This window comes from Dipteris shenzhenensis, chromosome 21, assembly GCF_047967505.1.
Source record: "Dipteris shenzhenensis isolate YYH24624 ecotype China chromosome 21, Dip_SZ_1.0, whole genome shotgun sequence".
Classification (NCBI taxonomy): domain Eukaryota; kingdom Viridiplantae; phylum Streptophyta; class Polypodiopsida; order Gleicheniales; family Dipteridaceae; genus Dipteris; species Dipteris shenzhenensis.
Window position 1 is genome coordinate 48,051,232 of NC_141616.1, and position 72,089 is coordinate 48,123,320.

Below are 72,089 nucleotides of genomic sequence, written 5' to 3' on the forward strand. Positions count from 1 at the left end.
CCTACCTATCTAAGGCATATGAAGAGGAAAGCAAAGGTCATGCTTGGCCTCTCTCCACATAGAATCCATAGAGAGCATCTTGTAGCATCTAGCCAAAGACGAAGGATATACATAACCTAGTCATGCAACTGAAGGTCACATAGCTTGGTTGTTGAATCACACCTTGCTTACAGATGCACTCATAAAACTGTGACATGGATGGGTAGAGTTACCTACTTGGCCTCCCTTTCAAGGCTATGCGACGAGCATTGTAATTGTGGACTATTTTTCTTATTGTTTTCATCGACATTGCATCGGATAACCTAGGTCTCTGGTCTAAAACTTCTTATGGGTAGGATTCAATAGTAAATGGGGCACCAATGCCAAAGTTGGCGAGTAGATAATGATTTGCACACATAGCGTAGCAAAGCCTTCTTGGAAGTGTGAAGATAGTGGGAGAGAGGGACGGAGTCTCACTTGAAGCTTTCTCACAATCACAATGGGGGAATACACACAAAGGTGGAGGCTGAAAACAGTTTTCCTCTTCTTAGTTGTGAAAGCCAAAAGAACTCAAGTACAAAGAAATAGAAGAACCCTATATGTGGGTCTCAAACCAAACTCAACTAACTAAGGTGGCATACTAACTGAGCCACGAACTAGTGTAGGTAAGGATAGCTGTCATCCAACTATTATTCGTGGGCGGTGTACCAACCACATCTCCAGCTAACAAGTCGGTGACATAAATGCACAACAGTCACCCTGGCATATCGCGAGTGGAGCTCGATATCTCAACACTCCCCCTCGAGCCCAATCCCAATTCCTGCACACCAAGCAGGTCTCTGAACTTGCGCAGCTTCTCTGTGCCCAATGCTTTTGTGAAGATGTCAGCTACCTGATCCTCTGTGCTGACATAAACTAGATCAATAAGACCTAGTAACACTTTCTCCCGCACATAGTGATAATGCACCTCAATGTGCTTTGTTCTAACATGAAAGACTGGGTTCTTTGCCAAGTGTATACTGCTCATGTTGTCACAATAAATGACAACTGGCCCATCTGTAGGCTGATGCATATCATAGAGTAGCTTATGCAACCAAGCTACCTCACATGCAGCCATTGCTGCACCCCTGTACTCAGTCTCTGTGCTCGACAAGGCAACTGTAGGCTGTTTCTTGCTGCTCCAAGTGACTGCAGCACTCCCAAAAGAGAACACATATCCATTGGTGGATCGTCTATCTGAAATGCTACCAGCCCAATCAGCATCAGTGTATCCATGCAACCGTATCTGAACCCCAGCCTCATAAAATAGTCCATACTGCAATGTGGACTTCACATACCTGAGTATGCGTCTAGCCGCATCCAAATGCGGTTTCCTTGGAGCCTGCATAAACTGACTTACCGACCCAACAGCAGCATAGCTCAAATCTGGCCTGGTAATAGTCATGTAAATCAAACTTCCTACTATGCGTCTGTACATAGTAGGGTCCTCCAGAAGCTCACGTGCATCTGCTCTCAGCTTCACATTCTGCTCCAAAGGAACTGAAATAGGCTTACAGCCTGTCATCCCATATTTGGACAGCATGTCCAATCCATACTGCCTCTGCAAGAGCTGTATCCCACTTGGTGATCTAATCACCTCAATGCCCAAGAAATAATGCAGCTCTCCCAAATCCTTCATCTCAAACTTCTGCCTCAATAGCATTTTCATATGAAGGATATCTTCATCACTATCACCTGTGATGATCAAATCATCAACATAAATGACCAGCGGCATAATCCCTTTCTCTGTTTTTCTCACATAGAGTGAGAAATCTGCCTTGGAAATCTGAAAGCCAATAGTGACAAGATACTGTCCTATCTTGTCAGACCATGCTCTAAGTGCTTGCTTCAAGCCATACAAGGCTTTCTTCAATCTGCAAACAAACTCAGGATGAATAGCATGAACATAACCTGCTGGCTGCTCCATAAAGACCTCTTCTTGCAAATCACCATGCAAGAAGGCATTCTTTACATCCATCTGATGTAAAGACCATCCCTTTGATGCAGCCATAGCAATGGCTGCTCTTACGGTTGCCATCCTTGCAACCGGGCTGAAAGTTTCTTCATAATCAATGCCATATGTCTGTGCATACCCCTTGACAACTAATCTTGCCTTGTATCTATTCACAGAACCATCTGCAATGTGCTTGATTTTATAAACCCACTTACAACCAATTGCATTCTTGCCTTTAGGCAAAGGCACCAATTCCCATGTAGCATTAGCATCCAAGGCATCCATTTCTTCATCCATGGCTTTCTCCCATTTTTCATTTCCCATGGCTTGCTCAAAAGAAGTGGGTTCTGGTTCCTGTATCACTTTGACCATATAGGCATAGTGAATGGCTGTAAATCCATCATATTTCAGCCTATCCACAGGATACCTAACCCTGGTAGACCTGCGCAAAATAGGCTCACTTCCAGGTGCTCTCAAAACATCCCTGGTCTTCCTTACTCCAGGTGTAACAACAGAAGGAATACCCAACTCATCATCAATGCTCTGTTCTGAGCCACTGGATTCACCATCCACACAAGAGTGACCTACATTCACATCAAACATGGGCTGATCTATCTTCTCTTTTCCTTTTCGTGATACCTGCGTACCACTCTCTGCATTGCTTTGAGGGGATTCTCCTGATCTCAATCTGCCTGTCCATGGCGAAGTATGTGAACCACTGGTAGAGGACACTCCAGGTCCACTGATATTTTGTGATTGCTGCTGTGTATTCTGTGCAGCATTACCATTTTGTGCATCTACATCAATCATCACATTTGGTTTATACCAGCTGCTCATCTCATAAAAAACAACATCTCTGCTCACTGTGAACTTACGTGTAGAAGGGTTATAGCATCTATACCCTTTCTGCTACCCTTTCTGCTGCAGAGAATAACCAATAAAGACGCACTTCTCAGCTTTTGGATCCAACTTGGACCTCAACTCATCTAGCACATGGACATAGGCAATGCAACAAAAAATCTTCAAATGAGAAATATCTGGTTTCCTACCAGTATACATCTCCTCTGGCGTCATGCCATGTATTGCTGCAGTGGGAGTCGTGTTCATTATATAGACTGCTGTAGCAACTGCTTCAGCCCAATAATAATCAGGTAGATCTTTTTCATTTAGCATAGCCCGAGATACCTCTCCAATATGCCTGTTTTTTCTTTCTGCAATTCCATTTTGCTGTGGGGTATGACTGCATGAATATTGCTGCTTTATACCATGCTCCTGCAAGAACCTTGCAAACTCATTTGAGAGGTACTCTCCCCCTCCATCTGACCTTAGGCATTTTATTTGCAGGCCTGTTTCTTTTTCAACCATAGCTTTGAAAGCTTTGAAGTGCCCAAACACTTCACTTTTCTTTTTCATAAAATACACCCACAGTTTTCTGCTGAAGTCATCAATAAATGTGACAAAATAGTAGCTTTTGTAGTCCACACATCAGAGTGGATTAATTCCAATGGCTTTTTACTCTCTTGAACATGCCTAGGAAAAGGTTTCCTTGCCTGTTTCCCAAATTGACAGGCTTCACAGACCTTGTGCATTTCTGCAACCTTGAATTTAGGCAATCCTGCAACAATATTTTGGGCTTGCATTGATTTAAGTCGCTGTATATTAACATGACCAATGCGTTTGTGCCAGATATCAAAATCTGCAACTACACCGGTCCCATGTGCAAACATTGCTACACTCAATTCAGGCATGTCTGCATCCAACGTAAACATCCTGCCCTTCTTCTTTCCTTTTGCTATCAAGCGACCATTATTTTTCATATCCTCAACAAAGCATCCATGAGGATTAAATCTGACCTGCAAGCCCTGCTCAACCATCTGACCAACAGAAACCAGGTTCTTGGTGATGTTCGGGACATGAAATACATCAGACAAGTATTTCTTTTTCCCATCCTGCATAGACAAAGGAATTTTGCCAATCTACAAAATAGGATGTGCAGTATCATCACCAGTCTCCACAAATCCTGGCTTTTCCATTTTCCTTGCATCTTGCATCCATTCTGCATGCCCTGTCATGTGGTTTGACGCACCTGAGTCAACATACCACACATCATTTTGTTCTTCTGCACTTGTCACAGAATTGGTCATATGCTGCACCATAAATAGATGCTGATTTCTGTCATCACCCTGCCTGCTAGAAGATGCATAATTGCCTTGCTGCAATTTTTCATTCATAATGTCATTCTGCTTTTTGTAGCAGTCCTTAGCCATATGACCCATTTTGCCACAATAGTAGCATTCAACATTGCTATTTGCATTTTGGCTTCTCTGCCATCAACCACGGCCTCTTTGGCTCCCCCTGCCTCTAGAGTTACCACGTCCTCCTGCATAGGACTGGTTTTCTTGCGTTTGCTGCATATTCTGATTTCTACCATGGCCTGTAGATCGGCCTCCTCTACCTCTGCCTCTAACTCTGCCAGCATTTGAGTAGAAGACAGTTTCTTTTAAAGTTCCTGCTGAAGAAGATGCACCACCATTTCTCTGCTCTTCAGAAATTAGAAGAGCAATCAGCTCCTCAAAATCAGAAAATTTTTCACGGACGGCAATGGCTGTCCGGAATTGTGCATAATCCTTTCCTAGACCATTCAAGGTCACAGAAACCAAATCATCATCATCCACTGGCGACCCAATGGAAGCAAGTGCATCTGCAATTTTCTTCACTTTCATGTGGTAGTCATTTATACTCAAATTTTCTCTCTACACATTGTGCAACTCCTGTTTGAGTTGCATTTTCCTGGCTTCCGTATTTGTGCTGTACATTTTTGCCAAAGTATCCCATGCCTCCTTTGGCGTACTTGCATCCTGAATATGCACAATCATGGAGTCCGAAATGCTGATAGACAGCCAGTACATAACTTTCCTGGCTCTCTCATGCCATCCTTTGAATGCCTGCATTTCCTGTTGACTGGGAACATTAGGAAGAACAGGTTCTTCTTCATTTCCTGTAATGAATTCCCAATAGCCTTTTCCCATCAAGAAATTCGTCATTCTAAACTTCCATGCTTGGAAGTTGTTCTTGTCAAGCTTTTCAGTGATAATCTGTGAAAGAGAATCAGATGCCATTATAGAACACTGCAAAATATTCTGTCACTGCAAAAAAACACAGCTTTTGCCTCACACGAGTAGATCTGTAAAACTGACGAAAGTAGTATTTCACCACACAGTCACTTCCTAGTGACGATTTTGCATCAACAGGCAATAGGCATGAATCTGCAACTCCCAATATCTCTGCACACAGGCATACGATGCAATTTCTGTGGCACCTTTCCACCGACTAGCTGCGCAGTGGTCGCACAGCAAAAAACAGGGCCTTTTTCTGAGTGCTTGCGAAGAACTTCCGCCTTCAAAACAGGCCCCGAAACGGCCTCAAATCAAAAAAATAAAGTCACTATGGGCTTCGCCCTTTCCCGCAGCATATACTGCGCTCTCGCCACACCGCGAAGGGCATCTCAATCTGAAACAGTGCACTCCTGCACTTCTGGCTGTGATACCTGCAGAGATTTGCTCCCAAACTCGAAATAGGAAAGCAACACTAGTCCTCTTACCAGGACACCACGAACTTGGCTTGCTTTCTTGAGCTCCTTACCACGAACAAGGCTCTGATACCATGTGAAGATAGTGGGAGAGAGGGAAGGAGTCTCACTTGAAGCTTTCTCACAATCACAATGGGGGAATACACACAAAGGTGGAGGCTGAAAACAGTTTTCCTCTTCTTAGTTGTGAAAGCCAAAAGAACTCAAGTACAAAGAAATAGAAGAACCCTATATGTGGGTCTCAAACCAAACTCAACTAACTAAGGTGGCATACTAACTGAGCCACGAACTAGTGTAGATAAGGATAGCTGTCATCCAACTATTATTCGTGGGCGGTGTACCAACCGCATCTCCAGCTCGGTGACATAAATGCACAACAGTCACCCTGGCATATCGCGAGTGGAGCTCGATATCTCAACAGGAAGAGCTAATTGGTTGAGGTCTCAACCTAGGATGAGCGCCATGGAGACCCTTTCTTTAGCAAGGCTTTTTAGAAACACCCCATGGATAGGACAATGGATGTTGTTGCACATGTAGATTTTCATGGATGGTCCGTTAACTAGGAGAGGTTCTCCTTTGATGAGGAGATGGGTAGCCTCATTCAAGCTACCCTCAATAAGGGTGGAGAGAGAGCACTAGCCCCTTAGTTAGCACCTACTACACCATCTACAATGGTAGAGGCTTATAGCTAGTTGTCTCCCCCTAGGCTTTTGTAAGAGTGACATTGGTTGGAGTAGTAATTGTGGTGCGTAAGATCGTTGCCAACTTCTAGTCGCATTTGTGGACTAGCCTCTGATTGAAGGTCTCCTTCTTTTGGCTTGTGGCTCACAGATAGGTCCCTCCCCATGGCTCCATGGTTGGAGACAATGTAGAAATATGAGACATGTCACTGTTTCAGAATAGCATACGTAGAGGTGATTGTGCACTACTATGGAGTTGTGCCATGGCCACAAAATTTGGTAATGCTCCGCTCAAATTGTCACAATGATGCAACGGATTTGTCAAGTTTTCACATGGGTTATGGGAGCCTACCTCTATAGAGATGATCTTCCTTGCCTGGTTAACGGATGGGGGCACATCTCAAGCCAAGAGATCTAGGAATTGATGCCTCCCTACAAAGAGGGAGCTTGAAGGAGGTTGATAAGGAAGACCACAAGAGGGGGGAGCAGACTCACATTGGAATCCGTGGCTGGGTAGACAATCTAGAAGAGCCCTCAAAGAGTGTTACACCTTATGGCACCACCACTTTCATTCACATTCCCGCCTTCGACCTTGAGCACTCCAAACACCACGATCTTCCAATTGTCCCCCTCATAATGAGTGAATAACCTAGAGTCTTCCAGGCACCACGCTCTCAGGGTCTATTTCAACCCGTCCTTCCTTTGGCAAGGTCCGCAATAAAAGAACCATCTCGAGAAATGAAATTCGAAGAATATTTCCAGATAACCTGGACCATGAACTCTCACTGAGCTCTCAAGCAAGTGCTCTTCTGGCTTCAATACACCTTGTCCATCACCTTTCAACAGTCTATGTCCGAGATTTGAAGAAACACCCACACTTGCCTTTCTACCTTCGAAGAAGGCCCATTCCTTCCAATCTCGCATTACCTAAGACATATCAAGAGCAGATTCTCTCCCACAACATGCTATAAAGGCTTAAATTAAGAACATCAAGTACATACCAGACCGTCGTGCTGCATGTGTGCTTGCTCTGAAAGCAAACCATGCACCTCATGGAGGCACATACCAATTCCCTGTGGAATCAATGACAACAATCATCTGAACCTGAAACCCTACGTGTCAGTATCAACAACCATGCACCTGGAAGGTTCCAAGCACTCCATGCTGTCCTTCACCTTCACAAAGGTCCCAATCGACCCACATCTCAATGTCAAACATCTTCACTGTGGCTTCCAGGTCGGCATATCTTACCTCAGTAATACATGGAGATGTCACCAAGAACAGTTCTCCAATTGCCACATTAGCTTTGGCTTTTGTATCACCATCTGCATCTGAGTCGGACAGTGGACTCCTTGATCTTCTAATCCGCCCTCTTCTTTCTGCAATCCTTTGTAGATGACCTGGCGTGTCACAATAGAAACAATTTTCCTTTTGCTTCCTCTTCTTGGAAGTGTCCTCTTCATCTCCGGAATCATCCTTCTTGGGCTTGCCACTGTTAGGCTTGCCCTTTCCTTTGCCAGCGTTATCCTTTGCTTGCAACGCCTTGTCATTGTTGTCGTCATTGTAGAGCTTCTCCCTAGCATCTTCCTAGAGCAATAATGGGCCCAACTCCTCAAAAGTTAGAGGTTTGGTCCTCTGTCCTACCGTCACATTCGTAACGAAGCTTTTGAAACTCCGTGGTAGCCTCTGAAGTACCATCAAGGCCAGTCTACCATCTGACCAACCAATGCTAGTTGATCCTCACCACCTTGACCTTTGTCAAGTGGTCATGTACCGAATCTCCCTCATCCATATCCAGGTTGTAGAGCTGATGCTAAGAAGCAAAATCCAAGATGTATTATCTGTCTCATACAAATCCTTCAGAATGGCCCACGCCTCTATTGACGTGTCAGTCTTCTGGATGTGAGGAAGCACAGAGTCCGTTGTCGTCCCTATGATCAATGCCAAGGCGTGGGCATCTCGATCTTCCCATGCTTCGAGTTCCTCTCCATCTATTGGTATAAGTATCCTCCCATTTTTGTCCATCACATCCTCCGGCTTCACCTCAACTCCAATTTCCACAGTTTTCGAGCCACTAAATGACTCCGTACCTTCACCTTCTAGATAGTATAGTTAGTCCCATCCAGTTTCCCAGACTCTCCAAAGTTAGGGATGGTGAAAGCAAGAACTCGATTGGGGGACGAGGAAGGGAGAGAAGGAGCTGAAGAGGCTTCTGCTTTTGAAATCGACATCTCTGCTGCTAAACCACACAACAAAATCGAAAAGCAACCTCAACATTCTATAGACGAAAACTCTGTACACACCTGACTGAACCTGAGTCACCCTCCTTCTCACAAGGGCGCTGTCCTCCAATCGTGGAAGTCGATTCCCAAGAGCCTCTGAATGAGGGTCGTCCTTTAGCAAGGTCCTTGCCTTCGAGCTCCCACACTTGTGAGCCTCCTACTTGAGCTCCAATACCATGTTAGAAATCAACCAACAGAGATACACACAATGGAAGGCTAATAGAAATAGCCCAGGAGCTCCCTCAATGTGTGTGGTGTGTGGAATCACAAACTTCTTGACTTATGTGCTTCTGATAGATGAGCAAACTCATAAATACACAATGATCTGCCCCAACGTGTGTGCCTCTATCCCGTACTGCTCCGTACTTTTGCTAACGCCACCCGTGAGCTCATAGCCTCTTCTCTTGGGTCCCTGCTGTTCTCCTTTGCTCTGCCTTATGCTCCTGTGGATCAGCCAGGTACCCTTGTCCTCTCCTCTCTCTTTTCTGGGCATATGCTGCCCTAGGTCACGCTCTTCTCATTTGGGGGCTTACAGATGGGGAGGTGACCTTTCCAACACATCCGTCGTCCTGCCAATGGCTGGATATTATCTATACCTTGCATGCCATGTGGGAGCAACGCTTAGACAGTTCCAAGAAGACCATTTAGTAGCGACAATGCTTCTGTAATGTGTGGCTTGCAGGGATCTTCTATATTTTCACAAATTGAAATATCCATTCGTTGCATCGCCTGTTCCATTGGTTGTTTGGCACACTAGCTCCTGGAGAAGAAAAGGCAAGCAGGATTCTCCTTCAATGCATACTATTTTCAAAACATTTAATAGATGGTACTTCCTTGTTTTGGTTTTTTTTCATAATAAGTTTTCATGATAGATAAAGATAGCCAAGGGCTTCGTGCCCTTTATGTCTCCCAATTGTAGGCTTGACTACCCATAAACTATACCGATGCCAAACAGCCAAGTTCAATCAGCCCATGGCTTCTCACAATAGAACCTGAATATGTCGCAACCCTTCACATAGAAGGATTCTTGAGCACCTCTTTCACATCACACTCTCACTCACTCACACATGAATAAGAATGTCGCCTTACGAATGACCAACTTGACCAACAATCTCCTTCCTATCTATCCCTTAAACAAATCCTCTAATCTTTCTTTGCGTACCTGCAGCACGCAAGGACACACAAGAAACTAATTCACATGGATGCCACACTAGAACCCTTGTAGATCTAGGAAGAAAATTAACCATGAAGCCTACATGTGGACACCGTGCATGCACCTCCTATAAAATGGAAAAGCATGCACCTTCATGCTGAAATACTTTTATTTTATGTCAACCGCAACGTTGACCATACGTTCGTCTCTTTCTTGATGTCAACCGCAAGGTTGACCATACGCTTGTCTCTTCCTTGACATCAATTGCAAGGTTAACCATTGTCTGTCTTTGTTCTATTCTTTCTTCGCTACCATTCGTTTCCAGCATAGTTTTGCAAAGTGACCACATCTTACCACATGCTCTAAAAACGCCGTTCCCGATGCATATCAACATCATCAACTAGATGGGTGATCTCATCGCATCGCATCCACGGCTCTGCTTCTAGACTTATATCTTGACCTAGTTAACCAAATCTGTGTTCCTGATGCCTTGTGTTTTGCCTTTATGAGGGACGTCAAGGCATTGAATTCCCATAGAAGATTCTTGTATTTGGTAGCACATCCCATGTCCAGGGCAAATAAATTGCTAACCTTTGACCCTTGGCAACACCATCAGTGGATAATGTGCAATCCATTCACTCCATCACCCGCATCAAATATACGTGCCTAAGCATCATCACGCATCAGCGTGATGTCCTATGCATCATCTTAAGTCTCGTGCAGATGGGGCCTTGCTTTCCAGCCACAATGGAAGGGGGCTGTCTTTGCCTTCTAGACGTAACTTGGGCTGTCTACCATGCTCCACCAAACCATGTGCGCGGGACCAATCTGGGTTTTGTGCTTGCTGCTGTCTCTTGGCTGATAAATCTCAGCTATCTCCTGAGGATAGATAAGGGAAATCTCTGACCCTCTGAAGCGTATCAGTTCATGAAAGATGCGTTGATTAAGCAATCCTGCGACTTCCCTAGAGATGATTATATTTCCTTGGTTCCACGTTGTAGTAGAGTGTCTAGTTTGAAACAAGCACACCTTAATGATGAAGTTGGCAACTACAATTCCGGAAACTGCACCTTACAGAATTTGAATACGAAAACAACACATATTGGCCAACCTGAACGGGGAGACGCAGCGGAAAGCCGTCCAATGCTTTCCTTGGCATACCACATCCACCTTCGGAAACGACGACCCGTTTGATTGTCCTGTCCTTGTTGGGGATTTGAATTGGGAGGGGGGTGGAGAAGGGTGCGTGAATTGGGACGGCAGGCCTCTCAGATAAGAAATTCGAAACTACACTTATGGGATAACACCATCATATCCATGTTTCTTTACTTAAAGGCAAGTTTTCTCTTTGTGAGCGCCACATTGCACAGTCTTAAACATTGATTTTACAAGATCTAATGGTTTGAATCCTGTGCTTACTTTAGACGATTACTTTTCAAAAAGTCTCCTCATTTTTAGCCTGCCATAGGAAGGCCTTAGAGTAGCCTACATGTGTGATAAGAAAGGAAAAATAGGAGTTCTTTTAGACATTTCTTTATATTTAAGGTGATTGGTCCAAGTATGCTCCTCATTTAGTGGGACGGAGTAATGGTCTAAACATACAACAGTCGAAAAGATACACTAGACACAAGGGGCCTAGACTTTTCATTCATCTCAAGTCTCAATGGCCACTGGTGATGACAAGAAGCACACACAAGCGCATTGGACTTTGGGCTTCGTCAAGCAGGTACATATGAGCTGCGAGCATGCTATGTGGAAAAAGATCCATCTTCGATATAAAGCGGTACTTCAGCAATTCTCAATATAAAGCAGGATGCTTTTGACATCATCCACTTTTTGAGTGGGGCTCATCATGATCTAAAGGATGTTTGTTTGTGGATACTTAAACCAATCAAACTTTCCATGGAAGGTGTGATGCTAAAAGATAAAAAGCAAACAAAAGATGAGTTTCCTAGATAAAAATCTGCTAAATCGACAATCACAAGATTCAATGTTTGTGTTCTTCGAGAATCAAGGCCGCTTAGCATTGGTGTTCATAGTGTTGGCAATTGGATTTAGCAGTATAGGGTGGGAGGAAATCCATTCACAACCGCAACGTGGGTATTGCTGGTGATGGGGAGGAAGTGGAGGGCTTGTTGGAGACTACCGAATGCTTGTACTATTGTTGGCCTTTGATTTGACCATGAAGTGTACCTGAGAGGCTCCAGAGTGGCAAATATCCATTGGAAGCACTGAGGTCAAGGATGCAGGGGTGTCACACGAGCTAGTGGAGAAGGAGTTAGTGAGGCAAGGCAGTAGGAAGATGGAGCACATAGCAAGGTTCATGTCAAGCTTGAGGTAATGCTTTACAGTAGGACATTTCTCGACAATCCGCACAACTTCTTCGCGAGACATTCCATAGGTCATCAACCTATTTCCCTAAGAGATTCATTGTTCTCATCTGCACTACACTATATAACTGCTCGGAAGATGACGAGTCTCATGTGAATTTTATAAGACAAAAAATTAGTCACCACGGTGGAAAGCTTAGATCATGGCTGTGTTGCTTTCGTTCTAAAAGTATGGGAATTGAGTGGTAAGGTAGCTACTGCATTGTGCGGTATAGAATACATCAATCCAACAAGAAAATGTCCAACCCAGAAAACGCATTATAATTGCCACAAAGTTGTACCTCCTTGAGCTATGGCTGGCTCGAAATAGCGTGATTGATTCATTCCCACAGTCATATAGCCAAGGGCCAAGAGCTTTTCTAAGATAAGAGAAGCAAGCCATTAATGAACGCATGGTGCGCCTTTGGCAAGGTGTGGATTACTAAAATGTGTGCTCATGTACTCAAAGATGGGTGAAAATGCCTCGTTGTTTGGACGAGCACTTGTTGCTTCAATAGGCTCCCCATAAAATTCCATCATTTCCAAAGTTTCCAAGAATTCCATCATTTCTGCCATTTTTTCTATAGAGATGCAAGGATGCTTTCCAATGAGCTTGCATATAACCTTGCTTTCGAGGCCCTTCATTTCTCAAGGAACTCAAGGGAGAAGCTGCAGGCCGTTGTTGGCATCAACCACGAGAATGTCAGGATCAAATGAATCATCCTGATGATGTCCACAGAACCTAGACCCACAGGCTGCAAATAGAACACCCAATGCTTGAGAGTCTGCAGCTTAATGTTGAGCATGCAACCGTGATTGAAGAGACTCTCTCTAAGTAAGCCAAGGTTCTCAAAGAAGCCCACCTTCACACAAAGGTTGGAGATCCAAACTTGGAGGAGGCGAGTGCGATTCAAGGAAATGCAAGGGACAAGGAGGTTGATTTTAGAGGCAAAATCAGGAAAGGGGGAGGCGAAGAAGCGGAGGAAAGCTACGAAACTGAGCACGGGATGTAGCAGTAGCAACAAGTGCAAATTGGCACAGCCCATCGTGACTCAGAGGCAAAACAAGGTGGTTGACCACAAAGGAGCACAGTCTTGCATACAACGGCACAAAAATCTTCAAAATTGCACTGCTTGGATCAATGTCAACATCAATGACATGCAAACACAAGGATGCGGCAATGGAAAATGGACTAGGCAATGAAGACCAACAAATCAACTACAATGACATGCAAACGAACAACAGACGATGGAAATAAAATTTCCATAGTTTTTGAATGATCTTATCTTCACCAAAGTCCAAACATGTGGCACTTTCCTCACTAGAGCAAGGTTTGTTCTAAGCTCTATGACATGACATGATACCACTCCCAAATCATAATACTTATCTGCTTCTTTCATGTACTCAAGAAAAATGCTCCTTCTTTCCCTCCTTTGGAATCAGCAGTGTCTTAGTCATATGATAGATCCCTCCTCAAGGAGACAAGATAGTAACACTAGCTAAGTGGAGAGTGAGAATATTACATGCTCTACTTAGGACTTCCTCTAGTGATAGTTGTCTTTTTGTGCTGTCCACAGTCGACTGGACGATCTGAGAATGTTGGAATCATCTTGCTTAAGGACATACATAGATCCTCTCAGGCTCACATTGGCAAGTTTGTCTCTAAGATCAAATAAATCGCCAAAAGAAGGCGAGAATTTGAATTCCGCCTAATGCACTACTCATATTGATTTTATCGACATTCGACTACAATTACGACTATTGAAATTCATGTAATATGTCAGTATCTTATCCATTTGCAAGACTTGTCTCACTACTAATATTCTCAATGGTTATATTCTCGATGTTAATATTCTCGATGTTATCTTAGCACCCATGGAAGGGCCCGTTCCCTTGGATTATTACGCTTTGGTGAAGGAAGCGTGCTATCTCCCTACCCACAATATGTGTGGTTATAATAATGATATATTATCATATAAATATTTTCAATTGCTCATCCATCCAAAATTCTTATTTTTTATTTGAATTCTTACAACATTCCTCTCTTTTAATGCATGTTATCGATGCGAGGGAGCAAGGAAATCCAAGATGATGCAAGATCGAAGGATGATGACACCTTTATTCATATGGTTGTAGTCCATGTGACAATATTGTATAGGCTTCAATGAGGATCAGTTATTATATCACCTTATTCATGTATTTGTTGGACTTCAGCTTCCAAAATATGGACATCACGAAATCAATAATAAATCACTGCCCCCTGACATTTGCAAGGAGCATAGGGTCCTTACGGACCCTGTGTCGCATCTCATGTCCAGAATTTTACTCATTCGCTTTTTTCCTTTAAATTTTGATTAAATATTAGGATTTAGGTTCAATTTTGAGTTAGTAGTTACGTGCTTCATGATGGAAAGGCTGCCTGCCACAAATCCAGTTTAAAGTATTAATTAGTTATGTAAGTTGCCTCCCTCTTGTATCATGTATGCCAAACAATGGCTACATGTACAGGGTACTAAAGAGCATGCTCGTGTGCTCTTACGTCAAGGTGACCCTGAATCCAAACCAATCACACACTCTTGCCTACATTATGGCAGCACACACACACATTGTGATGTACACATTGTGTGAATGTTACTTGTCAATTCCACACATGTAAGGCCAAGGGATGCTATGTTTTACACGTAATCTTATACTCTCATGTATACATTCTATGCTTATTCACATCAAGTCAAGGTTACTATGAATATCGTCATCTTCTCCTATGAATTTTTGGGGACTATATATCTTAAGGAAACTAGATTCTATGTAATCATTTAAGTAATGATGTTAGCTTATATGGACATAGGCTTATACACTTATTTGATACAAGTTAAACTTAAAGTTTTTAATTAGTGATGTAATATGCCTCCCTCCTGAACCATGTATGCCAAACTATGGCTACATGTATAGGGTGCCGAAGAGCATGCTCATGTGCTTTTATGCCAAGGTGACCCAAAATTCGAATCAATCGCACACTCTTACCTACATTATGGCATGCACACACACACATGCATGCGCACGTACATTGTGGTGTACACATTTTGTGAATGTTACTTGTCAACTCTACAAATGTAAGGCCAAGGGGTGCTATGGTGATCTTGCACTCTCATGTATACATTCTATGGAAGGCATATTATAAACTTGGTTATTCACATCAACTCAAGGTTACTATGAATATCCTTGTCTTCTCCTATTAATTTTTTGGGAGTGTATATCTTAAGGAAACTACAATTTATGTAATCATTTAAGTAATGATGTTAGCTTATATCTCGCTTATATAGACATAGGTTTCTGCACTTATTTGATACAAGTTCAACTTAATTTTTAAAAAAGCACATACAAATTATATCAATATAATTTTTTACTTGAGAGTTGAAATGCCATAAGAATAGGAAAAGGGAAAATTGTGCCCCCGTATAAAGGGAGAAATTTAAAGCACTTATGTGTGATGTAGACTTGATCAATGGATATTCATAATTTAAAAGTAGCTTATATATTTGAATGGAGACCGTCTTTCAAAAGTTGTTGTAACCTTACTTTGCTAAATATTCACGTACCATACACAATTATGGATATTCTTCTTTAGGATAAATTAGATATTTATGCTTCATATAGATAATTATTCTTATTCCTTTCAAAGCTAAGCACTAATCCATAATATTGTTTCCTACAAAGTCGAGCATTTCTTCAAATTTCATCGTTCAAAGTTTCTTCAACTTATAAAACACTTTATTAATACGAAATCACTAGTCCTTGTAATAAGATGGTACATTCAACAAAGTGCCTAATTTTTAAGAGAGTTGATCTATGTCCATGAACTACAGTGAGGGTGAACATCTACTACAATACAATGTAGACATTCTTCACCCGATCTGTTCGTGTTTGCTACATGCATCCACAAAATTTTTGTGGCTTAGCTTCTCTTGTAGAGCATTGTAGCAAATTGAAATTAAAGTTTAAGCCTTGTTCCATCACATAAATGAAGAAACTTATCTCTGCAAAAACATTTGCCCAAAATTGCATTCACAACAACCTTATCCTTTGTTTTAGATCTCTAGCTTGCCTCTTTTGCATGAATCATCAAAATTGGACATGCACATATGCACCATAATAAGATCTATGCTAATGGAAATTTTCCCGATGTGTGTAGCAAACCCAAAAAATTCATGTGAATGTCTCCAATGTATTGTTGCAGATGTCCACCCTCCTCTAGTCCATTAATATAGATCCACTATTTTTTTGAAACAAATAAGACTTTCTTTAGTGTACCATCTTCATGCAATATGATTACAATTGATTTCACAGTAATGAGTCCCCCTGAACTATGAGTGAGATTTTTCGAGCGAAGAAGAAATCGAGCAAAACCCACCAAAACGACATTATTGCATAGAGGACAACTAACATTTGTGTATATAGGGTGTATAGTTTAGGCAAAAAAAATTTACCACGCTCGTCGACCTGATTATCATAAAAGATTTTCCATTTCATCAAGTGAAAATCAAGTTTGGTGATAGTAGTGGTATTTGTGTAGTCTTAATAGCATAAGTACACCTCTTTTGGATTAGGAAGTTTTAGTAAAGTATTGATTGTGGTATGAATAGCTCCCTCTGAACCATTTTCATAGCTTCTCATTAAAAGGGTAATGTTAATGATCATGATGTATATGGTAGTTCTTGAGATGAGAGAGACATAAATTCTTTATCTGATTGAGATGGCTACACAATCATTCATGTGAAATTGCCATGTGAAAAACAAAGACCAAATACTTCTTAATATAAATATGTGATAACAATGATGTTTTGTAGAGAGCATCTTATTTGAGATAATCAAATGCTACCATTCAAAATTTGAAATGACACTTGCTTGTGTAACACTAAGTCGACAAAATATTTTAGTTCTTCTTATGGCTACTTATTAATGCAATAAGAAATGCATTTCTTAATAGTAAGACTTGGCTATGCCTAACGTAGTATGATTAAAACTAAGTATTTAAATAATATAAAAATACTTATTGACAAAATAAAAAGTACATTAGAAAGAGCTCTAAAAAGAATTAATTTTGACTTCATAACTACATACAAATGTGCTTCTTGGTGGCCCCTTTTGAATAAGCAATGGTGTAGTCTTTGTATTTATCCAAGGGGGTGCACTATTCAGGAACCCTAGATACAACGTGTGTTCAAGGGGTATTGAGAAACCTCCTTATCAATAAATTTTGCATGGATAAAAGACCTGTTTTTCTATATGAACTTACGATTTTTTCCAAAATTCAATAAAAAAATCCCCACATGTAAATAGATTTTCATAAAATTCACTTGAGATTTTTGAATTGAAAAACCCCTCCATTTGAACCCCAATTGGTATACTTTCATATTTCTAGGTGAACCTCCCATAGTATATATAGCATGGATGGTAAATTTTGAAATTTTTCTTCAAAAGGCATATTGGAAAGGTAGGAGATAGCTCTACAAGCGACATAATTTAACAAATTTGATTCAAAGAAATGACTAGTAATAGTAAACCTATTGAAGTATCGATATAGAAATAGATGGATATTGTATCATATGTGGCTATTTTTGTGATACATGAAAATTGCATCAGCAAGAGTCTCATATAGATGATACAAGTTATTTTCATGCAGTGTGCTCTTAGTTTTTTCCAGCAACCAAGGAAGACTAGCATTTCATCAAAGAGAATTAACTTCTGAAGTAGGGTAGGATTGGTAACTTTACCATTTCACACAATGTCTAATCACTTGATCAACAAAGTAATGTCAATGAAGGATGCATGCTCCATTATTTTGACATTCAATAGGTAGTGTCCTTATTTATTGAAAAACTTATTTATATAGGCGAAAAGCACAATTATAGAACATGATTTATATCCTCTCTCTCATACCCAGAGAGTGAATTTGAGTTTGGAATTCCAATAGTTTTAGGAACCAAATCTTAGAGCATGGTGTGGGAAAATTCCAAAGATCCCTCAATGAGGTTCTTGTGATTTGCAACTCCCATTGAGTTACTCTCTTCAATACATTCTTTTTTTGTTGCCATGCTTTTTCTTGCTATAACTAAAGTTGCAAATGCAATAAGTCATGTTTCTTATTTGGAGTTTAATTCAATGTTAGCCTAATGCAACTACATCACAAGGACTCAAAATGTGAAGCAATTTCATCTCATCTTATAGTGTGTTGCAATGTTTGTGCTATAGAAGACAATGCCACTAAATTATATTGGCATCATCACAAACCAAACTAAAATGTTTCTTAAAGTAAAATGTTTCCTTGTGCAATAAATGAAATGTATTGCAATTAAAGCATGTCACAAATGCTCTTAGCAACACAGCCTTAGAGAATATGGTCATGGGAAAAAATGTTACTGGCACCAGGTTTTGCAAGCGAATAATCCATAAAAACGTTATACTCAGAATTCACCTCCCTGTAGTGCAATTCAGAACACAGACTTCACATGACTTTTGTCAAGTTCGTTGCAATAGAAAAAATACACTACCAATGAGTCGTTGCTGCCAGTAGCAATTACACATAAAATAGTATACCAAAAACATAATGCATGGACTCAAAAGATTGTCATACAACACACATATTGAAACAAAATAGAGGACCGCTTAAACATTCCACAACCTTGTAGCTTTCTTTTGACAAATGCAACACACCGTCACACCCTTTGTACACATACAGTGTCACGAACAGTGCATACACTAGTGAAATGGAGATAAAGGAAATCCATTATAATAAAGTTGTTGGCACCAAGATGTACGAGGGACAGGCAAACTGGCTATGGAGGGTAGAAGTGAGCCATTGCGAGAATGCGTGGGTGACACAAACAATTGAGAGATTGATTCTTTGATAGTGAAAGATACATGCCACATATAAGGGCTTGGGCAAGGCCTCTCGCCAGCTCACAGATGAGGTCATGCTAGAGAATCTAGCCACACCTACCTCATAGGTGGCACATCTAGCTCACCTAACTCTAGCACACTTCTAACATAGGACTCCTAGCCCTTAGGCACACCCATACATCAATTTGACTCTACATACCCCCCCACAAATTGATGACCTCATCCCTCGGCAATAATACATGGGATGCTCCATGATGGCCCCTACCAATATCTAACTCCTCTCTCGGTAGTAGTATCTAGGATGCTCCAAGTCATGGCCCCAACCAGTACTCACTACTAGGACTCTTGGTTTCTTATGTATCTTGGGGTTTTCTTGGTAAATTGACTAAGGGTATAGACCTAGGACCTAGCGTCTTAAAAACACTCAAAACCCAATACAATCATTTTAGGAGGACTATCCATCTCAGAGTACCATTATTTGACACACACAAAATATTCCTAATTTGAATATATGGGGAAAATTCCCCCCTTGATGGAAGTCCTTTTGCATCTTCGTTTCCATGCCACCATGGTGTCGGTTCCATATATGTAAAATGAAATATTCGATGAATTCCATGTGGATGATGATGTCGATCGTGCCCATGTCAATGTACACTCTTTGCCATTGTTGTTGTAAAGTCCATGTTTGGTACCATAGTGTTTCTTTCCACAATGTATGACCATTTTCAAGAACGGAGAATCCGTGATTCCAGCCATGTAGAGCTCAAGAAACCGAGCAACTTTGCTTTCTGTACCTTAGTCAAATTCTTAATTGATAAAGAGCTTTGAGGCTTGGAAAGTTTGATGATGTGGCAGTTCTGTTTCTATGTAGAATTTGTGCTTAAGAGGCACTGTGCTTAGCAAGAGATCTATGTGCAACGTGTCAGCAATCTAGAGGGTCTAGAAACCTTATGATAAAACAACGAAACTAATAAAAAATGGATGACGATGACACCGAGACGACAGAACATGAAGATCCGCAGTGGCGAGACGAAGCCCACAATAGCTATCACAACGGAGTACGAAGCCCACAATAGCTATCATGACGGAGTAGCTTCAACATAGAGAGGATCGACTTGCAGCAACAACCAAAGAGGCAACTTCAGCAAGAGTCAACAGCTTCGTCAATGTAGGTTCGTTTCCCACAGACGACGCCACAGTACAGGAGAGCATCGCTTGGCCAAGACGCACGATAATCCAAGCAAACCCGCTCAATACTAAGAGGTTCAGCTTGGGTAGTCTAGAAGGTAGCAACGAGGAGCGAGTAGGCCACAGAGCCCGATGTACATGTGAATGCGAGCAAGGAGTAAGCTTTTCAAATCAGGTTCCTCCATTGTATGCAACGTAGGTTGTAGCTGCGTTTACCATGATGCGTGCCTGTCAACACCAAAGGATTCAAACTTTCAGCAAGTGGTTCGGGCTAACAGCATCGTAATCTAGGATAGAGCTAGCATACTAGGCAAGGCTTGAAGAACACGGAGAAGTATCTCGTGTTGCTCGTAAGTCACTGAGTACTGGCTGTTTATAGCTCCAAGGGTTGAGTCCCAATTGTGATATGGAGGAGAGGGCTCAAGGAGGATGAACAGAGCTCTAATACCACATGTTGGCACTAGGATGTATGAAGGACAGGCGAGCTGGCTGTGGAGGGTAGAAGTGAGCCATTGCAAGGATGCATGGGTGACACAAACAATTGAGAGATTGATTCTTTGATAGTGAAAGATACATGCCACATATAAAGACTGGGCAAGGCCTCTCACCACCTCAGAGATGAGGTCATGCTAGAGAATCTAGCCACACCTACATCATAGGTGGCACATCTAGCTCACCTAATTCTAGCACACTCCTAACATAGGACTCCTAGCCCTTAGGCACACCCATACATCAATTTAACTCTACAAAAGTGTGTGGATCAACTATAAGCAGCGTAGATTTGTGAACACAACCAAACTAGCAAAACATCATCCCAACCATCCTATTACTAAAGAAGAAACTTGTAAAAGTCAAGAGCAATGTTGACACCCTTTGCATATGCTTGATGTGCAACTACTTCAATGCCTTCCTCAATAATTTACTCAAACTCTTCTTTATCATTGAGTTCTTCAATGCAAGTCTTTGATGGTCTTTAATGATGCAGTATCCAATAGAGGTGTTGCAAAAATGACAACCTCTATTGGAAAACCTTTCCCAAGAGATGTCGTCCAATAATATGTAAGACCCCAAATCGTAAAATTAGTACAAGGAGATAGTTTGCTTTAAACACACAAGCAAACCCACCTGTGCTTGAGTTCCAATCTTTTTGTGAGTGGGAGTGCAAAAGAATGTTATGACAATGCCTCTTAGGCCAAACCAAAGTTGAGCGGATGTATCAAACATGGGACTACCCTTTTCATTGTGAAAAGACATTGCACCTAAAACATTGCACACAACAAATATACTATGTGACTATCCCTCTTTATACATGACATCTCTTGTGTTGATCTAGTACCTCCCTTAAATGGCCTACTCTTCATTGTTCTATGACAAATAAACTCTTTATAGTCCCAAACGCATTGCCTCTAATCAAGTCTATTCTTAACCATGCTAATAAATGACAAAATGGTTTCCTTGATAAGCATGATCCATTTCTTTTTCTTGGAGAACCTAGTTTTTTCTTGATAAAACTCTATTTCAAGAAAAAACCATGTGCATATCAAATTGGTTTTTTCTTGATAAAACTCTATTTCAGAAAAAAAAATGTGCATATCAAATTTGAAATCTATCATGCACAAGAGCATTTATGCACCACCTTTAAAAACACTAAAATCAATATAACTCCATTGTTCACTAAAGAAATACACCCTTTATCTCCACATGGACTTTTATTCGAAGAGCCATGGAGCAACTCTCATCTCAACTTTCCGATCTTATTTTAGCCAAAATTCATTAAAGGTGAATATCAACACACTAGAAGCTCAAGACTCATTTAACTAAGAGGTGTGTCAAGTGCAACTGTTTGGATCCCACACATGTGGATCAAATCTCATGCCTTGACATTACATCAAGTCTAATTTGAATACTCTCAAATTGTCACAATCCATGTGACTCTGTATAAACCCACTACCTTAGGGAGTATACTAGCTCTTAAAAGCGAAGTGTATATGTCATGCATGGAACTCAAGAACTAGAGTACAAGGAGGAAAACACAACCCACAATGCATACTCCATACATACAACCTCTAATGCAGACCTAACCTCTTATTGTGCTAACTTGGACCTACCCATTGGCTATTTAGTAGCCTGCTTAGCGAAGCACAACTCCATCCTTTCCCTTTGGATGCATCGTATAAATTTAGTAACCATATAAATTTAACATGTGACAATTGAGCACTAAAAAATTTGCAATTTTGAGATATGCCTCTTCTTCATAGGTAATCAAGAGCATACATAATTATTTGAAAATTGGTACCACCAACAGTGAGCTACATTTCCTTCTCCAAGAACATCCCATACATGAACTATCGTTCTTTTAAATCCTTGTAATACTCAAAGATTCATACATTAGGTGCAACAATTGAAGCATACCATGAATCTCGAGCCAACACGAAGCATCTCCAAACTTCATTAGATAGATGCCTCGAAAGCTTCGAGGATGTAAGGAAGCTGAAAAATTTCCCAAAAATTTTGGTAGCAAGGGACATAAACATGTGCTTTTAACTATGAGGTGTAACGGATCGTAGATAGGGAAAAAGCAATGGATGAGAGTACAAAACAAGGGGAAAGGAGAGAATAATCAAAATTAGAGTAGATGTAAGAGGAAATTTACCAGGAGATGTGAGGGGTATAATTGTTTTTGCAAAGAATTTATGTGGTGTGAGAATTAGTAGCTTGTTCTTTTTTCCATAAAATATGACTACTTAATATTACATGAAATGATTTATGTGGTGCAAGAATTAGTGGCTTGTTCTTTTTTGCACAAAAGATGACTGCTTAATACTACATGAAATAATATCTTTACAAAAAGATAAGGGAAAAGCAACTTTGCTAAGAGACAAAAGGATGACAAGTGGCTACACAAAACTAAGTATTCTAGAGAATAAGCCAAAATCTGAGGTTGGGTTCACACCACTCATCCGCCATCTTCCAAAAGGTGGTATAAAGGAGTGTTGTCCTAGCTGGCCTAATAGGAGAGATAGGCCCAGACACTAACAAAAAAGATTTGTGTCTAGCCCATGAAGGCTGCCCATGCCATGACCAACTCCTCCAACTACTACATGATTCTCCCATTCCCATCTCCTCCAACCATTACACTAATCACACGTTAGTGACATAAATCAATAGCCTCGAGTAGTGTGAATCATCACATCCAACAACCATCCTTCAATTCTATTTCCTCCTCCATGGGAAAGCGGGTGGTCTAAACACACGCTCATGAGTTCTTTAGAGCTCAATCCTCAAGTATATGGCCTTGTACCTCAGGCATAGAAATATCAATAGACCTCCTTTTACCAAAAAGTGTATCGTTATAGTGCCACCAAATAGCTATGCAAACTTGCCAAATCTCATAAAGAGGCCCCCAATACCTTGCTTGTCACCAAGTAGTGCTAACTTCCAACCAATCTCAAACCCCATGTTAGCTTCACATCTGTGAGGTTTTGGAGTGTTCATATGTGCCACTGAACCTACCCCAAGAACCATGCCAGCTACTTACTAGTGGTCGATTATGGGGCTTTATAGACTTGCTCAACCTTTGACGGCGATGCCATCCTTGGAGATGATGTGTCCTAGCAGCATCCTGTTGTTGACTACAAACACACATTTTGCCATATTGAGGGAAAGGCATGATTCTCCGCACGAGTAAGACACAACCGGAGGTGACCCAAATGCTCGTTCTAGCCTCCAAAAATGATGAAGTCATCGAGGAAGATATGCATGAAGGAGGCAAGGTTTTTTTCAAAGATTTCCAATACTAGGCATTGGAATACAACTAAGGCATTCTTAAGGCCAAATGTCATAACACTGGAGGCAAAGACACCCCACTTGGTGATGAACGCCATCTTTTCCTACTCCTCCACCATACAAACCTAGCTGTATCTATTGAGCCCATCCAAGACCTACGATGGCATCTAGCATGGAATCTATGAACAATAAGAGAAATGAGTTGGTGACGGTAGCGGCATTCAACCAACGATAGTCGACACACACCCATAGTTTGTTGTTCTTTTTTTATACAATGATGATAAGGGTGTGGGGTTAAAGGTCACTGTGCCTTAACCCCAGTTATGTACAATACTCAAACACATATATAAATGAATGAAAAAGAAGATTAGGGTGGTTCTGCACCCACCAAAACTTGTGTGGCTCTCTGTCTCTCTCTCTCCTTCTTCCGTTCTTGCTTCCGTTGAGAGCACTCTCAACTGGTATCAGAGCCCGGGTGATCTAGCTGAGCGTGCGTGAATGCTTTGAAGCTCAGCAGCTCTGTGGGAGGAAGGAGAAGCTCTTTGGGAAGCTTTGTGGGTGACTTTACTTGCATCCGAGTATGCAGAGACCTTGGAGGAACCTTTGGAAAAGTCACTTTGGTTTTGCGAAGTGGTTTTGAGAGCCTGTTAAGAGCTTTCAAAGAAAAAGTCATTTTTTGAGCTTTTCCCTGTTCCGTTCGATGACAAAGACTTCGTATTGACTTGTAGAGGCAACTATTGCTTGCTTTTGGTGTCCACATTACTTCAGGAGCCTGGAAACACCTTCATTCCTGAATCTGGGATCATTTCATTGGATTTCAGAGTCACTGTGTCAGTTCCTGCGTTTTTTGCCCGGGTGTTGGAACTCAAGTTTGGAGCAACCATTTGCAGATCTGTCAGTTCTGGTGGACTCAGGAGGTCCTAAAACTTCTATGTTGCTCATCATTTGCACTCCGGTGGAGTTTACAGATAGCTCTGTTTCAAAAAACGTTTTTCAGTCCGTGTGTTGGACCCAGTGATTGAGACCACGGTTTCCAAAACCGTCTGTCCCATTGCGTTCCGGACGCCCAAAAACCCCTACCTATCAGTTCTTGCGTGATTCAGTGGAGGATTTTCAGAGTTATAAATCTCTGTGTATTCGATTTCGTCTCTCTGTTATGCATTTTTCATACTAAGGTTTTGAAACCTTAGATTTATGCCACATGGCAGTGGATAAGTGTTGACTCCCATTTCTCACTCATCGGTTGGGATTTTGGAGTTCTGGCAGAAGAGAAATATTTGCAGATTTTCTTGCTGAGTCCAATTATGCGATGGCGCCCATGTTTTGAGGCATCTCAGGTTCTATTTTCAGTAGCGCTCATTACCGTGGGACTATGATTTCTTGAGCATACCTTATGCAGATCACTCTAGTTGCAGTTTGAGCAGTGTGCGCTCATTCGTGGTATGCATTGGGTTGCAATGGATGATTTATAGGCCATTTGGATGTATTGCGGTCCTTATTGGATGCGCTGATAGGCCCAAATTGCCTTGTGGGATGCTATTTTTTATGGACGCTTTGCACATGGATGCTATTTTATGCTGAGGGACAGCTTTGAAACATTGCAGGTGATGCACTGATAGTGCTATGCTCTCTTGGCTGAGACATTATTGATGCATATGCCAGTGGACAGTGTTTATGCTTGAGTCATTTGGCACTTATTGGCATTTTCTTTTGGGCCAGATTTGCTCATATGGATGCATAGTATATGCACATGAGTCGGATGCATCTTTTGATGCTTTGAGCTTTGAGTTTTTGTGATATTTCCCACTATTGTGGCATACACATTTGGGTGCACCTGGTATTTGGTATGATTCTCTCTTGCAGGGACTAGCATTTGGGATTTTGTTTCATTTGCATCATGGCATCCGCTTCCATGCGTGAAAAGGAGTTTTTCAGCATTAGAAAGTTTGATGGGACAAACTTTTCTTTGTGGAAAGAACAAATAAGGGATGTGCTTATTCAAAAGAAGCAGATTAAACCCTTGGCAGGGATTGAAGCTAAGCCTGCAGATATGTCTGAGGATGATTGGAATGAGTTGGATGCATTAGCAAAGTCTACTATTAGACTTCATCTTGCAGAGTCAGTTTATTTCACAGTAGTAAATGAGCAAACTACGGAAGATTTGTGGAAGAAACTGTGTGCCACTTATGAGAAGGAAACTGCCTCTAATAAAGTTTACCTCATGAAGAGGTTGTTTGAGCTGTAGATGAAGGAAGGGGTCTCCATTGCTTCTCATTTGAATGAATTCAATATTATTTTCAGCGAGCTTCAGGCTCAGAAAATGAATTTTGATGCGGAGACTAAGGCAATATTTCTCTTATGTTCATTGCCATCCTCATGGGATACCTTCCGTACAGCTGTCAGTAACTCTGCACCTGGTGGAGTATTGAAATTTGATGATGTTGTGGGTAGCTTGTTGGCCGAGGAGATTAGACGAAAGTCTATGGATGGCAACAAGCAGGATGCAGCCTTAAATGTGCAAAGGGGTAGATCATAGTTCAGGGGGAAGTCCCAAGAAAGAGGAAAGTCTCGTAGCAAATCCAAGGCACGGAACATTGAGTGTTACCATTGTGGCAAGAAGGGCCATATGAAAAAGGATTGCTACAAGCTAAAAAGAGAAGCTAAAAAGAGAGCAAAAGGATAAGAAAAAGAATGCAAATTGGGGTGCAAATCAAAAGGAAGAGAGTCCAAGGGAGGACAAAGGAAAAGTGAAGATCGAGGAGATCAATGCAGTCACACATGATAGTGACAATGATGTTCTCTTCATGTCTACTTTATCTACAGAGTTGCTTACCACTTCAGATGATGCATATTCCCAGGATTGGATTTTGGATTCTGGTGCTTCATTCCATGTTACTCCCCATAGGAAATGGTTCTCCACTTATGACAGTGGAAAGACAGGTTGTGTGCATCTTGGAAATGACTATGCATGTGACATAGTAGGAGCAGGTGACAAAGTTTTCTTTTGCAAATGGGTCTGCATTTGTTTTGAAACATGTGAGACATGTGCCTAAGCTGACCAAGAGTCTTATTTCAGTGGGTCAGCTAGATGATGCTGGCTTTCACACCACTTTTGGCTTTCAGAGTTGGAAAATTCAGAAGGGCTCTATGCTTTTGGCTAGGGGTGCCAAGTGTGGGACTTTGTATCCCTTACATGTATCAGGGGTATTTGATCATGTTGTTGCAATAACCGAGCAGCCAAGCACTTCTTTGTGGCATTGCAGGTTGGGGCACATGAGCCAGAATGGAATGAAACTCTTATGCCATTTGGGTTATGTACCGCATTTGAGTTTCTCTGATTTTGAATTTTGTGAGCATTGTCTCTATGGGAAGCAGACTAAATCAGCCCATAAAAGAAGGGGAAAGAAAGAGTTTGAAAAGCTTGATTTGGTGCATTCAGACGTATGTGGTCCCATGCCTACACGGTCATTAGGCGGGGCTGAATACTATGTGACATTCATTGATGATGCAACTAGGAAAGTGTGGGCTTATGCTATAGCTCGGAAGAGTGATGTGTTCCAGGTATTTCAGAAATGGCTGGCCTTGGTTGAGAATGAGTCAGGTAGAATGCTTAAATGCCTACGGACTGACAATGGTGGAGAGTATCTCTCTCATGACTTTCAGCATTTCTGTGATACACGTGGGATTAAGAGGGAGCTCACATCCCCTCGTACTCCAGAGCAAAATCTAGTTGCAGAAAAGATGAACCGTACCATTCAAGAAAGGTTGCAATGCATGCTTTCCAATGCAAGTCTTTCTTGTGGTTTTTGGGCTGAGGCAATGAAGACTGTAGTGCATGTGATCAATAGATCACCTAGTAAGAGTTTGGATGGTGGTATTCCTGAAGAGGCATGGAGTGGAAAGAAGCCCTCTTACTCTCATTTGCATATATTTGGGTGTGAGGCATATGCACATGTGCCAAAAGAGCTTCGAAAGAAGCTAGATCCTAAGTCTAGGAAATGCATCTTTCTAGGTTATGGTGAAAGTGGAGAGATGAGCTATCGTCTCTGGGATCCAGAAGCAAAGAAGATCATACGCAGCCATGATGTGGTCTTCAATGAGAAGAAGATGCATAAGGCACCCATGAGGGATGTGGAAATGAGGAGAATCACTTTCCAGGATGTGAATCCACCTGCCTATGTTGATAGACAGCAAGTTGTCCATGCACCAAATGTGCAAGAAATGGTACCACCAAGTACTCCCACAGGTATACAATCAAAGGTAGATGATGGATCATCTATTGGTGGAAATGATGAGCCAAATGTGGCTGATATGCAAGTGGGACAGCAAGCTGAAATGCCCTTGAGAAGATCATCTAGAGTGTCTAGACCACCTGATAGGTTTGTTCCAGGGGTAGACTATGTGATGCTTACTGATTGCGGGGAGCCTTCTTGCTACAAAGAGGCTATGATGCGTGAGGATCAACGCAAGTGGGAGTATGCTATGCAATCAGAGATGAGTTCACTTATGAAGAATAAGACTTGGGACTTGGTTTCTTTGCCACATGGAAAGAAAGCATTGCCATGTAAATGGGTCTACAAAATGAAGGTCACAGGTGATGATGTGCCTAGGTACAAGGCCCGTTTGGTTGCTAAAGGGTTCAAGCAAGAGAAGGGTGTGGACTTTGATGAGGTATTCTCTCCGGTTGTGAAGATGACCACACTTAGATGCATGCTTGGACTAGTGGCATTAGAGGATATGGAGCTTATGCAAATGGATGTCAAGACAGCTTTCTTGCATGGGGATTTGCATGAGGAAATTTACATGGTTCAGCCGGAAGGCTTTGAAGAAAAGGGCAAAGAGCATTTAGTTTGCAAGCTGAAGAAGAGTCTCTATGGTCTTAAGCAAGCGCCTAGAGAATGGTATCAGAAGTTTGATGCTTTCATTCGGTCCCAGGGTTTTAGAAGGAGTGAAATTGATCACTGCCTCTACACTAAAAGGGCTAAGGATAATAGCCTGATAATCTTGGCACTATATGTGGATGATATGCTATTGGCTAGCAAGAATACTTATGAGCTAGATGCTTTAAAGGCCAAGTTGCATGAGGCCTTTGATATGAAGGATTTGGGACTTGCAGGTCATATTCTTGGTATGCGCATCACGCGTGATCGGAGTAGGAAACTCCTTTGGCTTTCACAAAAAGAGTATGTTACAAAAGTATTACAGCGCTTCAATATGGAGGGGGGGAAGGCAGTGAGTACTCCATTGCCTCCATATGTGAAACTGAGTCATACAGATAGTCCCAAATCAGATGAGGAAAGGGCCATGATGGCCAAGGTTTCTTATGCATCAGCAGTTGGGAGTCTTATGTATGCTATGATAGCTACTAGACCAGACATTGCATTTGCAGTGGGAGTTGTTAGCCGGTATATGGCTAATCCAGGAAAGAGGCATTGGGAGGCAGTTAAGTGCATCATGAGGTACATGAAGGGTACCAAGGAGATGTGCATTTGCTTTGGTAAAGGAGGCATGCGTGTACTTGGGTACACAGATTCAGACTATGCAGGGCATGTGGATAGTAGGAGATCCACTTCTGGTTATGTGTTCACCTTTGCAGGTGGTGCAGTGTCGTGGATGTCTCGTGCACAGAAGTGCATTGCTTTGTCTACCACAGAGGCTGAGTATGTTGCAGCCACAGAGGGTTGCAAGGAGGCTATATGGCTTGATCGGCTAGTGGGAGATTTGGGGATTCATACAGGTGTACTGACATTGCATAGTGATTCCATGAGTGCTATTCAGCTAGCACGGAATCCGGTCTTTCATGCAAAGACCAAACACATTGAGGTCAGGTACCATTTCATCAGGGAGGTACTTGAGGACAAGCGCATAGAGCTTGTCAAGGTTCATACAGATGATAACCCTGCAGATATGCTGACGAAGAGTCTACCTAGTCAGCGGTTTGAGTATTGTCGTGTATTGATGGGCATTGGATAGTATGCTCACTGGTTGTTCTCCCTTAAAGGCACATTGTCCTTTAAGTGGGAGGTTGTGGGGTTAAAGGTCACTGTGCCTTAACCCCAGTTATGTACAATACTCAAACACATATATAAATGAATGAAAAAGAAGATTAGGGTGGTTCTGCACCCACCAAAACTTGTGTGGCTCTCTGTCTCTCTCTCTCCTTCTTCCGTTCTTGCTTCCGTTGAGAGCACTCTCAAAGGGATATCCAGGCAACTCTGTCGATTGGATAGATGAAGCCCACATGCAAGATCTTGATGATTTCTTCCTTGACCCTCTTAGCATAGTTGGGGATCATCTGGTAGCATTGCCCACGGTGGGCTTGGCGTCCTCTTTGAGGACAATCCGATGTTGGTAGACCTAGGGATCGATGCCTCACATGTCAATGTAGCTTTATAAAAATACATTGATGAAGAAATCGAGGAGGCTTTAGAGTTCTTTCCAAAAATTATTGGTAAGGCAGGAGCCAACCCAGACTATTTTGGGGTCGGAGTCCATGCTAAGGTTTAAGTCAGAGAGGTTGTCTTTCTGGATGTGCTTGGAATGTTAAAGCTTGCACTCAAAGGCCTTCTCTGCCATGATGAGTTCACTAAGACCGAGGCTTTCATCCATGTTGATGTCATAATGTGTGGTACTGCTGACATCATCTTCAATGTCATCAACCGGGAGCTCCCTCTCTTGGGGGAAATGGTACCGGTCCAATATGGATATCACATCCACCTTGAAAAGGCTGATGAGAGTGGGGTTGTTTTGAAGGTATTCCTCCTCTTCATTGTCATCCATGCCCTTGAGCAAATTCACAGATTCAGCCATTTGCAGCCAAAGGTGGGCATTAACTCTAGTCATTTGGCCTTAACTGACAACCTAACCTTTTTCTTGCCTTGCTGGATCGTAATCCTGTCATAATGCCAAGCTTGCTTGACATGCACTTGCCTAAGCTATGGTTGGCCTAGTAGCACAAGGCATGCACCATTGCTATCTTCCATCAACAACACAACAATGGCAATTATGAAGGTGAGGTCAGTGACTTGGATTGTGATCTTGCAGAGGAGACACATCAGTTGAACACACCATCCGTACCGTGAACGCTTTAAAGCTGGCTCCCAAATGGAGAATCCGAGCCTTCGACACAGAGAATCAAACATGATATTTACATTGGAACCACCGACGAGTAGCATGCTTGAAATAGCTTGGCCCTATAGTGTCACTGTGATTTCTACAATGTTCTCATCATACACTGGTCCCTCGAGGCCGTTTGGGTATACGGCGAGTTTGATAGCACGTGCATGTGGACTATCACCCGTTGGTCCTACATCACATATTATAGGACCTTCTAGTTGGAGGTGGTCTTCTTTGGGATTGGTACAATCAGCTCACTGGGAGCAAGGAGTGTATTGCAGAGCTGTTGGCAGAAGGTTGGCACAAGGTTAGCAATTTCTCGACTTTGTTCCTCCTACTTCGCATGCCCATACTTCAAAATGACGACAAAATACCCTGAGTTCTCTGGCCACAATGATCAAAATGCTAACGCCCCATATCATGTTGTTTGAAAGTGCATGGCATGTGAATATCCTATCATTTTTTGCAACATATCAAGCCAACCAAGATCACCATGTTCCTCCCAATACTTCTAGATAAAGCGTCAACTTAGGCAGCCTAGTATGGGTTGGGACACTTTATGACATTTGATGGCCTCTGGTATGCCTTCCTCAACTGTTACCACGATGAAAAGACTATGGTGCACATCCTCGACAAGCTTGGTCGGATCGACCAATGCGACAAAAACTCATGCAAATAAAAAATTCTAGCATTATTTTCATGATGGTTGTCATTGTAATCATCAAGCATCTACTGTTGACACTTTTAAAGGCATTTAGGGATATTATGGCTCAAGTTTCATTTAGGACTTGGTACTATTAGGTTCAATAAATCTAAAGCAACCATTCCAAAGGCATTTGAGAATTTTGGCACTATTCTCGAATGTATAACTCAAAACATCAAATTTTTAGTTATTCTAGATGTAAATCAATCATTGAAACCAACATCATGTCAACATCAAGAAACATTCTATAGAAGAAAATCTACAAAGCCCAAGGGAATCCATATGACGTTGCATGGTCACTATGATAGTGACTATGTCGATGACCATAATACAAGAAGATTATGAATAACTCCAATTCTTTTATATTGAAAGACGGACACTTTGATTTGAATGCCAAAGATTAAATAGTGAGACTCACTTGGCACTATAAAAGGGCCTCCCAAAAAGGTTAGCACTCAATAACCTCTTATAGCCTATTGATTTGTATACGGTGCATCAAAGGGGGAAAAAAGCTTCTATAGACAACTTGATGTTTGCTTGAAAAAGTGGTAGTAACTCATCCATACCTACACGGTAGATTAGTACTTAAGTTCACAACAAATAACAATCAATCATATGAACAATTGAGAAAAATCCCCCACACTAAAAAGCTAACCTACTAATCCAAAATATGTACCCACCATATAAAATTCATCGCCTGGGATGTTCCTACAAAAATGTTATGCCTACCATAAAATTGTTAACCCTAGGCCATGTCTGCAAACCCTAATCACTTATACTTTAGAAGGCAAGGAATAGTTAAAAGGAACCTTCCATAACTTCATATCCCCGTCAAATCTGTGTATATAGTCCTTACATTGTGACAAACTAATTCAAGCAAAAAGACGAAAAAATGACCAAAATAAAACTATGGCAGATTGGCAATGAGTAAATTACCGCAACAGCACAATGAATACACATGGAACAAGAAGGAAACTTCAACTGAAGTAAAAACTTAAGTGATCTTCTCTTAAACATCAGTCAATTTAACAAAAATGTTTTCTATTAGAACAAGACTTGTTCAACAGAACCATGTGGAAGCCATAAATGACTAATTGCAGAAGCAGGAATGCCTAAGAAGGTTCAATAATCAAAGGTGGAGATAGAAGGGGCAGCATGCAGCCAAAGCATGCCAAGAGAATGGAGACTCAATACGGTAAATACTTGTGACAAAAACATTTCTGGAAAGCATGCATCAATTGCCAATACAACATCTGTAGTACTGCATTTCTTCTGATGTAACAATGTTTGTAGAACACTTGGGATTTTTTGCACATTGGACGGGAAGCTGCAAGCAACTATGCAGCTCTCATATGGACCATGAATTATTTGTTGAGCAAAAGCAAAAGGTACTCGCAAAGGTGACAATTTGGGAAAAGTAGAAATAACAAGCATCCGAATGCGAAAGCATGATGAGGCAAGAGGCAAACCAAAACTCTCTCCTGAGTCCAAAGCTACTGCAGTGAATGGGAAGCATACACAGTTGCTTTCCGTTGATTGCACATCATGTGAGCCTGCTAAGAAAAAGTGACTTAAGGAAAGAAAATAGCTATACACAACCCTGTTAGGATAATGGTTGTAGGGAATGAATCCCAAAATGTCGTCACTATTTTCATTCAAACGCTATTGAGTATTTGCACAAGATGCTCAATATATTACATGATAATGATCTGGTATCTCAGCACATGTCAGCTTCTAGGGCATCACTCAGCCAATCTATATCCAAACCTAATTTGATTCAGAATTAGGGAAGGAGGTCACCATTTTCTTGTTATAAGGGAGGGGTACTTGTAAAAAGACAGCTATTTCCACTCGTGTTTATTTGGAAAGATAGGCACGCTCTAGGGAGGTTCATGGATCTTTCCACTTCCTCAAAAGGGGAAGTTGTCAATTTCCAGAGAAAGGATGTCAGTGGCAAGCTACCATAGCTTTTCAGTCGGACAGAAGCAGGTGACATGGTGGCCCCTCAGGTTGTTTTTCTATTAGGTGTAATGTACATCCCCTTCTTGGCTGGCAAGGTGCACTTAGCAATATCATCAATTTGTGGCCTATATCAGGGTAAACTTGGCCCTGAAGCTCCCATCGCACGGCTGACACTCAATACACATGAAGACAAACAAAACCCTGATCACTCTCTGAGCCCCACCAAACAAACCACTGCAATGTACCATAAAAGTCATCTTAAATTCATCCTATGCTGATATGACACCCTTCCATGTGAGAAATGTCTGGTTTGTAGTTAATGCCATCTGTAGTGCTACCTGTTGACGAATGATGTCACAAATGTAACGCTCAGCAAAATTGTAATGCTGCCTGTTGATGAATGATGTGAGCCATATATCCAATCAGAAGTACGCATTTGTGTACTTCTGCCAGTCCGGTACCATTTCAAAATTCAAAGCCCTGAACCCTTAAGTTATACACATACCTTAGCTCATTGCTGTTGCAGAGTACTGCAAGGTAGAAAGCCATGTCATCAGTTAACCAAACAAATAGATTATCTAAATTATCTTTACCTTTAGAGATGCACGTAAAACTCAAGGCTTGTCAAATTTCTTACTGTTTCCTCAGGGGATTGAAATTTAATTGTGTTCACACCACCAGTTTGGGAACGATCTGCTGTTTACAGACTTTGAAAAGGATATCAAGATGGAAGAATTTTGCTGAAAAACAAAGGATGGGACGATTTGTAATCCAATCCAATAATGATGTCGTTCTCCTTTGCAAGCTTGCCCATCTTACCCATCCACATTTTAGGTCCGTACAAGAGCTTCGGTAGCTGATGGATGTGAACTGAGTGCCTCCTTGTTTAGATTCTTTTTCTCAATGTGTTTCAGAAGGAAAAATGTCCGTGTTGTCTCAAAGACACAAAAGCCTAAAGCAGAGAAGCAGGCACTGTAGAAAATCCTTGGAAGAATTCCCTTCAGCAATGCTTTCACACCTTCTTCCTGGCAGATTTGTTGCAATGTAGAAGAGACCCCTGTGTATGTATAAGCAGCAATGGCTTGAGCTCGGGCAGCTGCTTCTGCCTTCGTACCAGTCATACCAGCAGACAAGGTAGCATGCCGAGCCTGAGTCATCAGGCGTGTTTTTGCCACATCCAATGGTGTTGTAATTGCTGCAGAAAGTGCCCCTGCCAGAGCTCCAGAAAGAACACTTTGCCAAGGAGCAAGGACAGACTCACCACTTTCCTTAAGCCAAGCTAGCTTAAGATACTCCTGAATAAAACCAAAGCAGAATTCTTTGGATCATATGCTGCCCACTGAGCATGTTCCACTGACTCATTCAAAGAACAATACGAGGATAGGATACATGGCATGAAAGAGCTCTCCTTTCATAAGAACAGCAGAAATGACTTACAAAAGTTGAAAAGCTGATCATGTTAGAAGGAAGATTCCTTAAAAGTGCTGCAGAATATCCCGCATATAAGCCAAAGATGCCTTCAGATTTGATGGTGTGCAAAAAGACATCTCTTGCAGATCCAGCAGCTCCTGCTTGCATTCTCTGTTTCACAACTTCTTTAGGTACCAAAATTGCAGAGGATGTAATATTGCCCAGTGCAGCAGCCAGAGGTGGCATTACTGTCTTTGGAAGTGTCACTACACTAGAAAAAACACATTTCGCAAGCTCGTACGTTCCAAAGTAAACAGCGGAGGATAGGACAGAGCCCACAAATGCAGCTTGTACTCCACTGTAGAAACCCCAAACGCCTTGACTGGCAAGCACCTAGCCTTCAAAAAAGTGCCTCGCCATCAATAACCAGAAATTTCAACTCACAATATGTGCACACAGCATGCAAGCATTACTTTCCCCGGAGACTTATGACATCCTAAGATACTGTGTGGTGAGCGTGCTTCAGGATGAGCATGTTGCCCGAAATGATGGGCTATTCTTGCTGAAAGGGGAAGAGAGGTGCGGGGATCTCTTGCACGTTGTCTATTCTCGTTTCTCTCCCCAAAACGACTTTCGGCAAAGCTAACTTTGCCGCTGCTTGATTTTAGGGGCTATTATAGTTACGCTGCGCGTGAACACGCTCTTAAAGGATGGAAACCCAATCCCTCACACGATCACAAAGTTGAGCAAAATAATTGCAGAAGAAACAGAAAGCCAAATTCGTTGAAGAAAAGAAAAGAAAACCCAGTACTTACGCACCTTGTAAACGACGTCGAAAGGACCAGAGTACAAATTAGCGGAGCCCCGAGTTTGCAACTTGGTTTTCACGGTGTCGATAGGGTGTAAGATGACGTTCGTGAAGCCTCCAGCTATTCCTCCAGCTAAAGCTCCGATGCCAACTCTGTTGATCAAAGGCACCTGATTCATCAAGTGTTCAGCTTGCGTGCTCTTTCTGTAAATCGCTTTATCCCCGTTGAGCACAAATTGTCTAGCCCACGAAGGTGATTTCATGGAAGACATGGAAGCGAAGGACCATGGATGCGCTTGTTGGGTAGAGCATTGCTGGGCATGCAAATCCAGAGGAGCCCAGATGATTCTGGCATTTCCAAAAACTGCAGGATCACTGCCAAAGACCGAAGGGTGAGCTAAAGCAGAGCTACAGGAATCCGAAAAATCACGGTCGGAGCTCTCGTTATTCGAACGATCCATTCTGAGAGCGATGCCCTTTCACACAGACTGCTCAACCCAATGGATATACTCGCATATGATGCGTGCCTTTTGGGGGGATTTACTTTGACGCCCCATCTCATCTGTCCAAAAAAATAGCTCACACTTTTTGACAAAATTCTCTCAGTTCCACGCTAGTTCAACACCATCACAGGCTCATCTTCGAGACCTACTGGAGTGTCAAGAACTACACAAGTGGTAGTGTCCCCATAGCAATGCCAAGACCACTAAGAGAATCTGAAGTTCAAGAAACCGATAGCATTGGAGAGACTCCAATCTATGACGGACCGGCAAAAACTCGAACAATAAACCTCGCCCTTGAAGGGGAGGAAGAAAATTTGGTTTTCATTGGGCAATAGCTTACATAGGAAGATGAAGCAGTACACACGATACCTATAAGGGAAGGTGCCCACCCTAAGGTATGTGGACCTTATCAAACAAATCTAAAATATGGCACCATGGTTTATGACGAACTGGAAAAACTCTTAGATGCCGAAATCATCCATGAGATTGAGCACACTGATTGGGTTTCACCCATCATCATCATGCCCAAACACAACCAGAAGCTAAGATTATGCGTTAAATTAAAGAATGTGAATGTCGCCACAATCATAAATCACTATCCCCCCCTACCCTTAACAGAAATAGTGTTGGAAAAGGTGGCAGGTTTTGAGATATATAGCTTCTCGGATGGCTTAGTGGCTATAACCAAGTGCTAATTGCTCCTGCAAACCAATCAAAAATAGCATTTGCTACAAAATGGGGTATATTTGCCTATAGAGTCATGCCATTCAGCCTTTGTAATGCCCCGACCACATTCCAACGAGTCATGTTCATAGCCTTCAAGTCCTTTCTAAATAAGTTTCTACAAGTGTTCTGGACGATTTGTGCATCCACTCAAACAACAAAGACCACTTCAAATGTCTTGAAGGAGTACTAATCAAATGCAAAGAGTATGGCATCTCCCTAAATCCAACAAAATGCCAGTTCATGGTCACCCACGGAGTTGTTTTGGGACAAATCGTTTCTCAACATGGGATTGCATCTAAGATGGACAAAATCAAAATCATCATGGAATTGCCTCCTCCTACAAATTCCAAAGGCGTACAGGTCTTTATGGGACATGCCGGCTATTATAGAAGATTTATCTTGTGGTGTGCCATGATAGCTAAACACTTTACAAATTATTAGTGGAATTCTTATGAACAGAAGATTGCGACCAAGCCTTTGAGCTTTTAAAGTGGTGCCTAATCACAGCACCCATCCTTATATCTCCCAATTGGGATATTGATTTTCATGTTCATACTGATGGATCCAAGTATGCCATTTGGAGTGTGCTTTGCCAACCTGGAGAACATAATAAAGACTACCCATTCTACTTTACCAGTCGACAACTTGTTGGGGAGTGGGAGAGAAGATGGACACCATGCCTCTTCTACACACACACACACAACCATATGACTACTAGTGGATGCACACATGCACCTAGCAAGCCCTTGATTACACATATCCCAACATACCCCCCCTCAAGGGTTTACCTCTTGCTATGTCAAGGATACATCTAGTCACATAGTTTCACAAACCATCTCATGGTGGTTTGTGAAACTATGTGGAATTCTTATGAATAGAAGATTGCGACCAAGCCTTTGAGCTTTTAAAGTGGCGCCTAATCACAGCACCCATCCTTATATCTCCCAATTGGGATATTGATTTTCATGTTCATACTGATGGATCCAAGTATGCCATTTGGAGTGTGCTTTGCCAACCTGGAGAACATAATAAAGACTACCCATTCTACTTTACTAGTCGACAACTTGTTGGGGAGTGGGAGAGAAGATGGACATCATGCCTCTTTTACACACACACACACAATTATATGACTACTAGTGGATGCACACATGCACCTAGCAAGCCCTTGATTACACATATCCCAACATACCCCCCCTCAAGGGTTTACCTCTTGCTATGTCAAGGATACATCTAGTCACATAGTTTCACAAACCATCTCATGGTGGTCAAGGATAAATCTATGGCTAGGATCTCATGCTAGCAAATGCGCCCAAGGGTCAAGGTTTACAAAAATGGGATAGACCCCTCCAAATGGTTATCTCCCTTGCGTGTACAAGGATTAATCTTAGGCCTTTGTATGGACCTAGTTTCTCATGTCTGCAAGAGGTACCATGGGGGCAAACACATATCACATGGCCTACATCATATCCGGAGGTGATTTACAAAACACACAACACATAACATTCTTTTTGGAGTACTACTCCAGGTAGAGAACCTCAAAATTGACCAAGTGATGATAAAAAGCTCAAAAGATAAAGTCTTTATCTTCTACCACAAAGTTTGTGACTTCATTTGTTGATGGAGTTCTATCTTCAACCATATTTGCCATGCTTTTCTTCTTCTTCTCATTGCAAAACTTCTATGAAAGATTATTCTTGCCACAATAAGTGCAAGGATTGATCTTGTAGCAATCTTTTTTAAGATGATTGATCTTTCCACAATGCTTGCATGCCTTGTACTTGCTCTTTAATATAAACTTCACTGCAAGTGCTTGTGTGTGCTCTTCACCCATTCTTGAAGTCTTCTTTCTCTCTTCCTCTTGTAGAGCACTGATGATGCCATCTAGTGTGGGTTGGGGAAGATTCTTCAAGGTAGTCACAACATAATCATAGTCTTGAGGCATACTCTTCAAGAGCACAACCATAGCATCATCTTCAGTAACTGGAGAGTTGATTGAGGCCAATTGTGTCATAAGACTCCTCAAAGTATTAACATGAGCTGTAACATTGTCTCCATCCATTTTAAGTTCAAAGAACTTAATTTTCAAATTCAACTTAGAAGTATGAGAGCTAGCACCAAATAACACATCTAACTTATGCCAAGCCTCAGAAGGGGATTCCAAATCAGAAATATGATGCACAAAATCATCTCCCAATCCTAAAGCAATGAGTGCATAAGCCTTCTCTAGCCTTTTAGCATCTGTAGGTGTAGTTGAAGAAGAGTCACTTGCCTTCCCTTTACCTTTGGTTGTGATGGATTCTCCTTCTTGAGATGATTGATTCCCTGACTTGACCAAGTCCCACAAATTATCTTTCATAAGCACAAATTTGATTTTCATTTGCCAAGTGTGAAAACCTTGGCCATTGAACTTATCTCTCTTAAAGGTGGCCATTGAGAGGGTCTTACCTTTATAATCAGGCAATGTCTACTCTCTTACAGATGGTCAATCTTTCTGAACAAAGAAGTCTCCCTCACCATACAAATGCAAGTTATTTGTATGTACTAAAAAAATCCCAAATTCTTAGCATAGAAATATCCAATAGGCTTTTCCCAAAGTCTCTTGGAAGGAGTTTTCTTTACCTTGATCTTTTTCCTTCTTGCTGACTTGGATTTCTTCACATAGTTCTCATTGGAAGAACCACAAGAGCTAGTCATGGTTACAACTCAAATGCTAATCAATAATCATAGTGCATGTGTATCATCTTCAAATCAAAGAAGATACTCACAATGGAGTAAAATACTATAAGAGAGTATTTGAACCAAAACTCCAACATTAACTGAGAATATGCTGTCAATGAATCATCTCTAAGCTTGCATCAAGCATTCAAAAACCGAAAATGCCCAAAATTGTAGAGTAAAAATAGAGTAATTTGGAGGGCTTGATTCAAGCTCTGTGAAGCATAACTAAAAGTGCTTTTTATGTGCAATTAACACTCTTATACCAGAGAATGTTCACCTAGGAGGACTGCCAAAAAAACGTGCAAAGTTGCTCATGAGAACGTCTTCTTCGACTGGTTTTTGTGTGTTTTCTCCTCGCTCCAGCAACTATTAGGCCTTAAACTTGGACATAAGATAGCTTATAGTGTTACCCATCCATGGCTCAGAAAAATTGACGAATGGTCATGGCTATGGGCAAAATTACGCAAAGGTCACTGAATAGAGAAAGTGTTGGCACAGGTGACAGAGGCAAAATGTCAGGAAACGTTTCGAGCCAGAGGTGTGCCTCAAGGGGAGGAAACTTTAGTTTAGAGGGCTCCAGAAATGGCACAGCATATGGAGAGAACAAAGCTAAGCAAAATCTGATGGAAAAGAGGGCAGAAATGAAGAAGAAGGTGGAGGGTGGAGAAGAAGATGATGAGGTGGCATATTGAATGGGTTAGGGGCTTAAGGAGGCTCTGATACCACATGTTGGGGAGTGGTAGAGAAGATGGATATCATGGAGAAGAGTGTGGGAATCAAATGGCAAAATGTTCCATTGAGTTGAGAGGAAGTCCTCTCTTTTATAGAATGGGAGAGAGGGTGGCCTAAATCAATGGCACCTCTCCTACATCAAAGGAGGTAACTCCGAAATCATATGAACTCCAAAATCATAGGTACCACCCCATATGGGGGGCCTTGCATTACATCATCACTTATGTCATGGCCTATGGCACTAAGTGTGCCTCTTCTACACACACACACACACGCACACACATACACAACCATACAACTGCTAGTGGATGAACACATGCACCTAGCAAGCCCTTAATCACACATATCCCAACACAACTCAATGATGTGGAGATCAACTATACCACTACAGAAAGAGAAGCCCTAGCAATGATGTATAGTGTTAAGAAATTTTGGCACTATCTATTAGCAAATGATTTTGTCTTCTACACCAACCATCAAGCATTGCTTTATCTTGTGAACCGTCTGTGTACAATAGGAAGAATAACCAAATGGCTCCTCTGCTTCAAGAATTCAACTTCAAAATAGTGGTCCTCAAAGGTACCTAACACTACATTGCCGATCACATATCTCGTGTCAAGTCTGGAGAAGAAGCCACTGGAGTAGAAGATGACTTGCCAGATGCCACACTATTTCATATAGATGTTGTTCCAGATTGGTGTGTAGATATCATTGGGTACTTAATGGCAGGAAGAACACCCCCTAAAATGAAAGCAGTGGATACCAGAAAACTAATTTAAAAAGCTGCATCCTATCAATTCATTACCGGACAACTGTACAAGATGGGCAAGGGCCAGGTTTTAAGAAGATGTGTAATACCTCATGAGATCATGCCAATCTTGAGTGAAGTCCATGAACGCATTGCAAGAGGACACTTCCAAGGGGAAGCCATAGCAAGAAAAGTCCTCCTCGTAGGCTATTGGTGGCCAACACTTTGGGCAGATGCCTATGAATATGTCAAAGGCTGTGATGTATGCCAACAAACTACTAAACCACAACACAAGGACTTCAATCCCCTAACAATAGTTGTTGCACAAAAACCATTTGAAAAATGGGGGATTGATTATGTAGGTCCCATCCATCCAGTAGCTAAGGGGACACATGCACACTACATCATTGTGGCCACCACTGATTACTTTACCAAATGGATGAAGCTAAAGTAGTTAGAAAGGAAGATGCTAGAAGCACATCAAGATTCTTATACGAGAATGTGATCACCCCCCATTGAGATTGTGTTGAATAGAGGCACACATTTTGTCAATGAGGTAATCCAAGAACTCTTGTCTGGCTTTATGGTAATCCCTAGAAAAGCACACCCTATTATTTCCAAGGGAATGGACAGGCCAAATCTACCAATAAAATATTATGCATTATCCTCACTAAGGTAGTAGAACCACAACGTTCTGATTGGGCAAAGAAACTAAATGCAGCCTTATGGGCATACCGAACCACACTTAAGGTCAATATAGGGAATACACCTTTTCAATTGGTGTATGGCCTTGAAGCTATGGTCCCAGTAGAATTTGTAATATCAAGCCTATGCATAGCAATACAGGAACGCATGGGAGATCATGCATCCCTGAAAGAAAGACTCTATCAATTGGAGAAGCATACAGAGACCAGATTAGTTGCCTACCATGTCAGGACAATAGAAAAATGCAGAAGAAAGGCATGGTTTGATAGAAATCTTAAAGCCAAGAACATCAAGGAAGGTGACATGGTCTTGTTATATAATGCCAAAGTACACAAGGAAAAACTCAAGTATCTAGGTCGAGGACCCTATCGAGTAAGAAAAATGAATCCCATCCAACTGTGCTGCTAGAAACATTGGGTGGAGTCCAATTCAACACAACCATAAATGGGAGCTGACTGAAGTGCTACTACTTCAACACGCAAGCCATCCTCGACAAAAATGAAGATTTGGGAAACCTAAGCCCTCCTTAGTTAGTATTAGATTGTATCACGAGCACTCACTTGCATATGTACGTCTTTGCACATATAGGTAGTGTCATCTGATTTCAACCTAGGGATCAGAAGTGATGCATGAGTCCTAGCTGCCTTATGAAATCTAAGGAACAACAGAAAAAGCATATAGATAGTCCCTACCTAGTTACTAGGTCACGTGCACTCACACGCTTTCACTTAGAGACATAGTCGATTGCATGAATAATTGTGCCACACACTTTCATTCTACACTCTCAAAGCATGTGTAAAAATAAAAACTCTCATAATACACACACAAATGTCATACCTACATGCCAACTAATCTAATGATCAATGGTACACCATATGAACATGGATGTAGGTTCAAAAATAATGCCGTCAAATCTAAAGAGGGTACAAAGAAAGAGTGCCATGAGACCCCCTCTAGAGTTCGCAGCCATCTACCTCCTCTTAACCATGGCGACCATAGGAATTTGTGGTTCAAAGAGATAGCTCTGAGGAGGACTCTATGCATGACATGGAAACACAAGAAGAACAAATGCCACCCCAGTCACCACTGGCCTACACAACCATTGATGGGGGAACTTGTGTGGCCACCTACATCAAATTATGCTCTTTCCAATGCAACAACATCTTTCTTAGAGCAAAGGGGTCTAGGCAGTTTGTATGAGAGCCTAAAATCCTTGGAGGACAGTCCTATAATGACCATGTACATCAGGGACTTTCTCCATTCTTACCACTCTAGCGATGCACAGGTTGGTAAGTACGATACCATCACTGTACATCAGAGCCCACTCAACATTATCCTCGATAGTATAGTAATTGAAAGGGCCTTCTCACTCCCAACACAAGGTGCAAAATGCCCTACAAGGCTTGTCGATGCTAAATTTCTCAAAATACAGCCTCTCCTTGCCAAGGGCACAAAGTTCCATAGGAACGGGATATTACTTCGCACCATCATTAACCCTCGCCTCCATGAAGTAGCACATTTCCTATCCACAATCTTGGGGGTTAAGTGTGGCAAGAATTGACCCCTTCCACTCTACAAATTTGTGAAGCTAAAGCAAGACTGGGGATCCAGCACTTAGTGTTCTTCTTCACAAAAAAACTCAATGGTTCATCAGGCCAAAAATGTAAAATTTCACACTTATTGGCTGTAATCATCAATAAAGAGCTATAGGAATGAGAAATGACTCTGCCCTAGTCACCAAAACCTATTCAGGAGTTAGACATTCCCTTCTCACCAGCATGGGAGCCATCACCAACTTCTCCTACTATCACATTGGCAAATGTGGATACCTCTGAAGAAATGCCTATTCTAGACGTCATTGTGGAATTGCCCCACGAGATGCTATAGCTTGGCACACAATTGCAACCAATATATCTCCAACATAGCAGTAGCCAAAGCCTGAGGCTACATTGGCACCAGCACTTCCCATAAATGCCATGCCAGTCCATGAGCCACAAGGGGAGCTAGTGCCAGATCAATAATATGACTACTGTACTCAAGTGACTGACTTACCATTGGAACAACCCCCAACAAGTACTATAGGTTTGTAAGGTCTAAGGAGTTAATTCTTAGTGTTCCTCACAAATCAACCATGTGCTTAATACAATCATTAGGATGGCTACATGGGCATAAATTGTATCAGCAATATCGCCATTCCTTATGACCATTTATCATCATTCTTCATCGTCAACCTAGCCAAATGCTTCAAATGTCAGAACTATTCACTAGCTTGGCCAAGGAGGAACATGCATGAGAATTGGAAAGACAGACTGTAGTAGTAATCGAAGACCGATTCCATGGAATCACCATAGAGGTTAGGGCATTTCAGGTGCAAATAGATGAGAAAGAGGTTGAAGAAGTGCGCATGAACCAAGCTCTCCAAGCTCAAGAGAAGGCAGTGAGGGATGTGACCTCCAACCTCCACCAAAGCCAAATACAGCTGACAGTAGTAGTGCAAGCTACGGCAATCCTATAGACCTCCACACATGCTCAGCAGACGGAGAAATTGGCACAAGCTCGACTCACTCTTATCCGCAAAGAAGAAGAGCTTCAGGATTGCCAAGAAAAACTTATGCAACAGTCTTTGGCAATACACACATTCAGCATTGAAGAGCTTACAAGGGAATGTCGAATCTTAAAGGAGCAACTTGCTACTGCTAAAGAGGCTAGCACTTCTCAAGCACAAGTCTTGGACCAATGGTCCACCATTGAAGTCATTCCTCAACAAGTGTAGGTCACCTTGAAAATGAAAAAGATTAAGGAGGCATATCCATCCATCTACCATAAATATAAAGAAAAAAGGAATGAGATGCAATCCCAAAAGATAGTCATTTCCAAGCTTGAACTCCAATTGCTAGTGCGACTCAGATTTTACTCTCGTCTATGGAGATTCCATTCTTGGACATAATGTGTCCAAGAATGACTTTGTGCTTAACTCAAAATTGGTGTTTCAAAGGGTACAGGCAACATGTCTCCAGGACTTTCTGTAGGCCCTCTAGATGTTCCTTCCAACTGGATTTCACACAAGTCATCCAAGAAGACTTCAACAGAGTCTCTAAGATATTCTCTAAATGCTGTGTCATCAATAGCCGCCGATGCTAAAATGTGGCTTGTGCATTGGCTAGTCCAAAGAGCATCACCTGTGAAGCATAAATACCCCATTCAATTGCAAACGTCATCTTGTACTAGTATTAAGGGTCTATCAGCACCACCTGATTATAGCCTGAGAAACCATCAAGGAAGTTGTATGCTTCCTTTCCACCTACTCATTTTGATACATGTTTCGTGAATGGTAGGGGATAGGGGTCCTTGTGTCTGACTACGTTGATCTTTTTAAAATCCATGCATACTTTGATTTTACCATTCTTCTTTTAAGCAACTATGATGGGGGACACCCAATTTGTGTGCTCAATTTGGTATATGAATCCAACATCCTCAAGCTTGTCTAGCTTGTCTCTAACTAATTTGGCATACTTTGGATTCATGTCGTAGGATTTTTGGCATACTAGCTGGGCATTTTCTTCCAAGGGAATCATATGAATGACAATTTTTGGTGGGACTCCTTTGATAATGGTATGTTTCCAGGCAAATACGTCTTTGAACTCAATGAGGAGATCTACCAAATCTTGCTCATCCTCAGGTAAGAGGTTATTGTCTATGAAAACAAGCTAACGGTCTTCACCCTCTACCGCTAGCTTGACTTCTTTTACTTGAGCTGGGCCATTGAAGCCCTCGCCCATTCATAGGAGATCTTATGGTTTTCGATTGTGTATGCCTTGAAGTGGGGAGGCACTTTGTGTATGTCTTCTTGTTCTTCCTCCTCAGGTCGAGCTTCCTTGGGTTTTTCTCTAACTACTATCCTTTCTTTATTGAGTGCCTCCTTGGCTAATATCTTCTAAGAGAATTTAGACTTCTTGCTTGTTCCAAGAGGTCTAGGTGTTTGGGATCATTGACATCCTTCAAAGCTTGTGGGCAGCTAGGGCTCAGTGATGGTGGGGTCTTCTAGAATAGCTTTGATGTAGCCTATTGGAATTGTCATGCTACTAAGTCGAGTACCCTAATTAGGAGAGAAATCCTATGGAGCGATCTCAACACCTATGTGCTCTAACCAATCAAAGTCGATCTCAACAAGGAAGACTCCTAGCTCATTGCATACCACTGAGATCATGTTTACTTGTATGACTGGTCTATGGCCAGTCTTCTTATGGAGTTTTGGATAGGGAGGTCGATCACTACTAGTGTGCACATCCATTATTTTGTGTCTTCAGGCGCAGGGGATGGAATATACCATGGGTCACCTACCTTTCTATCTCCACCATCAACCAAGGCCAGCCATTTCTGATATACCTGGAACATATCACTCTTCCGAGCTATAGCATAAGCCCACACTTTCCTAGTTGCATCACCAATGAATGTCACATAGTATTCAGCCCCGCCTAATGACCGTGTAGGCATGGGACCACATACGTCTGAATGCACTAAATCAAGCTTTTCAAACTCTTTCTTTCCCCTTCTTTTACGGGCTGATTTAGTCTGCTTCCCATAGAGACAGTGCTCACAAAATTCAAAATCAGAGAAACTCAAATGCAGTACATAACCCAAATGGCATAAGAGTTTCATTCCATTTTGGCTCATGTGCCCCAACCTGCAATGCCACAAAGAAGTGCTTGGCTGCTCGGTTATTGCAACAACATGATCAAATACCCTTGATACATGTAAGAGATACAAAGTCCCACACTTGGCACCCCTGGCCAAAAGCATAGAGCCCTTCTAAATTTTCCAACTCTGAAAGCCAAAAGTGGTGTGAAAACCAGCATCATCTAGCTGACCCACTGAAATAAGGCTCTTGGTCAACTTAGGCACATGTCTCACATGTTTCAAAATAAATGCAGACCCATTTGCAAAAGAAAACTTTATGTCACCTACTCCCACTATGTCACATGCATAGTCATTTCCAAGATGCACACAACCTGTCTTTCCACTGTCATAAGTGGAGAACCATTCCCTATGGGGAGTAACATGGAATGAAGCACCAGAATCCAAAATCCAATCCTGGGAATATGCATCATCTGAAGTCGTAAGCAACTCTACAGATAAACTAGACATGAAGAGAACGTCATTGTCACTATCATGTGTGACTGCATTGATCTCCTCGATCTTCACTTTTCCTTTGTCCTCCCTTGGACTCTCTTCCTTTTGATTTGCACCCCAATTAGCATTCTTTTTCTTATCCTTTTGCTCTCTTTTCAGCTTGTAGCAATCCTTTTTCATATGGCCCTTCTTGCCACAGTGGTAACACTCAATGTTCCATGCCCTAGATTTGCTATGAGACTTCCCTCTTTCTTGGGACATCCCCCTGAACTGTGATTTGCCCCTTTGCACATTTAAGGCTGCATCCTGCTTGTTGCCGTCCATAGACTTCCGTCTAATCTCCTCGGCCAACAAGCTACCCACAACATCATCAAATTTTAGTACTCCACCAGGTGCAGAGTTACTGACAACTGTATGGAAGGTATCCCATGAGGATGGCAATGAACATAAGAGAAATATTGCCTTAGTCTCCGCATCAAAATTCATCTTCTGAGCCTGAAGCTGGCTGAAAATAATATTGAATTCATTCAAGTGAGAAGCAATGGAGACCCCTTCCTTCATTTGCAACTCAAACAACCTCTTCATGAGGTAAACTTTATTAGAGGCAGTTTCCTTTTCATAAGTGGCACACAGTTTCTTCCACAAATTTTCCATAGTCTGCTCATTTACTACTGTGAAATAAACTGACTTTGCAAGATGAAGTCTAATAGTAGATTTTGCTAATGCATCCAACTCATTCCAATCATCCTCAGACATATTTGCAGGCTTAGCTTCAATCCATGCCAAGGGTTTAATCTACTTCTTTTGAATAAGCACATCCCTTATTTGTTCTTTCCACAAAGAAAAGTTTGTCCCATCAAACTTTTTAATGCTAAAAAACTCCTTTTCAGACATGGAAGAGGATGTCATGATGCAAATGAATCAAAAATCCCAAATGCTAGTGCCTACAAGAGAGAATCACACCAAATACCAAGTGCACCCAAATGTGTATGTCACAATAGAGTGAAATATCACCAAAACTCATGTCTCAAAGCATCTGACTCATGTGCATATACTATGCATCCATATGAGCAAATCTGGCCCAAAAGAAAATGCCAACTGCAATGGCAATCCAAAATGCCAATAAGTGCCAAGTGACTCAAGTATAAACACCGTCCACTGGCATATGCATTAATAATATCTCATCCAAGAGAGCATAGCACTATCAGTGCATCACCTGCAATATGTCAAAGCTGTCCCTCAGCATAAAATAGCATCCATGTGCAAAGCGTCCATAAAAATAGCATCCCACAAGGCAATTTGGGCCTATCAGCGCATCCAATAAGGACTGCAATGCATCCAAATGGCTATAAATCATCCATTGCAACCCAATGCACACCACGAATGAGCGCACACTGCTCAAACTGCCACTAGAGTGATCTGCATAAGGTATGCTCAAGAAATCATAGCCCCACAGTAATGACCGCTACTGAAAATAGAACTTGAGATGCCTCAAAACATGGGAGTCATTGCATAATCGGACTTAGCAAGAAAATCTGCAAATATCTCTCTTCTATTGGAACTCCAAAATCCCAACCGATGAGTGAGAAATGGGAGTCAACACTTATCCACTGCCATGTGGCATAAATCTAAGGTTTCAAAACCTTAGAATGAAAAATACATAACAGAGAGATGAAATCGAATACACAGAGATCTATAACTCTGAAAATCCTCCACCGAATCATGTAAGAACTAACAGGTAGGGGTTTTTGGGCGTCCGGAACGCAATGGGACAGACGGTTTTAGAAATCGTGGTCTCATTCACTGGGTCCAACACACGGACTGAAAAACGTTTTTAGAAACAAAGCTGTTTGTAAACTCCACCAAAGTGCAAATGATGAGCAACATAGAAGTTTTAGGACCTCTTGAGTCCACCGGAACTGACAGATCTGCAAATGGTTGCTCCAAACTTGAGTTCCAACACTCAGATAGAAAAACGCAGAATCTGACACAGTGAGTCAGAAATCCAATGAAATGATCCCAGATTTAAGAATAAAGGTGTTTCCAAGCTCCTAAAGTGAAGTGGACACCAAAAGCAAGCAATAGTTGCCTCTACAAGTCAATACGGAGTCTCTGTCATCGAACGGAACAGGGAAAAGCTCGAAAAACGACTTTTTCTTTAAAAACACTTAAAAAACCACTTCGCAAAACCAAAGTGACTTTTCCAAAGGTTCCTCCAAGGTCTCTACACACTCAGATGCAAGTAAAGTCACCCATAAAGCTTCCCATAGAGCTTCTCCTTCCTCCCACAGAGCTGCTGAGTTTCAAGCATTCACGCACGCTCAGCTAGATCACCTGGGCTCTGATACCAGTTGAGAGTGCTCTCAACAGAAGCAAGAATGGAAGAGGGAGAGAGAGAAACAGAGAGCCACACAAGTTTTGGTGGGTGCAGAACCCTAATCGTCTTTTTCATTCATTTATATATGTGTTTGAGTATTGTACATAACCAGGGTAAAGGCACAGTGACCTTTAACCCCCACAACTTGTATAAGAGGTCATTGTAGAAAGAGTAGTCTTTACACTTTTGTGTAAAAAGTCCTTAGAAGGGAGAAATGCTTACAAAGAGAGAGAAAGTACTTACACTTTTGCATAAGGATGGAAAGTTGAAACTCTAGAAAATGTATAAATATCTCTCAATGCAAAGAATCTCCCACTCTTTGGGGTTCAGAATTCATTTCACTTTGGTGAGCATGTGCTTGTTCTCCTTGGGTCCATGCTCCCTCAATGTGATAGCATGCTCTAACCTTATAGTCTACCATCCTCCTCCACCTCCTCCATCCTCTCCTCCTCCTCCTCCATTTTCCTCCTTTTTCCTCCTTCCTCCCCCTCTCATCCCCTCCTCCTCCCTTCTCCTCCCATCCTCTCGCCTTTCTTCTCCTCCCTCCTCCTCCTCCTCCATCCTCCGCCCTCCTCCCCCTCTCCTCCTCCTCCTCCTCATCCTCCTCCTCCTCCCTCTTTCTCTCTCTTGTTCGCCCCTCCTCAACCCTAAACCCCATGAATGCATGAAGGAGACTAACTCTCCACTCCTCAACCCTATGACTCTTTCCAAAATCCTATAACCCTAGCTAGTTTTCTAGACCCTAGGACCCTAGTTAACAACCCTATCCTCCTTCTAAACCCACAAACCCTTTCTAAACCCTTGAACTCCCATGGAGGTGACAACCTCCTCTGATCTTTGTGATCAACACTTCCTTTGAACCTAAGTGCACACTAGAACTTCTTTCCATGCTTTAGCCTGCACCTCTCATCAGAATATGACTCGAGGACCTAAGCTACATTTGTGAATAGCTATGCTACAACAAGCAATGACACGACTGTAGGTGACCAACACTCTCAGACCTTGGAAATGAGAGGAAAAGTGACAACATTTTTGCACCACTACTAGGGAGGATAGCGTTTAAAGCAAAAGCAGATCATGTGTTTACTTGCATGAGGAAGAACGTCCTTCACAAACATGTGCTTAGTGAATCATGTGTTTACTTGCATGAGGAAGACATCTCCCAAGACAAGGGAGCAAAAATGCTTCACATTTTTACTAAAAGATGAGATTTTTATTTGAATGAATGGTGGCTTGCATAAGCACATTAATTAAGTAAAATTAACACCTAAACTCTCCACATTCTATAAAAGGAACACCCCTTCCCCTAGTTCCTTCCCATGTCACTTTGCAAGCCTACCTATGTCCATCACCACCACTTTTCTACCATTCTTCCCATATTCAGTCCATTCTCTCCACCATCTCCACCACCATTTTTTCCATCACATCCCCCCTCTCGACCACCACTATTTGTGTCCATCTCCTCTACCACCCCTTTTTCTGTCTACAATCCACCTCCACTTTTTGTTTGCTTTAAGGTATACTTTCTCCGCCTTTCTTTTAATTTCTATCGCTTTGCCCCTTTTTCCATCATCCCCTTCCTCGTCCCTTTTCCCACCATCATTCCACGACCCATTCCATCTCCATATCCTCCACCCCTCCTACCATTCTCTCTCCACCCCCTCTCTATCCACCTCCTATTCCCCTTCTCCATCTTTCTCCAACTCAATCCCCCCTCCACTCTCTCTTCACTAGCTCCACCTTCTCTCCACACCTCATTCTCAATGGGGGCAGGTTCCCCTTTTTATAATGTTTTCTACCAATGGTCATCCACAATGTGTGATGAAGCCAGGTGGGAAACTGAGAGATGTTTGGATAGACATCTTGGATAGACGTCTGACCCTACACCTGACCCTACACCAAGAGGGACCAAGGTATCCAACTACCCTTTATCATTGGGTGATAAAGATCATTAAAGATTAGTTAGGGGCAGCACCAATTGGAAGTCTTGCATCATGTGGATCTAACTAGGACCAAAGTCCACAGTGTTACTGGGATGGGCTTATTGATAGCTAGGTGAATATAGAATAGGTAACATTCTTGTTGTTGTTGTCATGAGTGAAGGTATAGAAAAGTTTGATATTCTTGTATTGTTGAACTGCTTTGCTCTCTACTGGCAATTGATCATCAAGTTTTGTTAATTGTATTAATGTCTATACTTGAGCAGATCATTCAGTAGATTGTGAATAGCACAAAAAGACAAGTAACATTAGAGGAAGTATGAAGTAGAGCACGTACCATTCTCACTCTCCACTTAGCCAATGTTACCATCTTGTCTCCTTGAGGAGGGATCCATCATATGTCTAAGACACCACCAATTCCAAAGGAGGGAAGGAAGGAGCATTTTTCCTAAGTACATGAAAGAAGCGAAGAAGTATTACAATTTGGGAGTGGTACCATGCCATGTTGTAGAGCATAGAACAAACCTTGCTCTAGTGAGGAGAGTGCCACATGTTGGGACCTTGGTGAGGATAATATTGTTTGAAATCCAAGGAGATTTTATCATGAGCCAATATTTCCATCGTCCGCTCATTAGTTTGCATATCACTGTAGTCAATTTGTTGGTCTTCATTCCCTAGTCCATTCCCCATTGCCGCCTCCTTGTGTATGCTTATCATTGATGTTGACATTGATCCGGGCTCTATGGTTTTGAAGATTTGTGTGCAGTTGTATGTAAAACTATGCTCCTTTCTGGTCAACCACTTTGTTTGCCTTTGAGTCATGGTGGGCTATGCCGATTTGCTCTCCTTGTGCTACTACATCCCATGCTGAGTTCCACGACTTTCAACCACTTCATCGCCTCCCTCTTTCCCAATTTTGTCTCCAAAATCGACCTCCTTGTCCCTTGCATTTCCTTGAATCACCCCCGCCTCTTCCAGCTTTGGATCTCTAGCCTTTTTGGAAGGTGGGCTTCTTTAAGACCTAGGCTTGCTTCAAGAGAGTATCTTCAATCATGGCCACATGCTCAACATCAAGCTGTAGACTCTCGAGCATCGGGTATCCTATTTGCAGTCTATGGGTTTGGGTTTCATAGACATCACCAGGATGGTGGTCTGCTTGTACCCTAGAATTCTCATGGTTGACACCCAATATTGCTTGAAATATTTCCCTTGAGTTCCTTGAGACATGAAGGGCCTAAAAAAAGAGGTTATATGCAAGCTCATTGGAAAGAATCCTCACGTCGCTATGAAAAAATGGCAGAAATGATGGAATTCTTGGAAACTCTAGAAAGGATTGAATTTTACGGTGCCTCTTGAAGAAACAAGTGCTCATCTAAATGATAAGGCATTTTCACTTATCTTGGAGTATTCAATAATCCACCCCTGCCAAAGGCGCACCAGGTGTTTAAAACTGGCTTGCTTTTGGGCCTGCTCCTCTTATCTCAAGAAAGCTCTCGGCTCCTAGCTATATGACCATGGGAATGAATCGATCATGCTATTTCGAGCCAGCCATGGCATAGGGAGGTGCAGTTGTGTGGTAATCATAATGGGTTTTTTGGGTTGGACCTTTCCTTGTTGGATTGATGTATTCTATATTGCACAATGCACTAGCTACCTTACCACTCAGTTCCCATACTTTCAGAATGGAAGCAGCACAGCCACGATCTAGCCTCTCCACCATGGTGACTAATTTTCCATCTTATTATATTCATAATAGACTTGTCATCTTTCGAGAAGTTATATAGCACAGTGTAGATGAGAATGATGAATCTCTTAGGGGAATCTCTTAGGGAAATAGATTGATGACCTATGGAATGTCTTGTGAAGAAGTTGCGAGGATCATTAAGAAATGTCCTTCTGTATTTGCTTGTAAAGAATTACCTCAAGCTTTACTTAAACCTTGCTATGTGCTCCATCTTCCTACTACCTTGCCTCATTAACTCCTTCTCTGCTCCCATGCATCCTTGACCTTAGTGCTTCCTCATCTATTTGTGGAAGTTTAAATTTGATCTCCATCCCATGACAAAGGCATCTATAGGTCATGAAGCAAGTTGATGATATTATGAGAACTTATAATATGTCTTGATAATAGCATCGAGTGAACTCATAAAAGTTGATGATGTCATCAAATTATGTCATAAGTTGAAACAAAATAGTGATGAGCCATATATGATTTGAACATGAGCAATTAGAGCTATATTTATGCTAGGATTATTGTTTGGTGCTTGTAGGGTATATGTGTTGGTGGTTGGATGGAATTTCCTTCTATAAGGAAATTTGTAGTAGATAATAACCTCCTAACTGTGCACCCATTTTTAGAGTGCATTCAACTTCAAATTTAAACAAAGTGCTAGGGAGAAATGATTCCTCAACATCACTTGGGCATTGTAGAGCCACTTGTGCTCTAAATTTTGAGCCAGAAAGCTCCTAAAACGGAGTCTTGTTTCAAAAGTTATAGCCATTTTACTAATTCTATATTTATTATGACAAAATTTGATGATGTTAGCAATGCTAGAATGATAATAATAGTGTTATGCTACTAGTGGTATACTGGTGTTGCTATGCCAGTGCTAGTAGTGTATGCTATACTTAGCACTTAGTAGTTAGCAATACTAGTATTGTGCAACTAACATAGCAAGTCTAGTACTTAGTCGTGCTATACTTGTGGTGTTAGCATTGCTTTCCAAAATCTAGTTCTATGTGAGTAGTGTGCTAGTACTGAGTGCTATACTAGTACATAAACACTATTGCAAATAAAGTGAGAACTAAATGGATTATTCTTTTTTATACCATTAAAAATTGCCATTTTTAACTCATTTTTGAAAACAGGGCTTCCTATCATAAGTCCCAAAAAAAAAAAGATGAAGAAATGGAATTCTTGACTTGATTGGATTTGCATGAATACATCAAATTGAGCACATTCTCCATTAAATCAATGTACACACAAGGACGAAAGTTCATGATTGCAATTTCATCATATCAAAATAAAAGAAGAAGCTAGCCATCATACAAAAGATCTTACAAATCATGTATTGCATCCTCATCTATTTGTGGAAGTTTAAATTTGATCTCCATCCCATGACAAAGGCATCTATAGGTCATGAGGCAAGTTGATGATATTATGAGAACTTATAATATGTCTTGATAATAGCATCGAGTCAACTCATAAAAGTTGATGATGTCATCAAATTATGTCATAAGTTGAAACAAAATAGTGATGAGCCATATATGATTTGAACATGGGCAATTAGAGCTATATTTATGCTAGGATTATTGTTTGGTGCTTGTAGGGTATATGTGTTGGTGGTTGGATGGAATTTCCTTCTATAAGGAAATTTGTAGTAGATAATAACCTCCTAACTGTGCACCCATTTTTAGAGTGCATTCAACTTCAAATTTAAACAAAGTGCTAGGGAGAAATGATTCCTCAACATCACTTGGGCATTGTAGAGCCACTTGTGCTCTAAATTTTGAGCCAGAAAGCTCCTAAAATGGAGTCTTGTTTCAAAAGTTATAGCCATTTTACTAATTCTATATTTATTATGACAAAATTCGATGATGTTATTGAGTTCTATCATAAATTATGACAAAATTTGATAATATCATCAAATTTTGTCATAACTTATGACAAAATCGATGTTGTTATCGAGTAATCATGCCAAAATTTGATGATATCATCAACTTTCATCATAACATTTGCTACAACTCGATGCTGTCATTGAATTTAGGGTTAGCTTTATGACATGGCTCAATAAAAGCATCAATTTATGTCATAATTTGTGATTTGGGCAAAAAGTAGCCTGCAAAGCCACGTCCAAAATTAGTTTTTTTACAAGTTTTTCCCAATCGTCCCTCTTCCTTGCAAGGTTTTTCCTTGGTCACCCTCTTAAAGAGTCGCCTACAATCTTCCAAGCCTTATTTTTTATATTAGCCATCTTCAAAGCCTTATTTTTTATCTCAACCACATAAAAATTATAGTTAATAGTGATTGAGTGCAACCATCATCATCAAAGCCTCAACCTCCTCTTTATGATGAGGCTAGTGAATTTGCTAAGCCAGAGCATGAAGCTATTGAGAAAACTGGAATAGGTTTAACTATTGTACAAGAAGGAGATCTTGTTGCCATTGTTGATAAGACATGCATAGATTGTTTTGATGTTTAGTTAGACATTTGGTTTTTCATATAAATTTTGACATATGGATATATTTTAAGATATTTAGATGATTTGGTGTTCTATTTGTCATATGGATTTACCATTTGGTACATATTTCACATGTACTTCATTTGGTTTCTTAGTTATAATATTAATAATAATATCTTTCATGTTAATTTGTTTGAATTAAATTTCTATACCATCAATGATAATGAAATCTTAGGGTGACTTTGTGGATGTAAAATATTTCTTGCAATCTTTAAAAAACAAAATCATAATCTAGCATGTGTTTTGAAGATGATATTCATGTGTAGTCAAGTATGAAAGCCTAAGTATATGTATCTAGTTCATCTTAAAAGGCCGCGTTGCATAAATTTGTACCCTTTTGTAGAATCAATTATTTTTGGAGATGGACCTATAATTAAATAAAATACTTTTAAGAAGTGGCCAATAATCGTAGAACTTTGAACGGAATCTTTTTTTAAGAAGCCATGCAATGTTCTCAGTTCATCCACAATAGTGTTCATAGCAATGATAGAACTTAGTAGTGCTAGTATTTAGCAATGTTAGTACTTAGTAGTGCTAGTACTTAGCAGTGTTAGTACTTAGCAAAGCTAGTATTTGCTAAGTAGTATAGTACTTAGTAGTGCTAGTACTTGTGGCATTAGCATAGCTAGTATTATAAGCATGTGTATACTACTACTATACTTGTAATTAGCAATCCCATACTAGTGCTAGCTTGGTAGTTAGTAATACTTGTACTTAGCAGTACTATACTCATGGTGTTAGCATAGCACTACTAGCCTAGCTAGTATTAGTAGTGCATGTATACTACTGCTATGCTTGTAATTAGCAGTACTGTACTCATGGCATTAGCATAGCACTACTAGCCTAGCTAGTATTGTCAGCACATGTATGCTACTACTATACTTTACATAGTAATTCTTGTACTTAGTAATATCATAATAGTGCTACATTAGTAGCCAGCACTATTATACTAGTGCTTATACTTAGTAATATGATACTAGTGCTAGATTAGTAGTATCATACTAGCAGCTAGCGACACTAATTCTTAGCAACACTATACATGTGGTGTTAGCATAGCTAGTATTGGTAGTACATGTATGCTACGGCTACAATCATACTTAGTAATGCTTGTATGTAGCATCATCACACTAGTGCTTGATTAGTAGCTAGTAGTGTTGGTGCTTAGTAGTACTATACTTGAGGTGTTAGTATAGTACTACTAGCATATTAGCTAGTATTGTTAGCATGTGTATGCTATTTTAATACTTGTACTTAGTAGTATCATATTAGTGCTAGACTAGTAGCTAGCAATGCTAATACTTACCATTGCTAGTACTTGGCAACACTATATACTTATGTTAGTATTGTTAGCACATGTATGCTACTATACTTGTCCTTAGTAATGCTTATACTTGGCAGTATCATACTATTGCTAGATTAGTAGGTAATACACTATAGATATTAGCACTATTGTTGCACTACTAGCTAATAGACTCTAGTATGCTAGTTCTAATTCTTGGGATATGTAGTCATTAGCCATTGTTAGCACATGTATGCTACTATACTTGTCCTTAGTGATGCTTATACTTGGCAATATCATACTATTGCTAGATTAGTAGCTAATACACTATAGATATTAGCACTATTGTTGCACTACTAACTAATAGACTCTACTATGCTAGTTCTAATTCTTGGGATATGTAGCCATTAGTCTAAAAATTCTAATTCTAGTTCAATTGCTAGGTAACCACTAATGCTAGAGCACTTCCTATTACTATTTAATATGTATTCACATCTATATATGTAATATAAAGGGGAATGAACATATTAAGAAACATTGCACATGAGGCAATCGGAGTCTTTGTAGAAGTTGTGATACTTAACACAAGCATGTTCTTGGTGGCTTTTGAGACTACCTCACAGTAGTGGCCCCAAGTAGGGCAAATTTGTATAAAATAGAGAAAATTGTACATGTGATTACAAGGAAGCATGAGCAAATCCATAATATCTTGGTTGAATGATAGGCCACAACTTGAGCACTTGTCCACTTTTAAAAGAAAGTGTTTGCAAACTAATTGAGTAGGGGGGAGATAGAACAACACATGGTTGTTTGAACCACATGGCCTACAACATTCCTTGCACAAACCCGCATGCAAGATGGCCTCCTTGAGTTGTTCCTCTTCATATTCACAATTTAACTACCACAGTAAAACAACTAGTTAGCAATTCAATTGCATCATTTCTAATTGCCCATTTCTTGTTACCAATTGCTGCCAAAAAGAAGTGATTGAACAATACATGTCAAAAGATTAAAACCTATTCATTCTTATTACCTTGCAAAGCTCAAGTTTGCCCTTCAAGTCCTCATAATTGTTGGTTGGGATTGATGGTTGCATAATGATTGAGAGCAAAGTCTCATTAAGCTCAATGTCATACCGCAACTTCTTAAGCATCGGGTGGTCCATTGGGTCAACTACTAAATAGGCTACCTATTTTTTTCAAAGTTCCTCTAGTGCGTGTTGTCTGTGGAAGCAACAGTGACAATGAAACCTCAATTTTGTGCATCTCCTTTGTAGCCTCATCAAAGCATATGCTGTGTGACATGAAATTGAGCCTATAGATATGCCACCCGGTTTTTTGAATCTAAAATCATATCTTATGACATCTAAATAATCTTGGTCATGGTATAGAGACGAGAAGAAATTCAAGGGCTTCAATTCCACGAAAGCCTTCTTGCCTTCCATCATTTGCTTCCATCTCACATAATCTTCCAACTATATGGCCATGTTGTTCCACCATATCCATTACCTCAGAGGAGAATCAAGTGTCTATTGTTAGCTCCTATGAAGCTAGAGGAAGGTAGTTTTTTATCAAAAAGCTACTTTCATTCTCAACATTGATTTCACAAAGTAGCCCTCTCCTTCTAGGACTGGCCTAAAACATGCAATTAATCAGAGTAGAACTCACCATCCTGTGCATTTAATTTTCATGAAACTAACTTGATGAATCTTTGATCTAGGAGCATATCCACCTCTACAAAGTTTAATTAAAGCTCCATGGAGCTCAAAACACCTTCTATTGTGCCAAATCTAACTGATATAATCTCATCACCTAGGGACCCAATCACATCTCCTCTCCATAGATCTTGATGTTGCAAATACTGGATTGACCTTAAGAACCCATAACTCACCTAGGATGCAATGCACACAAAGTTTGTATGCATTCTCATGGCAAAGCAACCATAAACACTAATGAATATTGTAGTTCCATTCGACAAACATGCATCAAATAAAAGATTCAATACGTTGCTACCTAAAATCCACCAAGTCTGCTATTGTAGCACCCAAAAAATGAATTTCCTATCTATCTTCCATACCCCCCAAATCCCTACCCCTCGAGTAGGAAAAAACGAACCCCCTAAATTCCTACCCCTCGAGTAGGAAAAAACTCACCTTCTTGTGTATTTCATTGTCGTGAAACTAACTTCATGAATCTTTGATGATCCAGGATCATATCCACCTCTAGCAGGGCTACTTTAAGTGAAGTACTATTGGAGAGTGGTCTGACATCGTGGTACCTGCTAGAATCCTGATAGAGCCACCTCTATGTAGTGCCTAGTTCCCAACTAGAAGTGGTCTAGCCTCTCAAGTATGTTGAAATATCGAGCTCCACTCGTGATATGCCAGGGTGACCATTGTGCACTTATGTCACCGACTTGTTAGCTGCAGATGCGGTTTGGTACACCACCCATGAATAATAGCTAGATGATAGCTATCATTATGTACTCTAGTTCGTGGCTCAGTTAGTATGCCACCTTAGTTAGCTGAGTTTGGTTTGAGACCCACACATAGGGTTCTCCTATTTATTTGTACTTGAGTTCTTTTGGCTTTCACAACTAAGAAGAGGAAAACTCTTTTTAGCCTCCACCTTTGTGTGTATTCCCCCATTGTGTATGTGAGAAATCCGCAAGTGAGACTCCTTCCTTCTCTCCCACTATCTTCACATGGTATCAGAGCCTGGTTTGTGGTAAGGAGTGCAAGAAAGCAAACCAAGTTCATGGTGTCCTAGTAAGAGAACCAGTGTTGCTTTCCTTTTTCAAGTTTGGGAGCAAATCTCTACATGTAGCACAGCCGAAAAGTGCAAGAGTGCATTGTCTCAGATTGAGATGCCCTTTGTGGTGTGGCGAGAGGGCAATATATGCTGCGGGAGTGGGCAAAGCCCTTGGTGACTTTATTTTTCTGATTCGAGGCCATTTCGGGGCCCGTTTTGGTGGCGGAAGATTTCTGCAGGCACTAAGAAAAAGGCCCTCTTTTTGCTGTGCGACCACTGCTCTGCAGGTCGGTGAAAAGTTACCGTAGAAATTGCATCGTATGCCTGTGTGCAGAGATACTAGGAGTTACAGAATCATCCTTATTGCTTGTTGATGCAAAATCGTCACTAGGAAGTGACTGTGTGGTCAAGTACCACTTTCGTCAGTTTTGCAGATTTGCCCGTGTGAGGCATAAGTTGTGTTTTTTTGCAGTGACAGAATATTTTGCAATGTTCTGTAATGGCGTCTGATTCTCTTTCACAGATTGTCACTGAAAAGCTTGACAAGAATAACTTCCAAGCATGGAAGATTAGAATGACGAATTTCCTAATGGGAAAAGGCTATTGGGAGTTCATTACAGGAAATGAAGAAGAACCAGTTCTTCCTAATGTTCCCAATCAACAGGAAATGTAGGCAATTAAAGGATGGCATGAGAGAGCCAGAAAAGTTATGTACTGGCTGTCTATCAGTATTTCAGATTCTATGATTGTGCATATTCAGGATGCAAGTATGCCAAAGGAGGCATGGGATACTTTGGCAAAAATGTACAGCACAAATATGCAAGCCAGGAAAATGCAGCTCAAGCAGGAGTTGCACAATGTACAGAGAGAAAATATGAGCATCAATGACTACCACATGAAGGTGAAGAAAATTGCAGATGTACTTGCTTCCATTGGGTCACTAGTGGAAGATGATGATTTAGTTTATGTGACCTTGAATGGTCTAGGAAAGGATCATGCACAGTTCTGGACATCCATTGCCATCCGTGAAAAATTTCCTGATTTTGAGGAGTTGTTTGCTCTTCTAATTTCTAAAGAGCAGAGAAATAGCGGTGCATCTTCTTCAGGAGGAACTTCAAAAGAAACTGTCTTCTACTCAAATGCTGGAAGAGGTAGAGGTAGAGGTAGAGGAGGCCGATCTGGAGGCCATGGTAGAAATTAGAATATGCAGCAAACTCAAGAAAACCAGTCCTATGGAGGAGGACGTGGTAACTCTAGAGGCAGGGAGAGCCAAAGAGGTCATGGTGGATGGCAGAGAGGTCAAAATGCAAACAGCAATGTCGAATGCTACTATTGTGGTAAAATGGGTCATATGGCTAAAGACTACTGCAAAAAGCAGAATGACATTATGAATGGAAAACTACAGCAAGGCAATTATGCATCCTCTAGTAGACAGGGTGATGACAGAAATGAGCATTTGTTTATGGTGCAGCACATGACCAATTCTGTGACAAGTGCAAAAGAAAGTAATGATGTGTGGTATGTTGACTCGGGTGCATCAAACCACATGACAGGTCATGCAGAATGGATGCAGGATTCAAGGAAAATGAAAAGACTAGGATTTGTGGAGACTAGTGATGATACTGCACATCCTATTGTGCAGATTGGTAAAATTCCTTTGTCTATGCAGGATGGGAAAAAGAAATACTTGTCTGATGTATTTCATGTCCCAAATATCCCCAAAACATTGTTGTAGGATTGCCTAAATTCAAGGTTGCAAAAATGCATAAGCTATGTGAAGCCTGTCAATTTGGAAAACAGGCAAGGAGACCATTTCCTAGACATGTTCAAGAGAGTAAGAAGCCATTGAAATTAATCCACTCTGATGTGTGGACTACTAAAGTTGCATCTATTGGAGGCTGTCATTATTTTGTCACTTTTATTGATGACTACAGCAAAAAAGTTTGGGTGCATTTTATGAAAAAGAAAAGTGAAGTGTTTGGGCATTTCAAAGCTTTTAAAGCTATGGTTGAAAAAGAAACAGGCTTGCAAAATAAAATGCCTAAGGTCAGATGGAGGGGGAGAGTACCTCTCAAATGAGTTTGCAAGGTTCTTGCAGGAGCATGGCATAAAGCAGCAATATTCATGCAGTCATACCCCACAGTAAAATGGACTTGCAGAAAGGAAAAACAAGCATATTGGAGAGGTTTCTCGGGCCATGCTAAATGAAAAAGACCTACCAAATTATTATTGGGCTGAAGTAGTTACTACAGCACTTTACATAATGAACAGGACTCCCACTGCAACAATACATGGCATGACGCCAGAGGAGATGTATACTGGTAGGAAACCAGATATTTCTCATTTGAAAATTCTTGGTTGCATTTCCTATGTTCATGTGCCAGATGAGTTGAGGTCCAAGTTGGATCCAAAAGCTGAGAAGTGCATCTTGCATCTTTATTGGTTATTCTCTAACAGCAGAAAGGGTATAGATGCTATAACACTTCTACTCATAAGTTTACAGTGAGCAGAGATGTTGTTTTTGATGAGATGAGCAACTGGTATAAACTAGTAAATGTGATTGATGATGTAGATGCACAAAATAATAATGCTGCACAGAATTCACATCAGCAATCACAAAATAATAATGGACCTGCAGTGTCCTCTAGCAGTGGTTCACATACTTCGCCATGGATAGGCAGATTGAGATCACGAGAATCTCCTCAAAGCAATGCAGATAGTGGTATGCAGGTATCATGAAAAGGAAAAGAGAAGGTAGATCAGACCATGTTTGATGTGAATGCAGGTCACTCTTATGTGGATGGTGAATCTAGTGGCTCAGAACAGAGCATTGATGATGAGTTGGGTATTCCTTCTATTGTTACACCTAGAGTAAGGAAGACCAGGGATGTTTTGAGAGCACCTGGAAGTGAGCCTATTTTGCACAGGTCTACCAGAGCTAGGTATCCTGTGGATAGGCTGAAATATGATGGATTTACAGCCATTCACTATGCCTATATGGTCAAAGTGATATAGGAACCAGAACCCACTTCTTTTGAGCAAGCCATGGGAAAAGAAAAATGGGAGAAAGCCATGGATGAAGAAATGGATGCCTTGGAAGCAAATGCTACATGGGAATTGGTGCCTTTGCCTAAAGACAAGAATGCAATTGGCTGTAAGTGGGTTAATAAGGTGAAGCACAATGCAGATGGTTCTGTGAACAGATACAAGGCAAGATTATTTATCAAGGGGTATGCACAGACATATGGCATTGATTATGAAGAAACATTCAGTCCGGTTGCAAGGATGGCAATTGTAAGAGTAGTCATTGCTATGGCTGCATCAAAGGGATGGTCTTTAGATTAGATGGATGTAAAGAATGCCTTCTTGCATGGTGATTTGCAAGAAGAGGTCTTTATGGAGTAGCCACTAGGTTATGTTCATGCTATTCATCCTGAGTTTGTTTACAGGTTGAAGAAAGCCTTGTATGGCTTGAAGCAAGCACCTAGAGCATGGTCTGACAAGATAGGACAGTATCTTGTCACTATTGGCTTTCAGATTTCCAAGGCAGATTTCTCACTTTATGTGAGAAAAACAGAGAAAGGTATTATGCTACTTGTCATTTATGTTGATGATTTGATCATCACAGGTGATAGTGATGAAGATATCCTTCATTTTTCATGAAGTTGCAAATTTAAATTATTAGCTTAATATTAAGCTTCCAAATTCTCAATGTTACAGTTCCAAATTCCAAATGTTGGGAATTTTATGAATCTAAAATCGCTTTTAGCTATTTTGAAACGACTACCTACAACTTAGCAAAGCATGGATAAAGATTTAGTTTTAAAACATTAAAGCTAGGTTGGTTGGATTATGGCATTTATTCAGTTTTGTGTGGATGATCTAAAAGATATGAGTTGAAAGGTTACATTGACATCTAAGTTTCCTTTACGACATGTGGCTGTTGCTTTCCAAAAAATATGTGTGAAACTTGATCTCTATGGATTGAAATTAATTTATTCATCTTGTTATGGATTTGGAATATCTTCATCTAAGAATTATTATTCAATGTTCTCTAATATTTCCAAATGCTCAAGCCATTCCGTGTTTATGGATACCATGTTTCCCTTATCACTAAGCATGGTAATTATTGAATCCAAAGCTTTCATCACCTTTGTAGGATACACTTTGCCTAAGCTTTGTCTTTAGATTGGTAAACTCGCTTCATTGTCTAAGAATCTTGAAATACATGCCAAACTTTGGTTGTGCTTAAAATAGCATTAAAAATACTTTAATTGATTGCGAATTGGAGATTGAATCAAATTCTCATAATTGTGTAAATATTATGCATGGCTCACATATCTACACCTCTTCCATAGGCATACTTGATCTTATATTATGTTCAATCTTTGCACCTCTTACACAAGCATATTCACACTTTTATGGGCAGGGAACATGTATTACCCTTTTAAATCGAATAATACCACTCTTTGCATATTTGCCTTTGCCTTTTGAAATATGACATAAATCACAAAATTTCTCCTTTATGTACATAATTATATGTTTCCCTTACGTTAATTTATTTACTATGTAGAATTCTCTCACATAAGCATGAATTGGTGCATTGTAACTTAGCATTGTATAGACATTAATACAAATTCCATTGTGTTTGTTTTTACGAATTGGTTGCTTTGAGCTAACCATATGCTCACCTTGTGATTTGGTGTGACAAATGTGTCATAGCAAATCATTGGCAACTTCTAGCTTAAGAAATTTTCAAATTGATTTATTGTGAGTATGCAATAATTTTTTATTTGTCCCAATCTCATGAGAATGACAAAATAGATATTTATTTGGCAACTTATTGGCAAATTTTAGCCTTTTAGGCTTCAAATTACTATCATCAAGTTGTGTCCGTGCTTGCCAGCACCAATTATCAGCTCCTCCATCTACTTCTTGATAAATTTAAATTTAACTAATTGGTAATCTAGACATGTTCCAAACAAGAAATTCACTTTGCACGTAGCATACCAAATTTATTATTTATGCCAATCAAGGTTCTGGTATAGAAAATCATGCAATCTATTTGGGTACCATTAAGGAAAGGAAATTTAGAGAATATAATTATTTGTGACAAATGTCATTGACATTATAATACATAGAAATGGTTCAAATCACATATATATGGTATAGAGAATTTGAGAACTTACAAATGTTAAATATTAATGCTCCACTCTCATGTAACTATGCGGGAACCAGCTAACTCTACTTGTAAGCCCCCCATATGAGGAGAAGGCATTTGAGTGGCTCGGTTATCCTGGTTTGGACACCAGATGGGGGCCATGTGTGGCCTGATGGCTGGACAGCTTCAGATAGAGTTGGCACACTGTCAACTAGGCTACATGCAAGTGCAAGAAGGCATCCCATGACTGACCGCACTGAGGGTAGATGGAGCATTTCCTGGGGCAACCCACTCTCGAGTTACGGGGCCCCATTTGGAGCCCCAGATGATCCTGGATGGCTCTGGGCCAAACGAAGATTGTAGGATAGTTGCTCTATTCTGCGCCATGGTTTTAACGTGTGGTCGGTGACTTGTTTCAAGACTGACCTCCAATCGGCCATTTCGGGCCGATTGGGTCGGTCTCCCAATCGGGTCTAACCGACTACGATTGGTGGCTATATAAGAGCAAGCCCGTGAATCCCATATTCATCACTGGCTATAGCAACCCTGATTCCTTAGCATCCAGCCTCTGTCCTCTACTATTTCCAGCATCCCATCGAAGCTTCTCACATAGGAGCGCACGGCTGGGAGGCAGTGCCATCTATTGTATCAGTTTTACAGTAATCAAATTTTTGATTCTCCATACTATCTGCTTTTCTCTCTTGTATACGAGATCCTGTTATCTGTTGAGCACAGACGTTGTATTGTTTTCTTACATGGTATCAGAGCTTCGGCTCTAGCAAGAAGATTTGGTAGTGTGTTTCTATTTGCGAGTAGATTGTGAGAGATGGCCCAGCCCGCAAGACTGCGAATCCCACCGTTCGATGAAAGCGAAAAGTTGGACGGCACTAACTATCCACTCTGGAAATTCAAGATGAAGACCATCCTAAGCGCATATGAGCTTTGGGATACTGCTACTGGGGTGGACGTGAAGCTGGTTGCGAGATCAAAACCAGCCAATGCAGGACAACATATAGTACCAACTGTGGATGAGATTCTCGTGTGGACAAGAAGAAATGCAGATGCGCTGTGTTCTATTGTCTGCAGTGTAAGTGATTCTATCATGGCATTAATTCAACATGTCACCACAATGGAGGAGGCATGGACAGTCTTGGAAAATCAGTACGAGACCACGAATCAGATGTGGATTCACAATCTGGAGACTTAACTCACGAATGAGAAACTGTCTGAAATGGCACGACAGAGAAGTTCATCACCAGGGTGAAGAATCTGTGCGATCAGATGGCTGCGATTAGCATCACCATCACCAACAAGAATCTAGCACCTTCGTGCATACGGATTCTCCCACCAAAGTACGACGGTCTTGTTACGGCACTGAATATGCAGAACAAAAATTTGCCCCTCTAGGATGAAAGGGAAAGATTTGCCAAAGACTTTCTAGGCTGAAGCATGTAACACGGCAGTTTACATTTTGAATCGTAGCTACACGAAGGCTGTGAACGGGATGACTCCACTATAGGCCTGTTCTGAACAGTGCATCTGTCTTTTGGAAAAACAGATAGCCGCACCTATAGATACGTTGTTAGATGTGCCTATCGACATGCTCTGACAGTCTATTATGTGTTCTTCCCTTTCCCCTTCCTTTTCCTTCTCTTTCCCTTTCCCTTTCCCTTCCCCTTCCACTTCCACTTCCACTTCCAAGAGTCGGAAGTGTATTTTCTTGGGCTACTGTGAAGAGGTGAAGGGTTACCATCTCTATAATCCTGTTACCAAGAAGGTAATAGTAAGTCACGATGTGATCTTCTCAGAACAACCATATCAATTGGAGGAGGATGCTTCCTTCCCAAACAACTAGGACCAAGATATCCATCTACTACAACCACCAATAGTAGACCGAGGATTCAAGATAAAGAAGAGGAAGAAGAGCCCGCAGAACCACAACGGCAATGGCCATTCTCGAAGTGGGTAAAGCAGCTTTTGGATGGCAGAGAACCTCCAGCCATTGAGGAGGAATCATCCGAACACCGTCGGTCCAAGAGATTAGAGGAGAAAAGAAGGGCGCAGGAACACTTGGTCAACTATGCTTTGATGACAGAGGTGATCCGTGCTGAAGAACCCAAGTGTCTTGAAGAGGCACAAGGTGATGATAGGTGGATGGAGGCTATGCAGTCGTAGTATGGCTCCATAATGAAGAACAACACTTGGGACCTTGTGGATTGACCACCAAAATGCAAGGTAATCGGCACCAAGTGGGTGTACAAGACCAAGTATAAGTCCGACGGCATGTTGGATAAGTACAAGGCTGGACTCGTGGTAAAAGGATTCGCACAGGTACATGGTTTTGATTATCAAGATACTTTTTTGGGCCGAAAAAGTAAGTTCACTTGCGGGTGGACGTTGAGGAGGGGTGTTAGATATCAATGCTCCACTCTTGTGTAACTACGTGGGAACCAGCTAACTCTACTTGTAAGCCCCCCATATGAGGAGAAGGCATTTGAGTAGCTCGGTTATCTGGTAGGTCCTAGTTTGGACACCAGATGGGGGCCATGTGTGGCCTGATGGTTGGACGACTTCAGATAGAGTTGGAGATACTCTTCAATTGATAGGGGTTATGGCCTTTTTACATGGCACTATGGCTTGGAGAGGAAGTGAAAAATCTAATTGCTCCTACTGATAAATGTTGCTACATATGAAATTTGAATATGAGGAACCTATGGAAAGCAGGGATAATGGCAGCTAGAGACTAGGAGGGTAACAATTGTTTGAAGCACAAAAGACACGATTGGCTTTTACGAAACATTAGTTGGAAGGCAACAAGGTATAATGGCTTGGTGAAATTAAAGTGGTGCTGTTAGAGCTGAATTTGAAAGAGGTGCAATAGCCTAATTGATGATGGCATTGTAAAAATTCAATTGGGTACTAAGGAGAGCATACCTCGCTATGTCATGTAGTCATATATCACATGATTGGAATTGGAGGACTAAGGAGTGATATGTCACTAATAACAAAGAAGGGGATGACCACAAGAGAGGATCCACTCTCTCAAGTGGTTTCCACCTTTCCTTACCACCTTTTTATATGAGGGCAACACCACCATGTTCAAGTCACATCCAATACAAAATTAGTTTTTCTACAAAAGAACACATTCCCCTCTATTATTGGGGGTGTAAAGGTTGAGAAGGACAACCTTATGTCCACCAATATGAAGTTAAACCCACTATGCTCAAGAGGGTATGATGAATCCATGTTGAATCACAAGGGGAAGAAATACATGTGATCTAAAGTGCAAGATCCTCCCCCAATGCCAAAGGAAGGAGACTAAAAAGTGTGATTAGAAAGAAATTCACTTGAATTTGCACAGTCTTTAACATCCATCTTGTGTTCTTGAATAAAAAGAATATTAATGGGTCCACCAATGACACCTAGATAGAGTTGATTATGAATCAACTACCTTTGCGGCACGACAAGGAACACCGCCAAGGCCTTACATGTTCCATCTAACAATCCTCACCGATGAGACAAAGTAGATTGGAAGAACATTACCCAACCTGGTGGCAAAAACTTCTACCTCATTTGAAGTAGATCTCGTGGAGTAGCAGAGGGAAGGAAAGTCCATAGGGGGAAAGAACCCAACACTTACGTAAGTGGATGCTCTAAGATATGGAAGAATAGCATTCACAAAGGTGGAGGGCATAAACTCTACTTCTCCACAATTAGCCAAAGGGGAGAAAGAGTTCCTCTCAATAATAAAAAGCACTAGATTCTATAAGATTCTTACCAGCAAAGGTGTTGTAGGGGTAGAAGCCACACCATTCCCTCGATCAAGAAAAGGTACATGTAGCACTGGAGGGGGAAGGGAGATGCTTGGAGGGAGGAGGGCCAGACTTAGAGTGAGGGAGACCTCCTGATCTATGAGAGGAGCTCAAGGAATGTCATCTTTGGCCACAACCAAAATAGGGAGGGTAGAGGGTCAGAAACAAGAGAAGTGGCCTCTTTATTTGCTAGTGCTAGAGGAATGCCAACTCTTACTACAACACAACTAGGGGCAATAGATGTCAGATGTGCAACACCTGCTAAAGGAGTGCTCTATCAACAAGAAGGGGCCACACTAGAAGGCTTCTTACTTTTCTTCTTCCTTGGGCAATCTTTAGCAAAGTTTTCGAAGATCTTTTAGATTTGACACTGGTCCTACCTTTAACTCTCTATAAACAAAGAGAATCATTTCAACGCTAGAGGATGATATGGTCATTGGATTTATTAGGGTTTGCCACAATGATCCTAACTCTGGGGACACCATCAAACCTTATAGCCTCTACTATAGAAGAGGGTAAACCAAAGAGATGGGGGATCTTTGTGGCCAAACCAATGGAGGATCCAATCATCACTAGGAGTTAGTGACCTGTATGTCCTCCACTAGGTTAAAGCCCATAGAAACGGTGTGAGAAAAGTCTTACTGGTATAAAGTGTCAAGGGGCTAGCCTTAAGAACTACACTTGCGACTCTAGGAGAATCAAAAATACCTAAAAGAAACCTTGCACAAAAATGTGAACATTTGAAAGGTGAGGAGTGAGGTCTGAAGGCAAGGCAGCAAGCATCTATCCATAGCATGAGCCCTAGATGGGTGGGACCCATAGATGTGTGCAAAGAGGGTGGTGGATCTCTTGAACTAGAAGTTCTTTTGGAAATATAGTAGCTCATCTTTATAGAGAAGTTGCATCTTATTATGGTTGGTAGTGAGGGGGAAGAGAGGAGCACTCAGGAAGGGATAAGAGACACCATATATGGTGGAGCAAAAGCTACTCCAGCTTATTCCTCTATCATATATATATGAGTATACATGGGCGCTGTACAAGTGGATGGACACACTACCCTTTACCCCAACAACCTTCCACTTAAAGGCAGTGTGCCTTTAAGGGAGTATAGTACACATATAATACAATCAACCATAGGCTGAAAAACAAGATGTCCAGACTATCATCCTATGCCCATCAGCACTTTACAATGTGCAAAGTGCATAGAGGATAAGCTGCTAGCAGACATCAGGTTTGCGAGATAGAAAATGACAAGTTGTAGATGCCTGTCAACCAAGATCTCATGGCAGATCTCACTAAGAGAGTGAACTCTCACCACCACGTGCTCTTGTGCTAAGTCCATAGCACCCGAACTGTCACTGTGTAAAGAAAATGTCTCTATACCACCTGTGACCATAAACACATGCCCTACAATAGACCTCTGCTGGTCTACCCAACCTGTATCACCTGCATGCTACTCCTGGAAGCATAAGGACCTGATGTCCACAACCGCTTCCCTACTGCCAAAATTTGCCATAATCATGCTACCAACTCCCACTACAACGGAAGCAAGAACTGGAAGTGTAGCCCTAATGGCAAACATGTGAGAACCAAGTCTCAACACAGTCATGGATGCATGAAGTACTATGGCTGCCATATCAACCATAACTTGCTGCTCAACTGATCTATGATCGTCAAACCTGTCAGACCTGCTATGGAGCCAATACAGGCAATGGAGTACTCAGTAACTTCCCCCTCTCCATACTGAAACAACCAAGTATCTGACAAACATCATCAAGACCATGTAGCTCCCACTGCAAAGCATCCCTGTGCATAAGGAACCATGTGGCAAGTAACCTCAAAAGGATAGCAACCTCCTGAATACTGAGATCATAACCTGTCTCACTGTGCATCACATCCTGAGCTCTCATAACGGTATTAAACCTATGAAGCCAAGCTCGAGGAGATTGCTTCTGGCCATGGAGGCACTTACAAAGCAAACATATCAATGATTCTTGCCCATGCACAATATGACTTGAGTCAATAACTACAGAAACCACATCTGTCCTAGCATAACCAGCCAATAGATCATACCGGGCATCATTAGCCAAGGTATCCTCCTCACCATGCATAGCCTCATCCTCATGTGCAAGAGGCACTCTGCATCTTGGGAGTAAACTGTAACTATCCATAGAAGATGCATCAACAATCTCCATAGGAGTATAAACCTGTGGAATACTCGAGACATCTGACCGTCTCTGACCAAAATCAGGAAGTAATCATGGCTGTCCCAACTTTATAACCTGCTCACCGTGGGAAAAACCTCCCACTCCAAGGGATATGGGCTGCCCCTACAAAGAATTCAGAGGTATCAATGCACTTACACCCTCCTGGAACACCATTCTCCTGCTATCCACAGTCCTAGGCTGTCTAAACATAGAATCCTCTCTGAAATAGACATTATGGCTGCGTATCAACTCTCTAGTTGAAGAATCCCATAACCTATAGTCCCTACTGGACTCACTATATCCAAGGAAGATACATCTCCTCGATCGGGAACCATGAGCATAAGCCTCGTGGCCAAACACATGTAAATGCTCATAACATGGTGCCATGCCTGTCACGAAGTCAAATGGCACTCTACCATTCAGAGATCTCCTGGGTGACCTGTTAAGTAAGTATGTAGTTGTCTTACATGCCTCAGCCCAATAGCATTCGGTAAGACCCGCATATCAGAGCAGGCTACCAATCCTGTCCAATAGAATTCGATTTATGCCTTCTGCCAAGGCATCGTGAGCAGAAAGATGAGGAGTGGTCAACACCCTCCTGATGCCAAGTGTATCACATAGATGCTGAAATCTAGAAGAGGTAAACTCTGCATCACCATCAGTCATCAAGCTCAATAGCTTCTTTCCTGACTGATTTTCAGCACTACCCAAGAAGCGCTGAAATGTATCATATACATCATGCTTTTGACGAATCGGATATACCCATATGTACTTTGTAGCAGCATCAATAAATGTCACAAAGTAAGAGGCGCCACCCAGTGAAACGGTAGGCATAGGCCCACAAACTACACTATGAACCAACCTGCAATGGCTTAACATACCTCTCACTGACTGTCTTCCTCACAAAAGAGGATCCTGACTGCTGACCATCATCACAATCATGACATAAAATTTGAGAGATATCCATAACAGGAATGTATCTCAATGTTGAAAGGGCTTCCATACCTGCAGTAGACATATGTCCAAGTCTGTCATACCATAAACTAAGTGATGGCTGCTTACTAATCATAAGAATCTTATCCTGGACACCTGATACATGCAATGCATAAGAGAATCCAACCCCGTGATCCCCTAGCCATAACTAG

The 72,089-nt window shown here is 41.3% G+C and overlaps 1 protein-coding gene across 2 annotated transcripts; it reads right to left on the minus strand.

The window, feature by feature from the left end:
- Positions 1-33,467: 33,467 nt before the first annotated feature.
- Positions 33,468-36,542, minus strand: LOC147888974 (protein MITOFERRINLIKE 1, chloroplastic-like). 2 transcript variants are annotated; one of them, XR_015543069.1, is made up of 4 exons: positions 35,927-36,542; positions 35,135-35,500; positions 34,335-34,992; positions 33,468-34,227 (listed from the first exon to the last, which is right to left on the minus strand). XR_015543069.1 is itself a non-coding variant. In XM_087393045.1 (3 exons), exons 1-3 carry the CDS (start codon positions 36,374-36,376, stop codon positions 34,528-34,530), a joined length of 1,281 nt encoding a protein of 426 aa, XP_087249171.1. In that variant the 5' UTR covers positions 36,377-36,542; the 3' UTR covers positions 33,468-34,527. The 2 variants fall into 2 exon arrangements, 1 of the variants encoding a protein (XP_087249171.1); XM_087393045.1 differs by having other exon boundaries at positions 33,468-34,992.
- Between the last annotated feature and the right edge of the window lie 35,547 nt (positions 36,543-72,089).

What these genes read in the sequence shown, in the direction of transcription:
- LOC147888974 (XM_087393045.1), bottom strand. Translation starts at nt 36,376, where the DNA reads ATGGATCGTTCGAATAACGAGAGCTCCGACCGTGATTTTTCGGATTCC. An exon ending in CTTTCGACGTCGTTTACAAG is followed by an intron (nt 35,501 to 35,926) that starts GTGCGTAAGTAC and finishes TTTGAAGGCTAG; the next exon opens with GTGCTTGCCAGTCAAGGCGT. An exon ending in TGATCAGCTTTTCAACTTTT is followed by an intron (nt 34,993 to 35,134) that starts GTAAGTCATTTC and finishes GGTTTTATTCAG; the next exon opens with GAGTATCTTAAGCTAGCTTG.